Source organism: Zingiber officinale, chromosome 2B, assembly GCF_018446385.1.
Source record: "Zingiber officinale cultivar Zhangliang chromosome 2B, Zo_v1.1, whole genome shotgun sequence".
In the NCBI taxonomy this organism is placed as follows: Eukaryota; Viridiplantae; Streptophyta; class Magnoliopsida; order Zingiberales; family Zingiberaceae; genus Zingiber; species Zingiber officinale.
The window spans coordinates 10,651,446-10,722,169 of record NC_055989.1 but is presented as its reverse complement, the minus strand read 5'-3'; the positions used below and the strand labels follow the sequence as shown (position 1 = coordinate 10,722,169).

The 70,724-nt window shown below is 38.3% G+C and overlaps 6 protein-coding genes and 1 long non-coding RNA gene across 9 annotated transcripts; 5 read left to right on the top strand and 2 right to left on the bottom strand.

The window, feature by feature from the left end:
* Nucleotides 1-1,524: 1,524 nt before the first annotated feature.
* On the top strand, nt 1,525-2,531 carry LOC122048986 (myb-related protein 308-like). Its single transcript, XM_042610491.1, has 2 exons — nt 1,525-1,968; nt 2,043-2,531. Exons 1-2 carry the CDS (start codon nt 1,706-1,708, stop codon nt 2,446-2,448), a joined length of 669 nt encoding a protein of 222 aa, XP_042466425.1. The 5' UTR covers nt 1,525-1,705; the 3' UTR covers nt 2,449-2,531.
* A 17,931-nt stretch (nt 2,532-20,462) lies between these two features.
* Nucleotides 20,463-25,332, bottom strand: LOC122045276 (tobamovirus multiplication protein 3-like). Of its 2 annotated transcripts, none has more exons than XR_006129956.1 (11): nt 24,956-25,332; nt 24,684-24,774; nt 24,539-24,591; nt 24,361-24,453; nt 24,205-24,276; nt 22,435-22,507; nt 22,301-22,346; nt 21,183-21,246; nt 21,055-21,108; nt 20,893-20,977; nt 20,463-20,812 (listed from the first exon to the last, which is right to left on the bottom strand). XR_006129956.1 is itself a non-coding variant. In XM_042605419.1 (11 exons), the coding sequence occupies exons 1-11, from the start codon at nt 25,103-25,105 to the stop codon at nt 20,720-20,722; spliced, it is 867 nt and encodes a 288-aa protein (XP_042461353.1). In that variant the 5' UTR covers nt 25,106-25,332; the 3' UTR covers nt 20,463-20,719. The 2 variants fall into 2 exon arrangements, 1 of the variants encoding a protein (XP_042461353.1); XM_042605419.1 differs by having other exon boundaries at nt 20,893-20,970.
* Nucleotides 25,333-32,536: 7,204 nt separating this feature from the next.
* On the top strand, nt 32,537-36,698 carry LOC122045274 (inactive leucine-rich repeat receptor-like serine/threonine-protein kinase At1g60630). Its single transcript, XM_042605417.1, has 2 exons — nt 32,537-34,719; nt 35,847-36,698. The coding sequence occupies exons 1-2, from the start codon at nt 33,318-33,320 to the stop codon at nt 36,584-36,586; spliced, it is 2,142 nt and encodes a 713-aa protein (XP_042461351.1). The 5' UTR covers nt 32,537-33,317; the 3' UTR covers nt 36,587-36,698.
* On the bottom strand, nt 33,695-35,523 carry LOC122045275. The gene is made up of 2 exons (XR_006129955.1): nt 34,941-35,523; nt 33,695-34,814 (listed from the first exon to the last, which is right to left on the bottom strand). It is a non-coding gene; the product is annotated as an uncharacterized LOC122045275 (long non-coding RNA).
* Nucleotides 36,699-39,625: 2,927 nt separating the features above from the next.
* On the top strand, nt 39,626-42,447 carry LOC122045273. Its single transcript, XM_042605416.1, has 5 exons — nt 39,626-39,911; nt 40,008-40,114; nt 40,875-41,379; nt 41,939-42,054; nt 42,166-42,447. The coding sequence occupies exons 1-5, from the start codon at nt 39,684-39,686 to the stop codon at nt 42,368-42,370; spliced, it is 1,161 nt and encodes a 386-aa protein (XP_042461350.1). The 5' UTR covers nt 39,626-39,683; the 3' UTR covers nt 42,371-42,447.
* A 117-nt stretch (nt 42,448-42,564) lies between these two features.
* LOC122045272 (sialyltransferase-like protein 1) lies at nt 42,565-44,799 on the top strand. Of its 2 annotated transcripts, XM_042605414.1 has the most exons (2): nt 42,565-44,023; nt 44,589-44,799. In XM_042605414.1, the coding sequence occupies exons 1-2, from the start codon at nt 42,902-42,904 to the stop codon at nt 44,688-44,690; spliced, it is 1,224 nt and encodes a 407-aa protein (XP_042461348.1). In that variant the 5' UTR covers nt 42,565-42,901; the 3' UTR covers nt 44,691-44,799. The 2 variants fall into 2 exon arrangements, with proteins under 2 accessions (XP_042461348.1, XP_042461349.1); XM_042605415.1 differs by lacking the exon at nt 44,589-44,799 and having other exon boundaries at nt 42,567-44,332.
* A 2,455-nt stretch (nt 44,800-47,254) lies between these two features.
* On the top strand, nt 47,255-63,681 carry LOC122045271 (sterol 3-beta-glucosyltransferase UGT80B1-like). The gene is made up of 14 exons (XM_042605413.1): nt 47,255-47,631; nt 48,410-48,561; nt 48,895-49,137; nt 49,947-50,058; nt 51,565-51,735; nt 52,863-52,926; nt 53,558-53,615; nt 53,685-53,862; nt 54,696-54,826; nt 56,205-56,307; nt 59,889-59,965; nt 62,397-62,444; nt 62,999-63,148; nt 63,351-63,681. The coding sequence occupies exons 1-14, from the start codon at nt 47,394-47,396 to the stop codon at nt 63,537-63,539; spliced, it is 1,914 nt and encodes a 637-aa protein (XP_042461347.1). The 5' UTR covers nt 47,255-47,393; the 3' UTR covers nt 63,540-63,681.
* The last annotated feature ends 7,043 nt before the right edge of the window (nt 63,682-70,724 follow it).

Below are 70,724 nucleotides of genomic sequence, written 5' to 3'. Positions count from 1 at the left end.
TGATGATTGGGCGGACTATATGATGCAGACTAGGGGGACGGCCCGCCCAACACTGGCAGCCTCCGGCCGTCTAGCTTAACCTAAACTATAATCTAGATGGAAAGATGAACCCAAAGGAAATCACAATCAATTTTGGCCAAATTCTGATCGTGATCAAACATGCAAATTATGAAAGGGACTAGGAGGGAACCCAAGATTACCGACTAGAGGATTTGATTTCTCTAAGATGGGCTTTAAATAAAATTATTTTATCTTAAAATACAATCCGATTCACGATGTTCGCGTTAAAAATACAGTTCGATTCACGAAGTTCGCGTGATCATAAGAAAAAAAATAAAGCTTTTTATTGATAAAAGATTAGAATTTTAAATTTATGTAATTAACTTCTTCACACTAATCCAATAAAATGATCAATGACAAATTTAATTCAATTAACATAAGGTAGATTAAGATGGACTGTAAGTAAAAAAAAAAATCATTGTCCAGTCGTATAAGGTAGGAAACTCTCAAAGTTGGAAGGGAAGAAGTTACCTATTCTGAATTCTTATCAGGGACAACATATCATTTTACAAGATGATTTTGAAATTGCATAGGCTTGGTACGATCAATCTATTGATATAATGCTCTTGTTAGAAAGCTCTCGTCAGTGCAGAGTCTCGAAGAAAAGTCGGATCACAGGATCCCAAGAAAGGTCAAATCATTTTTGTTATCTCAATCCAGATAGTCAACTCTTTAAATCGGTCCGGTATTATAAAAATTTTTCATTGACCACTAAGATAAATTCAGAGATGCAAATAATTCCTCATCTAACAGCTAACGTCCTAGATTCTTCATCTCAACCGAGAAAAATCTTTACAATTTACTATAACTAGGAATCGAACAATATACTTGAGAACTGCTTAGGCGTCTCTGCCACTGCATCTTAGCCCGGGAGTGAAGGGTTAGATCACATTGGAAGCCGCTCGGTATGATTTACCTTCTTTCATCTCGCGTTCGGGGTGTCTTTTAACTGTATTTTACAAGAAACTATTTCCGCGACGCTAAGAACTAGCGCATGGCGTTGATTGAAGGACGACAGATGGGAGTCTCCATCAGCACTAGCTCGAGGCCGAAAAGCAAAAAATGCAGTCGGTACTGCTACTGGGTTCGGCGACCAAACTGTAGTAATGAGAGCCATATGCTTCACATGAAAAAAAAAAAAAAAAAAATCGGGTAAGGATGGCCCTCTCACCCTCTTCCCGGCCAACTCCCCCCGTTTATGGTAACTTGTTCTTGTCACACATCCACCACAATTCGTCTCCTTCTGAATATGCATAAAACTCAGGATGGATCAATTAGTAAGATATAGCAAGGTAATTAATTAATTAACATTATTAGCTGCTTAGATTTTGCTGTTATTGCTGTTCCTCCCCTTAATTCGATTTACAGTTTACACCTACCTACCCACCTCGTTGGCCGGTCATGGCGACCAATCATGAGGTTCATCCCGAGCCTCATAGTTGTAGGGTACGCCTACCTTCCTTTCGACCTCCTCCTACCTTTTCCTCACCAACTCGATCGATGGATCCTTCTCTTCTCTAGGACACGCAGTACCAGTTCTGATCGCTCCGGCTCATCTTTAATTCTTTGGCTGTATATAAGTAGTAGATGGATTGAGAGAGATAGCGGCGAGGTAGGCCACAGTAGTTCATAGATATAGAAGCTGATGGGCAGGTCGCCGTGCTGCGAGAAAGCGCACACGAATAAGGGAGCGTGGACTAAGGAGGAGGACGACCGGCTGGTGGCCTACATCCGCGCCCACGGCGAGGGGTGCTGGCGGTCGCTGCCTAAGGCCGCCGGCCTCCTCCGATGCGGGAAGAGCTGCCGTCTCCGTTGGATCAACTACCTCCGCCCCGACCTCAAGCGCGGCAACTTCACCGACGAGGAGGACGAGCTCATCATCAAGCTCCACGGCCTCCTCGGCAACAAGTACTCAGTCGTTTGTTTGTTTTTTTTTTTTTTTTTTGCAGAATTTAAAGTGATTTATGCATTTATGATCGCAGGTGGTCTCTGATAGCTGCGCGATTGCCCGGGAGAACCGACAACGAGATCAAGAACTACTGGAACACTCACATCAGAAGGAAGCTCGTGAGCAGGGGAATCGATCCGGTGACGCACCGGCCCATCGCCGGCGCTGATCATGCTTCTTCCGAGGCGGCGCCGACGCCGACTTCAGTCCCAAAGAGAACAACAACTCCTTTCGCGATTGGATTTGTGGACATTGAAGACAAGAGCAGCAGTACCGGCGGCTGCGAAGTGGAGCCATCGCCGTCGGCGTGGCAGCTGTCGGAGTTCCCAGACCTCAATCTCGAGCTCAGCATTGGCCCTCCCTCTCAAGCTCCGGAGCAGCAAAAGAGCTCGAGACGGCAGGATTCCTCGTCCTCAACGCTTAGAATTCAACTACTGTAGCTTCTCAGCGGCTAAATTAGCAGCTTAATTAAGCCATGTAACATCAGTGAATATTTAAAATATATATATATCGGCAATTGACGAAGGGCTTATTTAAAATTATGAAATTCTTAACTTTTTGGATTTTTTAAAGGGCGCAATAATTCTCATTTTGAAAAAAAATTTAGTAATTTTGAGTGCGCTTTTTTATCAATAGAGCTCTAATTGTGGGGAATGGAACATTTCTACTTAATTAATTTTGGAATCTAGTTGGTGTGGTGGTGCCCGTGAGATTAAACAATTGATTACATACTAAGTGGATGACAGGGACGGTATCTGAATTTCTGTTGGGTGTGCCTTTCTGTCACCCGCTCTACTCTTCTTCTGTTCAGCCTTTTAAATGCATGTAGGTAGGTGATCAGGGGAAGAAGAAGAGGGGGATGCACAGGTCGATGGTAATTAAATCAGGGAAATGTGACAAGGCTGATTCAATTGAAAATCACTTGCTGTTAGCATGGTAGTTAGACTTTTATCTTGACATAATGAATTCCATTTGATCAGTTGTGAATCGTGATCTTGGTGATTATTCTCCAAGGTCATAACACTTGAATGATCTTTTAGTGATGATCCACTCTTCTTATTCACAAGTAAAATCCATGAGATCACGACGACAACTAGGAGATCTTTAACATCCCTCATTTTCACTTATCCTTTGGATCAATTGACCATCTTAACTCTTAGATGTGTTAACTTGGTTCAATAAATTTTGAAATTGGCTAGTTCATCATCAACCGCGGGCAAAGAGGATTGATGATCCAAACTAAATTAAACATTCCGGCATGGTAATGACTCCATCCATCCACTGATCACTACTCATTGAAAGAAGCAAAAATTCTCTAATATCAATCATAAGTTTGCAATAAAGGACATTATATCTCATACGCATAAGGTTTGAAAAAAATATTAAAATTTTAATAAATCATACATATCATATTAAAATATATAAAATCATACCAAGCATGTTAAAATTTTTGATATAATATAATGCCATACTAAAATTTTTTAGTATCGCTATCGATATAAAATTTATATTAAAATTTTTAATATACTGTACCTATATTGAAATTTATAAATTTTTATTATACTAAAATTTTTAATTAAATTTTGATATATCTTATTCGAACCACCACGTGCAATCCCATTAAATCAGAATGTCCCCACGATGACTTATATAAAATATATTGCTAGTGTAAAATGACCAAGAATCTTTGAAGCTCATTAAATAAATAGTACAAATTGGAAGACACCAACCTAAAGAATATAGTTGGCAAATTTAAATGGAAGCATAATTAGAGGATGTTGGGCGTCTGAGTTGGTCGTGACATGCGATTCCTAATTTATTTTGATGGCCAATGAAAAATTTTCGTCGGGCTACACTGATCACAATTAATGAGGTTAACTGAGATTATTATTTTTTTATATAATTGACAAATTTCTATATCTTAAAATGGTTGATATTAACTTTATAATTAGAGTCAATAATCATTCTCCTTCCTTTTCTTAACCCCATGAGTTATCCGAGATGATAATTAATGATATGTTTACACATGATATTGCAGGATCAAACTGCATAACTATTGAAGTGTAAATCTGCATAACTATTGAGGTGTAGTTCAGATTCTGTCTTTATTTTTCTCTGTCCTACGTCTCATCGTCGATCGGACGGATTTCTGAACTGATTGAGGTGTAAATCTCCAACCTCAACTCACCCACTCCCTCGCCGGGTTGGATTTCGCCTTTTTGCCACATTCTCCTCCCTTCCCTTCTCCAGAATTGCTGATTCCGCGACTCCGCTGACACTCTCTTTCTGCCTCTGTCGTCGCTCGTCCGACGCCTCCGTAACATGTCAGGGGAGGAGGAAGAGAACGCAGCTGCTTGCTTAAATATCGGGATGGTGAGTGCCCCTCTTTCATCCATAATTTCTTTTGAATGCCCTTGTTACGACCTCGTTGGGGATTCCGCTTCAGTTCGGAGGGGGAACTGTTGGAGTGTATACTGAAAGCCTAAACTTTGTAAACATTCATTATAAATAAAGAATCACATTTGGTCAAATTTTCTACATTTGTTTGTAGTTGTTCATATAATTTATATTGTAGATAACATAGTATGTGGTGTCACATGCAGAAGATGATGTTATCAGTACCTTATAAATTATAAACAGTAGCTCACGACTAAAATGGAAAAGAACAAACCATTAGAAGGTCGTAGTGTAATTAGGTATTAGTTTATCTTGACTATATAATTACACTAGTACACTCAGAGTGTATTGAGTAGGACCATTAGAGGTCGTTTCTTTTATACTGACTTTGTAAAGGAACAAAGACCTCAGTTATTATGGAAGTGTGTGCTCTTAATCCTAATATAATAACAAGCACATATGTTTGATATTTATTTCTTTAATTTATCAATGGGTGAGATTTAGTTCGATGAATCAATAAACCCGATAAGTTGGGAAATGGTATCACTTATAGTGTGTGTTGTTGATTATAGAAGGAAACTGTGTCCTAGAGATACTAGGTTGATAATGTCCTCAAGAGGAGCTCATAAAGATTGTCATGTTAAACCCTGCAGGTGGACTTAGTCCAACATGATAATAAGGTTGAGTGGTACTACTCTTGGACTTAAATATTAATTAAATGAGTTGTCAGTAACTCACTTAATTAGTGGACATTCGATATCTTAAACACATGGAGACTAACACACTCATAATAAGAAGGAGCCCAAAAATGTAATTTGGGATTGGTGCGGTTTCAATGATAGTTCTCTAGTGAAATTAATTATCATTGATAAAATTAAGTTGTGTGTTCGGGGAGAACACGGGATGCTTAATTTTATCGGGAGACCAAAACCAATTCCTCCTCTCGGTCCCTATCGTAGCCTCTTATTTATAGAGTTCTATACCCACCTATACCCACCTTCTATACCCACCCAATAGGGGCCGGCCAAGCTAGCTTGGGAACAAGCTAGGGCCGGCCTAGGTATAATATTGGGTGGACGGCCCTAGCTTGAACCCAAGCTAGTGGGGCCGGCCAAATTAAATTAAAAAGGGATTTTAATTTTAATTTTTATTATTATGTGAAAGAAATAATTTATTAAAGAGAATTAAAATTAAAATATCTCTCTTGTAAAAGATCTACAAAAGATTAAAGAAAGAGATTAGATCTCTTTCCTTATTTGTAGATTGGTGAGTTATTTTATTTTCTCTTTAAAAATTATCCACATGTTGATAAAATTAAAATTATAGAAATTTCCTTTTATCAACCATGAAGAGATTTTTAAAGAGAAATTTTATTTTTAAAATTTCCGGAAACAAATTAGGAAGTTTTAATTGTTGATTAAAACTTGTCTAATTTTTTCCTTCATTGATGTGGCCGGCCATTAAAGTTTATTTGGGAAATTTTATTTTATTTTTCTCAAATAAATCATGTTAAGGAAATTAAGGAAATTTTATTGTAATTAAATTTCCTAATTTGCCTAGGCCAAGGAATATAAAAGAATGGGTAGGGGTGCCTTCATGAGACACAACATCTATTATTTCTCTCCCTCTTTTGTTCCTTGGTGTGGCCGGCCATCCTCTCCCTCTCTTCCTCTTGTGGTGGCCGAACCCTTCTCTTCCATTGGAGCTCTTGTGGTGGCCGGATACTACTCGGAGAAGAAGAAGAAGAATGAGAGAAAGCTAGCATCTCTTGAAGCTTGGTTAGTGTTTTGATTTTCTTCCTTGGTGAAGCTTCCTCTTTGTTGGCCGAACCTAGCTAGGAGGAGAAGAAGGTGATTGGTGGTTTCTCGTCTCGGAAGATCGTTGCCCACACAACGTCCGAGGTTAAAAGAGGAATACGGTAGAAGATCAAGAGGTTTTTCTACAAGGTATAACTAGTAATTTTTCTTTCCGCATCATGCTAATTATTTATGGAAATAATACCAAATACAAGAGGCTTACGTTCTAGAATTTCGAATATATTTTTCGATGTTGTGTTCTTTTATTTTTTCTTTTCCTTGTGATTTGATTGTTCTCTTTGGTTAACCTAAAGTTATTTTAGGAAATTAAATATTATCTTTCTATAAAAGGTTTTGTCTAGTCGGTGGTGGTTGCTCCCATATCCAAGAAGGTCATGTGCCTCGCCACGTCAGTACTAGGAACCAATTATGGAAATTAATATTTAATGGAATTAATAACTTAAGGAGACTTGGGTCGAACGTGTTAAGTTCCGCAGGAGATCCAAGTCAAAACCTAAAAGAACAAATAGATTAAGTTTTGGATCAAACGTGTTAAGTTCCGCAGGCGATCCAAAATTTAATTTAAAAGAACACATGGTAGCTAGGAAAAGGTTCAGACCTTTGTACAAAATTTTTGTACAGTGGAACCTATAGGTTTTCCGAGTAGCAACCAACAATTGGTATCAGAGCTAGGGTTTTGCCTCTGTGTATTTGGTATTTAGTTTAATTATGCACATGCCATACATAATTTAGGCAGGTTAATAGTAGGATGTGCTAACTTTGTGGATGCAGGATCCAACTATTATGGCTTTTAGTTATTATGTGTGTGATTGGACCCTTGGACATGTCAAGGGCATTTATATGTGTGTGCATGATTGTATTAAAATACAGCAGGAGCTGTATTTAGTTTTATTAGGATTTTATTTTTGATCTAGATACATGTACATTCCTTTTAAGGAATTTAGGATCAAAAATGTAAAATTCTATTTATGTCGCGGATCGAATCTTGCAAAGCGTGGAACCTTCTAAGGACCAGAGGCGCAGCGGAACTAGGAGCAAGATGGACGCGACAGCTAGACCCGGTGGCGGTGGCCAAATATGGCAGCAGCTTGGGATGACAACACACGGAGAACAACTAGAGATAAAAACCATAATAGTTGAAAATTAAATTTTCTATTTATTGCTTTTATATTGTGCTGTGTGTGCATGTTAGTTTACAAGTTTAGTAGGATAGCATAGTTAAAATTCCTCATTTATAAATAACTAAGTGGGAGAGAGATTTTAAATAAATCCCATGGTCTCCATTACTGGTTTGTAAGTGATACAAATAAGCTTGCGCGTTGGCTCTGAGTGCCTTCCTCCATAACGGATGAGCTTGTTTGTGGATCACTAGAACAGACTTCCATTTTTGGATGACTATAGGAAATTAATTAAGAACGTGTGATCTTCCCCAACGGAAGGGGCATAATCTTATTAATGGACTTAGTGTCAAGTAATGGTATACACTTAGACACATCTAATAGTATCCTCCCCAACGGAGTTACTACTATTATTTGTGTGACCAAATAATACCAACTATTAATTTTATTTGTCAAAAAGTTAGGTTGACAAGATAATAAAATTAATGGGTTAAAACCCTCCTTTTACAAATGTTGAATTTGTATACGTCCACACTAACGTGGCATACAAAATTCACGGTGTTATGAGGTGTTGGTTAATTTAAAATAGTATTGTTTGAGGAATCAATATTATTCTAAATTTAGAGTTCTGACCAAAAGTTATTTGTGATTCTTAGGATGACTTTCAACCCACTGTCCATCATACTTCAACAAAATAGACTTACTGGACCTAATTACATAGATTGGAAAAGGAACCTGGACATTGTTCTGACTACTGAAAGCTATAAATTTGTACTGACTGAACCTTGTCCTGATGCACCCACTGGTGAATCTACCCAAGAGGAGATTGAATATCATAAGAGATGGGTAAAGGCAGATGAGATGGCGCGGTGTTACATTTTGGCTTCAATGTCAAATGTATTGCAACATCAGCATCAAGATTTACCAACAGCTTATGATATTATGAACAATCTCAAGGAACTCTTTGGTCATCAGGATAGGGCTTCTAGACAAGAAGCTATGAGAAAGATAATGACAGCCACCATGCAAGAGGGTACTCCTGTAAGGGATCATATCCTAAAAATGATGGCTTATCTGAACGAGATACAGATCCTTGGAGGAGAAATTGATGGGGAAACCCAGATCGATATGATCCTCCAAACGCTACCTAGAAGTTTTGAGCAGTTCCGCCTGAACTATAATATGAATAAAAGGATTTATTCATTAGGGGAACTACTGACAGAACTTCAAGCAGCAGAAGGATTATTCGTCACAATTCTCAAATTCACTTTGCTGAAAATGGTTCTACTTCTAAACCGAAAGGAAAGAAGAAGAAGAAACAAGCTGGCTCAGCAAAGAAAGTGAATAAATCTCAGAGTACAGGATTTAAAGCTGGAGTGAAGAAGCCGAAGGGCAAGTGCTTCATCTGCAAGCAGGCAGGACATTGGAAGGCGGACTGTCCTCGTAGGAACCAAAACAAAGGTATATCTCATGCTCTAGTTGTTGAAACATGTTTAGCGGTGTTATCTACCAGCACCTGGTGTGTAGATACGGGAGCCACTGATCTTCTTTGCAGGGGTTCCAGGAAACCCGACGACTATCTGAAGGGGAGATTACCGTCTACATGGGCAATGCTACTAAGGTGGCAGCTGTTGCAGTGGGAGACGTCTACTTATCTTTTAGTAGAAATAAAAATTTGGTTTTAAGAAATTGTCTTTATGTACCCAGTTTTAGAAAGAATTTAATTTCAGTTTCTAAACTGTTTTTAGATGGATATTCAGTTTCTTTCAGTAACGATGTAGTTATTAAAAGAAATAAAGTGATTATCTGTTCTGGTGGATTAGTTGGCAATTTGTATACTTTAAATCCAATTTCTTCCACAAAGCAAAACATGGAAATTTATAACTCATCTTCTAATTCTAATAAGAGAAAAGAACCTTCGGAAATGAACCAAGCATATCTTTGGCATCTAAGGCTTGGTCATATTAACTTAAGTAGGATTCAGAGGCTTATAGCCAATGGACTTTTGAGTTCATTAGAGTTGGAAAATTTTTCAACTTGTGAATCCTGCTTAGAAGGTAAAATGACCAAAAGGCCGTTCAAGGCCAAGGGGTATAGAGCCAAAGAAATGTTAGAATTGGTTCACTCTGATTTGTGTGGTCCTATGTCTGTCCAGGCAAGAGGAGGTTTTGAATATTTTTTCTCTTTCATAGACGATTATTCAAGATACGGATACATTTACCTAATGCGCCGCAAGTCCGAGTGCTTTGATAAGTTCAAAGAATACAAGGCTGATGTGGAGAAACGATTAGGTAAAAGTATCAAGACACTACGATCTGATCGTGGTGGCGAATACCTCTTAGGAGAGTTTAGGAATTACTTATCAGAGGCTGGGATTCAATCCTGGAACACCCCAACAGAATGGTGTAGCAGAACGAAGGAATAGGACTCTTATGGAGATGGTTAGATCGATGATGAGTTATTCAGAATTACCAAATTCATTTTGGGGATATGCTCTGGAAACAGCAGTATACGTTCTGAACTTAGTACCTTCTAAATCAGTTTCTTCTACTCCCATAGAATTGTGGAATGGGCGAAAACCCAGTCTAAGACATATTCGGATTTGGGGTAGTCCAGCACATGTGCTGAAACCAGATGCTGATAAGTTAGAATCTCGTACAGAAGTTCGCGTGTTTGTAGGGTATCCCAAAGGAACAAAAGGTGGTTTATTTTATAGTCCTAAAGATCAGAAGGTCATTGTTAGCACCAATGCCCAGTTTTTAGAAGAAGACTATATAATGGATCACAAGCCCAGTAGCAAAGTTGTTTTAGAAGAACTTAGAGAGGACACGTCTACTTTAGTACCAACAGTACAAGATGAAGTACCACAAGAGACTGCAACACGTGTCACACATGATACACAACCACAGACAATGCCTCGTCGTAGTGGGAGGGTTGTAAGGCAGCCTGAAAGATTCATGTTTTTGGGAGAGTCTTCGGACTTGATCCCGGGTAAACATGAACCTGATCCACGAACATATGACGAAGCACTCCAAGATATAGATGCAGCATCTTGGCAAAAGGCAATGAATTCTGAAATAGAGTCTATGTACTCTAATAAGGTCTGGGAGCTTGTAGAACCACCTGATGGTGTAAAAGCCGTTGGATGCAAGTGGATCTACAAAAGGAAAAGAGGGACAGACGGGAAGGTAGAAACCTTCAAAGCTAGGCTTGTTGCGAAAGGGTATACTTAGAAAGAGGGAATCGATTATGAGGAAACCTTTTCACCGGTAGCCATGCTTAAGTCTATCCGGATACTCTTATCCATTGCTGCTCATATGGATTATGAGATTTGGCAAATGGATGTCAAGACAGCTTTCCTTAATGGAAGTCTTGAAGAAAACATCCATATGAAACAACGGAAGGTTTATTGAAAAGGTAAAGAGCATCTAGTGTGCAAGCTCAATCGGTCCATTTATGGACTAAAGCAAGCTTCAAGATCTTGGAACATCCGGTTTAATGAAGTAATCCAGTCATATAGATTTATTCAAAGTCCGGATGAGTCTTGTGTATATAATAAGTGTAACGGAAACGTGGTGGTATTTCTTGTACTATACGTAGATGATATTTTGTTAATTGGCAACAATGTCAAGGTATTATCAGACGTAAGGGTATGGTTGTCCAAACAATTTGATATGAAGGACTTAGGAGATTGTGCACACATTCTTGGGATCAAAGTTATAAGGGATCGTAAGAAAAGAATGTTGTGTCTATCCCAAGCTTCATATATAGATACAATCCTTGCTCGTTTTAGCATGCAGGATTCCAAGAAAGGTTTCTTACCTTTTAGACATGGAGTAGCTCTATCTAAAGAGATGTCTCCAAAGACATCGAAAGAGATAGAGGACATGAAAGCAGTTCCTTATGCTTGGTTGTAGGAAGCCTAATGTATGCAATCTTATGTACGAGACACGATATCTGTTTTGGCGTGGGCATGGTCGTAGATATCAGGACAAGGACATTGGACTGCGGTAAAGCATATATTAAAGTACACGAGAAGAACTAGAGATTATATGCTAGTTTACCAAGCGGACGATCGCTCCACATGGGTTATACTGGATTGATTTTCAATCGAGATAGGGATAATGAAGTCTACATCGGCTATGTGTTTACTTTAGGAGGTGGAGCCATTTCATGGAGGAGTGTTAAGCGAAAATGCGTTTGGACTCAACCATGGAAGCGAGTATGTAGCACCTCTGAGGCTAAAGAAGCAGTATGGCTCGGGAACTTTCTAATGGACTTAGATGTGATTCCTGGTTTGCCCAAAATCATCACAATTTATTGTGATAATAGCGGTGTCGTTGCAAACTCTAAGGAACCACGAGCTCATAAGGCAAGTAAACATATAGAGCGTAAGTACCACCTGATACGAGATATTGTGAAGCGAGGAGAAGTTGTCATCGCCAAGATTGCATCAGCGGATAACCTTTCACTAAGGCCCTTCCGGCGAAAGCTTTCGATCGGCATGTGGAGGGAATGGGAATCAGATGTATGGTAGAAGATATGGCAGCTTAGACATTAGTATAAGTGGGAGATTGTTGGAGTGTATACTGAAAGCCTAAGCTTTGTAAACATTCATTATGAATAAAGAATCACATTTGGTCAAATTGTCTACATTTGTTTGTAGTTGTTCATATAATTTATATTGTAGATAACATAGTATGTGGTGTCACATGCAGAAGATGATGTTATCAGTACCTTATAAATTATAAACAGTAGCTCACGACTAAAATGGAAAAGAACAAACCATTAGAAGGTCGTAGTGTAATTAGGTATTAGTTTATCTTGACTATATAATTACACTAGTACACTCAGAGTGTATTGAGTAGGACCATTAGAGGTCGTTTCTTTTATACTGACTTTGTAAAGGAACAAAGACCTCAGTTATTATGGAAGTGTGTGCTCTTAATCCTAATATAATAACAAGCACATATGTTTGATATTTATTTCTTTAATTTATCAATGGGTGAGATTTAGTTCGATGAATCAATAAACCCGATAAGTTGGGAAATGGTATCACTTATAGTGTGTGTTGTTGATTATAGAAGGAAACTGTGTCCTAGAGATACTAGGTTGATAATGTCCTCAAGAGGAGCTCATAAAGATTATCATGTTAAACCCTGCAGGTGGACTTAGTCCAACATGATAATAAGGTTGAGTGGTACTACTCTTGGACTTAAATATTAATTAAATGAGTTGTCAGTAACTCACTTAATTAGTGGACATTCGATATCTTAAACACAGGGAGACTAACACACTCATAATAAGAAGGAGCCCAAAAATGTAATTTGGGATTGGTGCGGTAGTTCAATGATAGTTCTCTAGTGGAATTAATTATCATTGATAAAAATTAAGTTGTGTGTTCGGGGCGAACACGGGATGCTTAATTTTATCGGGAGACCAAAACCAATTCCTCCTCTCGGTCCCTATCGTAGCCTCTTATTTATAGAGTTCTATACCCACCTATACCCACCTTCTATACCCACCCAATAGGGGCCGGCCAAGCTAGCTTGGGAACAAGCTAGGGCCGGCCTAGGTATAATATTGGGGTGGCTGAACCCAAGCTAGTGGGGCCGGCCAAATTAAATTAAAAAGGGATTTTAATTTTAATTTTTATTATTATGTGAAAGAAATAATTTATTAAAGAGAATTAAAATTAAAATATCTCTCTTGTAAAAGATCTACAAAAGATTAAAGAAAGAGATTAGATCTCTTTCCTTATTTGTAGATTGGTGAGTTATTTTATTTTCTCTTTAAAAATTATCCACATGTTGATAAAATTAAAATTATAGAAATTTCCTTTTATCAACCATGAAGAGATTTTTAAAGAGAAATTTTATTTTTAAAATTTCCGGAAACAAATTAGGAAGTTTTAATTGTTGATTAAAACTTGTCTAATTTTTTCCTTCATTGATGTAGCCGGCCATTAGAGTTTATTTGGGAAATTTTATTTTATTTTTCTCAAATAAATCATGTTAAGGAAATTAAGGAAATTTTATTGTAATTAAATTTCCTAATTTGCCTAGGCCAAGGAATATAAAAGAATGGGTAGGGGTGCCTTCATGAGACACAACATCTATTATTTCTCTCCCTCTTTTGTTCCTTGGTGTGGCCGGCCATCCTCTCCCTCTCTTCCTCTTGTGGTGGCCGAACCCTTCTCTTCCATTGGAGCTCTTGTGGTGGTCGGATACTACTCGGAGAAGAAGAAGAAGAAGGAGAGAAAGCTAGCATCTCTTGGAGCTTGGTTAGTGTTTTGATTTTCTTCCTTGGTGAAGCTTCCTCTTTGTTGGCCGAACCTAGCTAGGAGGAGAAGAAGGTGATTGGTGGTTTCTCGTCTCGGAAGATCGTTGCCCACACAACGTCCGAGGTTAGAAGGGGAATACGGTAGAAGATCAAGAGGTTTTTCTACAAGGTATAACTAGTAATTTTTCTTTCCGCATCATGCTAGTTATTTATGGAAATAATACCAAATACAAGAGGCTTACGTTCTAGAATTTCGAATATGTTTTTCGATGTTGTGTTCTTTTGTTTTTTCTTTTCCTTGTGATTTGATTGTTCTCTTTGGTTAACCTAAAGTTATTTTAGGAAATTAAATATTATCTTTCTATAAAAGGTTTTGTCTAGTCGGTGGTGGTTGCTCCCATATCCAAGAAGGTCATGTGCCTCGCCACGTCAGTACTGGGAACCAATTATGGAAATTAATATTTAATGGAATTAATAACTTAAGGAGACTTGGGTCGAACGTGTTAAGTTCCGCAGGAGATCCAAGTCAAAACCTAAAAGAACAAATAGATTAAGTTTTGGATCAAACGTATTAAATTCCGCAGGCGATCCAAAATTTAATTTAAAAGAACACATGGTAGCTAGGAAAAGGTTCAGACCTTTGTACAAAATTTTTGTACAATGGAACCTATAGGTTTTCCGAGTAGCAACCAACAGGAACAGCGGCTTATCGGTCGGAGAGACGCAGTGATTTCGACGCACAGGCCGGATCGACGGTGTATAATTGGAAGCCACGATCTGCAAGAAGATGCGCTGCTGGGAAACGAGCCACCATAAGAGGGAGGGAGAGAAAATACAGAGTAGAGAATTTGCTGTTACTGCATGATTCCCAATATTAGGTTTTCTGTTATTAATAACCCGGAAGGAAATTTGCTGTCTTTGACATGAGCATATCCTTCTACAGTTTGATTAGGTCAGAATTGTTGAAGGGAATTTTAAATTATTGATGTGGTGATCTCTGTTCCCATTGCATATCTCAATCTGATGGGAAGGTCTAATTCCTAGTCTGAGGGTCAGAATTGTTCCTAGAGATCTTACTTAGAATATGACTATTATATTACAGTTGAGTATGCAGTTTGGAAAGAACATTTTCATGTGTCTTCTTTCTTATTTCATCTCGCGGGTTTACGTTAAACACTATGTTTTTTTCCACTGCTTTATAGCATGGTCACATAGCTCATTGAACTTTGAATATGGCATGCACAAGAAACTACCGAACCCTTCTTGTTTAATGGTTCCAATGCTAAGCAGATCTTGTTTGTTTGTTGTTCAAATCCAGTATCAATGTGACTATTAATAATGCTAAACTCTCCATAATCAAATATTACGGTAAGATTTTGTCTAATTTGTGTTAGTGTGTGGTTAAAAGTATAGTTTTTTATTTGAGGCATGTGCTGCCTTCTCTTTCTCTTGTTTCTGTGGGTTAGCATAGGTTTAAAAGTTCTCTTTCAGGTGTAATAATGTGGAACTTATTTTGGATGACGCCAGTCTGGTCGAAAATTCAGAAAGATTGAAATGGAATATATGCGTGTTAACATGTTCAATAAGGTCTGATATTTTCGGTTAAGTGATTCAATGATTTGACAATGAATTTTCTTTTCTTTCAATCTGTGATTATACCTATGTTCTTCAACTTTCTTATGTCAGTGTTTGTTTTCATTCTTTTAGTTCATTATTTAGATTCTTTACTCGATTTAAACATTAACGATATTATTGTTACTTAAATCAGATTCAATTTTCTGTCATTATTAATTCATGTTAACATCCTAGAATTTTTGAAGGCTGAGTGTATGATGAATTGTGAAGTTGCACGAATTCGTGACCATAAGTATGATCAGCTTTAGTAGATGTCAGATGATCCTTCTATCCATTGTTTCCCAGTCAGTGGTTCTTCATTCAGACTTTTTGTCTTGTTTCCCTTGCCGTGTTTTATACTTGCATTTTTTACTTATCTATGTTTCACTAGTATTTCTGTGATTTAGGGTATTTGAGAAGTCAATGCAATATGTGAAACGCTTTAGTCGCTACAAGAACCCAGATGCAGTGAGACAAGTACGAGAGTATCCTTAAACCCATTGTTATTCGATTTGCTAAAAGGAAAACAATTCTAGTTATTTTTCTAGCTACAATTGGTGATCTGTTGTGAGTTAGTTCATTGGGCTTCTTTGAACTTGTCCGAAATTTCATTATGTTTTTTCCTTAATTAAGTTCTTGGAGTTCTGAGCAGATACAAATTGGCTGAATTTGAGGTATGGCCCTACTAATTTTTTACTTTGTTTTTTGACAAATTGGCTGCAGTCTTGGTGATAGCTCTGTGTACTTGGAAAGCTATGTCCTGAAACAGTTGAAGAAGCTATTGCGATTGTCCCATCTATCAAGGTAAAGATTGGATTACTTTAGGACGAGCTGTTTTCTTAGCACTAGTGTCTTTGTCTCGTGGATTAGTCCCAAGTCTTAACTCATCAAAGGAGCCTGTCTGATATTTATTTTGGATTGTTCTTATCCAAATTTGTAGTTTGTTGTTGTGTCCTGATATGAACTTTACCATTTTTAGTTGGTAGAAAAATTTCAGTAAGATCCTCTAGTCCATAAATTACGGATTAAAAGATGGTCCATTGATGTGGACCCTTGATTTAGATAGACCCCACCTATTTAAAGATGGGGTCCATCTAAATCAAGGGTTCTCGTGTAATGGACCATCCCCTGGTCCGCAATTTGCGGACCAGAGGATCTGCTCTCAAAAAATTCACCCTATAGTAAGGGGTAGACTCGACCCCGGGCCGGGTTTGGCCCGGACCCGGCCCAAGCCCGCCGGGCCGGTTCCGGTTCATTGGCTGTAAAACCGGCGAATCGCCGGTTAATCGGCGGGTTGAACCGGCGGTTCAGCCGCAATTTTTTTTTTTAAACGGCTTGAACCGCCGGTTAACGTTGGGAGAGTTTTTTGGGTATTTTTTTTCAACGGTTAGGATCATTTGACCTTTTTTTGATCAATGGCTATGATTTAGTGTCTGCTACTATCAAAACTCTATAAATAGAGAGCTCATTTCATCATTTTTCACACACATCTTCTCTACTCTTAATCTCATTTTCGTATTCTCTAATCTCTACACGCTTTCGTTTCCAATTTTCAATTACAATGGAAGGAGGCCGCGGAGGTGCATCATCTCGAGCTCGGAAGGGAAAGCAAATAATGAATCCGCGGGAGGAGGACCCCAACATTCAATCCACCGATGATGAGATCGAGCATCTTCCGAATCCGACACCCGAAACACAAGGAAGTACCGATGTAATTACTTTTAAAATTTGAGAACTTCCTCCTCTAAAGTCTTCTATTTTCACTAAACATTTTGAGAAGGTCACTCTTCCGTCGGGAGAAATGCATGCAAAATGTAAGCACTGCAATGCTTCCTACAAATTCCAAGTCGGCGGCTATGGGTCGTTGAAACTAGGGGTGTTCATTATTCGGGTCAATTCATTAACCCGCCCGATCCAAATAACATTTGGGTTATTTGGTTCGGTTAAATGCAATTCGGGTCGGTTGAATGAACGGATCCAAAATGTTAATTGGGTTAATGGTTTGGTTTTGGATTTAGCTCCCCATCCGAATAACCCGCCCGAAATCCGAATAAGGAATTAATATAAATAGTTTTTTAATTTTTTTAGTATAATCTTTGGAATATTTGGAATGTGTAAGTTTTTTTCTTATATTGAATGAAATTATTTTATGAAATTTGGAGCTTATTTATTTATAAATGTAAATTATTAAGAGTTTATTTATTTGAAGAAGATTGAAAATTTGAAATGAAAAAAAAATTGGGTTAATTGGTACCCGAACCGAATAACCCGAATTAGTTTCGGGTAATTCGGTTTGGTTTATAGTTAATTCGGTTTGGTTCTTGGTTGGATTTAGAAAATTATAAAATCCGAATAACCCGAACCGAATAACCCAAATAACCCGAACCGAACCAAATGAACACCCCTAGTTGAAACGACATGTAGAAACGAAGCACCCGACGGAATATGGACTCGACCGTTCTCAAACACAATTATCAAGATTTTCTTCAACTAGCGGTAGTACCGATTCCGGTTTATTTTTATATTCGGATAATAAATTAAGAGAATCATTAGCTAAATTTGTTTCCATAGAACATCTTTCTTTTAGTTTTGGATCTAAATGCACATTTGAAGATTTTTGTAAAGAATCTCTTAATCCATATGCTAAACGTGTTCCTATGACTACACTTACTCATACAATTAAAAAATTAGTAAACACAAGGAAAAAAGAATTTAATTGATAAATTTAGTAAATTAGATAATAAAGTTTCTTTATATTCCGATATTTGGAGTGATCATTGGCAAACACATTCGTACATGGGTGTGCCTTGCCATTGGATCGATAACTCTTGAAACCTCCAAAAAAGATTATTAGTTTATAGAATTTTTGATGAATCACATAATGCTCATAATATCGTACAATTATTATGTTTAATTTTAGAAGAATATGGTTTAACTCATAAAATATTTTCAATATCATTAGATAATGCTAGTTCCAATACCGCTTGTATAGATGATCTAAAATTTGTTTGTCAACCTATTATTGGAGGTTTATTTTTTCATATTCGTTGTGTATGTCATGTTTTAAATTTATGTGTTCAAGATGGTTTAAAAATTTTAGAAAGTTATATTAAACCAATTAGAATTGCAATTTCTTATTTATGGTCTCATCCATCTATAATGAAACAATGGGATAGGTTTTGTAAAATTAATGGAATGAGACCTAAAAAATTTCCACGTGATGTATCAATAGTTGAAATTCAACATACCAATTATTACAAGATTCATTTCAGTATAAAGAATTATTATGTTCATTTTTTGCACAAAACACTAATACTAATATATATTTATTTTCACAACAATGAAATATTTGTAGTAGTATTTATAAAATTTTAAAAGTATTTAATGATGCAACCGAACAACTTTCCGGTGTTTATTATCCCACTGCTCAATTAGTTTTAGAAAAATTTTCTAATATAGTATTAGTTTTAAATGAACATATTAATAATGAATCTTTATCTCCTTACATCTTAGTTATGAAAACTAAATGGGAAAAATATTTTTATTTAATTCCTGAAATTTATTTAATTGCATTTGCTTTAGATCCTAGATTTAAATTAGAAGTTTTACAAGAAATGTTAACTTTATATTATGACGCTTTAATTCCAATTAAAGATCCTTCTTCCCCTGATCCAGTTAATATTATATATAATGTTAGAATTTATTTATATGATATTTATAATCAATATTATACAAAATATGGAATATAAATTAATATTTCTGAAATACAATAAACTACTAGTAGTAATTTAAAACTTACAAAAGTACAACTCTTATTAAAAGAACGGACAAAACGTCCACGAAGATCCTCGAGTTCCACACAAGAACTTGAGAATTATTTTACGACTTCTTTTGATTTTAATGAAGCAGATAGCGAAAACTTTGATATCTTAAAGTGGTGGTCACAGAAGGCTCAAAGCTTTCCCGTTCTCTCCGTGATCGCAAAAGAAATTTTAGTTTGTCCAATGTCAACTGTTGATGTGGAGTAGACGTTCAGTGCCGGCGGCAACATATTAGATGAACGACGATCAACTTTGTCTCCCGACTCATTGGAAGCACAAGCATTACTGGACGATTGGACCAGAGCGGAGAAAAGAATCCAAGGAATACAACTTTCAAATGACGAAGTTGAAGATTTTGATACTGAAGGAACAAATACGACAGGAGCAGGAAATGGAAGTGAATGAAAATGTAAAAGAATAAAAATGTAAAAGAACTACGTGAGTTTAGATTTCCCTAAAAGGATACGTAGGCAACTTAAATAAGTGCAAACATTTTTTTTCAATAAATTTTAATTTTTAATTTTTAATTTTTAACGTTTAATGTTTAATTTTTAATTTTTATTTTTTTTTAACATATTAATCTTGAACCGTGGCGAACCGTGAACCGGCGGTTCTGAACCGTGAACTGTAACCGTCTTGGACGGTTAAGGTTAAGGGTCGATCTGTCTGAAACCGTCAAACTGACGGTTCCGAACCGTCGGTTCCGAACCGTGGTCAGGTCTAGTAAAGGGATATGCTTGTCATGGTCCATTCGTGCTTCATGCCTCCAAGCATGGGGCTGCGTCAGGCATGGCGCAGGATTGGTTTTGGGTTTGTGTGGAAGCCATGCGCATTCCATTCTTGCTAAACTGAATCTTATATGTGGCTGCCTAGTAAATTCCATGCATTTGTTTCTAATGTTGCATTTCAAGGTTGATCATAGTTTGTGACTAATGGATCGGCTCCGTGTAACTGGTTTTGGGGGGCAGAGCAAAGGGTGAATGCTTGAAGACGACGCAATTGAGAAAATGCTGCATGATCTCTCACAGATCAAGAAATTCGAGTAGTGAATTCATCAAATTGCTGCTGCTGGAGGCTTGAGCTACAACTGCGTAGTAGAGTTTGGAAAGCAAATCATCTGTGTGTATTCACAGTTGATAATCCAACAAATTGTCGAAAATCTTAGCTTAGCTTAGCTTAGCTTAGCTTAGATCAAAAGCTAAGCTAAGCTTTTCAAGAAGTGCAAAAGAAGTCACTACATAACTACAAAGCTTAGCTTAGATCATCAAAACAAACATTAGAGACGAACAATCTCCACCTTCGGCAGCGAAGGAGGTCACATCAAAAGATGAATCCAATCTACAAACAAATTAATAATATGATTGAAAGAATGCTTACGTGATCCAGACAACTTCTTCGCTCGATCTGCATCGGTATTAATGGATTTGGAATAAATAATGGAGGAAACAAGAAACAGAGTATATTGGATTAACCTACATGGTAATTGTTTAGTTTAAATTGCTACAAGGACTTGAAAAGACCACCCGCCTGAAGCCTCATAGAAACAAACTTAACTCTTTGAAAATTTGCACAACTTGAGGGTGCCAGTTCTGTTTAACTCCTCTCTGGGATCTTCAGCATGAAACAATTAGTTATCAGCCGCAGAAGTATCATCTTCTAGTCTTAGTGGATCGGGTGGTATTGATTTAGCCCGCGTTTAGGAGGTAACTTCCTTAAGATAAAAAGTACCAAGGAAGATGGCAGGACTTCAACAAGCTGTAGGAGACAAAAAGAAACGGTGAGAATCATGCAAACATCAAGCTGTGCAGACCAGTAAGAAAGAATATCGATCATACCATGTAGTAGATAAAGTTCAGAATTGGGTGGTTTAGAACATCAAGGTTTGCAGCTCTATCAAAAGCATTGATGCACATCTGCAAACTCAATAATTAGAATTGATAAATCTGATATCTTAGCAAACAGATTATGAAGCGAAACTACCTTACCAAAACACTTACCATAATGCATCTTAATAAGAAACAGAGGAAACATATAGTTGTAACATAGCCGACCTATACAAGGAAAACAAGGTAATCAGTATCTATACCAATGCTCTGAGAAGTGAACATTAGTAGCTAATAAATACCTCCTGCAACTTCTTTTGACGCCCTTTTGACTCCACAGGGAAGCGTTTCAACATTAAGAAAAGCCTATCCGTAACATAATATCAGTTCACAAAGTAAATGCAAAAAGGAGTGCATGCAGCAAGGAGTTCCCATGATAAGGACATCAGCTATGAAGATATCTTGAAGCATTGAACTATTTCTAAGCTAAAGAAATGTATTAGCTTTCTTGAATGTCCTTAATCTTATTTATACACATGGAACAATAAAATTACTATAACAGCATGTGCCTTTTGTTCATATAATAATAAACAGATCGATGAGAACATCACGTTTAAGTTTATTTGTCTCAGAAGTTTGTCGTCTGTTTCTAGATATTATGCATGACAAAGACACCAAAACAAGAATTATGCTGATAAAGACACCAAAACAAGAATCAGCAAAATGAGTAGAGCCTTTGCATAACTTTTAGCTGCAGATGCATTGTAACTAGCAGGACTAAACATGGATTATCCTTTTGATATTAAAACCAACCCCTCTACAATTCCCTACCAAGTTTGTGAAGCACTTGTAAGTCATAACAATCAGAAAAGGCACTCTTATACCTCATATCACCATGAATTTTACCAAATCCAAAAGGAACTATAATAATGAAGCATTGTGTATTCATATAGCAGAAAATGGTTTAGTAACAGAGAAGACATTTTTCCCCTCTATCCGGGAGGAAGCCTTTCGGCATTTTGCATGTTTGTTTACTAATTTTAGGTTTCTCAGAAACTAGGAATTGCATGTGGGCCAAAACCAATAAGCTTTCAAATATGTAAACACATAATACTGAAAAAGCAAAGGCCCAAACCTTCCCTCGGCTAAACTGGATACGGTGGAAACATATGCAAACTAAATAAATCATACTAGAGACCAGCAAACAAACGGTGCATTCATGAGATTTAAATCCCCAAAACATGTTACCGAAAAAAGAATGATAAAAAAAAAATGAAATATCTATCGTATAAAGCTGCTCAAACAGTGCATCAATGAGGCATAAATCTCCTAACATGTTACAGAAAAAAGAATGATGAAAACAAAAAATTGAAGATCTCTAGTATGTATCTGTTCACAAGGCAGATAAGAATGAACATACCTCCCTCCGTATAGAAGAAAGGCAAGAGCAGCAAGCAATGAGACAACTGACAAAGAAGATGATGTTTCCATAATACCTTGCAGTTTACATTGATTAAAATGGGCCATAGAAAAATACAGTAATAAGAAGCAAACCTGCCAAGAATATCTTGGAGACAATGACCATGGCACCAATTGGCTTCCACCACATGACAAACCATAGAGAGATCTGCATACAATTGAAAGAAAAAGCTGTCACCACAAAAGGCTGAGGTTTTACCCACACCAAATTTTACAGTTATCTAGTATTTTAGTTACAAAGTTGTTGATAATAATTATATGAAAAATTGTCACAAAGTTGTGACTATCTTGTATCAGTTAATGATGATACCATAATAATTGTCAATTAGTAACTTAAAAAAGTTGCCCCTAACGTTAAATTTATTGATGGATCAATTGATGCCATCAATAATATACTTTTAACCACAGAATCTACGAAATATATGGACAAAATATTTAATGAAAAATTACTAAGTTTCAGTGACAATTTTTTTTTGGTCACTAAAACACACTTTTGTAGCAGAATGAACAAACACCAATCTTGTAGAGACCTAAACATTGTGTGGAATAATAGGATAATCATAGAAATCATCCCAACTAGACCTGATCCTCAAGTCTAATTTCAAACTACCCAAGGTTAACAATATGATTCCATGGCCAATAAAACTACCATAGGACAAGCCATATGAATAGTTTGAGTATTGACAGAGATGTGCGCCATATGCTGTGGAACAATAAAAAAAAGGTATAGAAAAGATACACTAACAAAGAAAATTTTATGTAAGCAAAAGACCCAAAATATATATATGATATGATCCAAATTTTTATACTCTTGACATAAAATTTTATGTAAGCAAAAGACCCAGATTTATATTGAGACTCACAAATAAAGTTTACTGAAATTTAAGAATTTTTTTGATTAGTGAACATAACAAATAAATAAGAATACGAGACCATAACAATTATCACACTAATATATCTCTATATACATATTATAAATACCTTAAACTTTACGGTTTAGTTAGATTTTAATTTTACCTACTTTGTAAACCAAAATCAAAATGATATACCATCGAACCAAATTTTCTGATATGAATTGGTTTGTTGGTTTCAGGTTGTAGATTCCTAGTTGTCAATGTTGTGTGCAGATCTTGCACGGAGGGGATATTAGAATCCAGGAATCAAGAGGATTTTTTCCTCAAGAAATGGCATTTGCTGAGAAGGTCATTGTGGAAGGAGGTGGCTTTGAGGATGAGACCTAGATGTGAGGGGAGGAACGCTCAACTATAGATTCATTCAAATCTACTTCTGCCTAGAAATGATATGTGAGAGGGAAAGTTGTTGGCATTTCTTGATAATGACGAGGTTAGAATACTGCTTTGTTAAGGAACTACATGGAAGATGTTGTGATGTCATGACATAACTCCTCTATCGAGTGAATGCCACATAGTGGACAAGGGAGAGAAATAGGGTTTACACCAAGACAATTTAAGAGGTGGAGAGGCAACCGTGTGAGGTGCAAAGGAGGCTTGTTGTCACATTCAAGTTGTGGAGTTCCTCTTAGGAGGGAAAAAACTATGAGAGCTTGAGAAGACATGATAATAAACCAGGTTGAGAGAAAAAAAATATTGTATTATTTATAAAAGAAAACTATCACTTATGGACAAAAGCTTGATATAAGACCCAAAGACTAGACCGCAACCTCTAAAATATTAAATCTAATAACTCTAACACCTAGAAAAGCTTACATATAGTGAATGAGAGTAGACTATTAATCTGCAACCTATATATAAAGACTATAAGAAATCCTTTCCCAACATAGAAGGGATCACTATATGCATTGTAGAAAATACCCTGTGAAATTACCTGTATAACATAGATAACTGCATTAATTGCATAGAAGGTTGGCTTAAGCCCATCAGTAGATACTGAACGTGCCTGAAGGTAGCATCAAACAAGAAATAAACACTACTCAGTCAACTTTCTGTCAAAGAATTACTAGCTAAAATTGTGAATACCAACCTGATAATAGATTTCTGCCCAAAATAACACCAGCAAAGCATAGGTTGTAAAAAATGCAAGACCAGGAAAATCAAGAATAATATGCTGAATTATCTGAAGCACCAACATGTATATTTAGATAACATGGAGAACCATCAAAGACACATTAGAAAAAAGCCAAATGAGACCCCAAGCGCACCTCTGGCTGTATTTCATCGATTCTCCAACGAAAAACAAAAATCAGTGACCTAACTGCAATGCAGGAGTTACAAAGCAGCAGCAGGAAATGAGTGTATCATGGCTACAAGTAACGATTATGGAAGCTAGAAAAACAAAATAATTACCCCCATTCACAAGGAAGTTCAATAAGTGGAAGACCTTCTGCGTCGTCCAACCAAACTCTGATGCTCGACATTCAATTCTAACCAATTGAATCTGCAAATTAAGAAACATGAACATTGACCACAACATGATACACGCGCCGGGATATTGCCCATACCCTATCAATTAGTCAAATTGGCCGTTCGAATAAATATTAGCAGCTAAATCAAGACGAGACAAGAACAGAAACCCTCGATCCAGAAATACAATCGAAAATAAGGGAAGAGGAAATTACGAGGGCGACAGCGGACACGAGGCCGTAGAGGACGGCAAGGGTGTGGAAGATCCGATCCTGCCACGAGACGGAGTTGTTCACCTCGTCCCACCAATCGTCGCCGCTCCGAAGCAAGAGAAAGACCGATGGCGAGGCCATCAGGTGGCGCATCCGCCAGGGCTAAAACTTTCCGGCGAGGAGAGGTTACTCTGCGGAATCTGGGAGAGAGAGAGAGGAAGAGGACGAGCCAGAAACAAAAATGGAAAAGGAAAAAAAACAGAAGAAAAAAAGAGGGAAAATGGAGGAGAAAGGGAAGGACGGAGAAAGGTTCTCGCAGGCGTCGCCGAAACCGCGGGGCAGCGAGACGAAGCAGAAGTCGACACGTTTCTGGCTGTGGGAAAACGACGACGCTAGAATGTTTCCAAAATAGGATCAGTCAAAAAAATAATATCAGGAATATTTTGTAAAAAGAAATTTATATACATATAATCACGTTAGCAATACGTGACGTTAGCCTCTTAATGAATATATTAACAAACTTTAAATAAATATATTCATGAGTTTACTAATCAAATATTATTGAACTCGAGCTTGATTTCATAATATTTTTGATCTTGAAATCAGGCTCGACTAGCTCATTAACTTAATCGAATGAATTCAAATGATTTTTTTTCGAATCGAGACCCGAATAATTCGTGAGCATCTTGACTCGTTTACACCCCTATCCATGATATATTTATCCTTCTCCCCCTAATTAACTGTTCCATTTGAGTTTAGGTAGTTTGCATACTGGTTCAAGACGGGCCGAGGCATATAGGAGGGAAAAAATTCAATACAATTCGAACCCAACTCCTTTGAAATACCTCGTTCGCCCTTCACTATCTTCATTGATCAACTCCACTGCACTGCCTCGCCTACCTGCCTCCTAAGCTTCCTCTCCTCTCTAAACCTGTCTAAAGCTATCAGACATATAAGAAAAAAAAATCTATCAATCTTCTATTATTTATCTTTTAACTACCCACTGCTAGAAAAAAATAAAACAATTTGAACTCTCCTCCTTCGAAATCCTCGTTCATATGCAATGTGTTCCCCTATATATATGATAATCATCTATTATTTATCTTTTAACTACCTGCTGTTGTCTCGTGTTACTATTTAGGGTTTTCATAGCTACTATAATGTGCTTAGACCAGAATATTGTAGCTGTTATAAAGTTGTAGCTGCTACAATATTTCGGTCTAATCATGTTGTGGCATTTAACTAATCATAACTACTATAACATTTTGGTCTAATCATGTTGTAGCAGCTATGATTGTAGCTAGTAGTGTAAATTATTTGTTGTTCATAAATAATTTTTATATTATTTCATTCTCATAACTCACTTTATTTGTTTTTAGGGATTCATCAATTTCTACTAATTTACTATCTTATATTGATAATCTTGAGCAACAATGGATGTCTTTCTCATCCACTAGGTAATCCATCAACTAAGGACATCCTTATAAGTAAAAAAAAAAATGTACATGAGGAGGTGGCACTGTATTCCAATACCCAACAAGTTGACATTATACTACAACAGAGGAGGAAGATAGATCATCATATGAGCTAATGAGGACCCATATAATTTGAAGGGGATACAAATTATTTTAACTTTGTATCCTTAGATGTTGAAAACCATTTTATATTTGAGCACTAAAAACAATGATTACACAAACACTAATAATTTATATATACATGACATTGAGAATGAAAACTTTAGTGTGAATGAGTCAAACCAAATTGAGATGATGATCCAACCTAATGTAGTCAATGACGCTATCACAATTGATTTAGCTAACGTAATGTAGTCAATGATCCTCTAGGAAAGGGAGATGATGAAGGAAATCTTCATTCATGCCTTGTCATGAAGAGCTTAAGGCTATGGGATTTAGCCTTGGTATAAAGAAGATGTTAAGGCTATGGGATTTAGCCTTGTGATAAAGAAGAGATTAATACTATGAGATTTAGCTTTGTGATAAAGAAGAGGTTAAGACTATGAGATTTAGCCTTGGTATAAAGAAGAGGTTAAGGCTATGAGATTTAGCCTTGTGATAAAGAAGAGGTTAATGTTATGAGATTTAACCTTAGTATAAGAAGAGGTTAAGACTATAGGATTTAGCCTAACTTAGAGGTATTGTCAAACATAAAAAATCGGGAGATTGTTGGGGCAATTCCCCTAGGTCATGTTTGACCAGTTTGACTAAGCTTGAGTTGAGTCAAGTTTGAGTTGAGATTTGAGTTTTGATGTTTGACAATATAAGGAAATTACCGGAGCAATCATCCGGTTGTGGAGATGGTCAAAGGATTGACCAGGCTGATGAGAATACAAGTCAAGTAGGTCAAGGTTGACAGGAGACTTGACTAGGAAAGTCCTAACTGGATGTTAGGCATTTGGAAAGTCCTAGTGAGGAGCCAGGCAACGGGAAAGTCCTAGTGTGGAGCTAGGCAGGAGAAAATTCAAGTGTGATCTTGGCAAAGGAAAAGTCCTGGTGAGGAGCCAGGCAATTGGAAAGTCCAAGTGTGATCTTGGCAAAGGAGAAAGTCCTGATGAGGAACCAGGCAATTGGAAAGTCCAAGTGTGATCTTGGCAAAGGGTGTAAGTCCAAGCATGTGGTCTTGGCAAGGTAAGTCCTAGTATGACTTGGCAAGGAAGACCCGACAACTAGGATGAGGTCGAAAGAAACTCCTGAAGACAAGGCGTGAAGGATGGGGAGATATTCGAGGGGCGCAAGGCTGATGGAGGAGACTAGAATGCTAGTTCGAGGTTGGTCGGGTGTGGCCAAATGCTAGGCATGGAGACCCAACAGGTCACGGTTGACCGGGAGTGGGTTGGAGACTTTGGACTTGAGATTGAGTTAAGTTTAGGATGGTCAATCGATTGGAAAATCGATTGAACTAGGGTCCAATCGATCAGCTGATCGATTGGAGTGTGCTGCGAAGGAAGAAATGACCCAATCGATTGGTCGATCGATTGGGAGCATGAGTCGCGAGCACAGAGATCTTCCCAATTGATCGGGCAATCAATTGGGAATCTCCAATCGATCGGTCGATCGATTGGAGCTGGGAGTTCTCGCGCGATCGCGAGAACACAGAAAGCATCTGAATCGATCGGTGGATCGATTCAGAATGTCCCAATCGATTGGCCAATCGATTGAGATTCGACCGTTGCGCAGGATGCAGGTGAGGGACGGCTGGGATTGTGCGGAGCTGACGTGGCGATCGATTGGGGTTGATTTCAATCGATTGGGAGCACAAGATATAGCTGTTGTGGAGCGTTTTTCTCCGCAGATCTTTGCGATCTTCTCCTGTGGGCTTACAACGATCTTCACAACGATTTCTATAGCACTCACGCCAGTTCTTGAAGGCACTTGAGGAGTATCTTCAAGGTTCAAGAGACAACAATAAGTAGCAAGAAGAAAGGTGTATTCACTTGTATTCTTAGAGTTTCTTCTTGTATTTGTGTTTGTGTTGTGTGTGAGTTTGTACGAGGCTTCTCCGCCTCCGGCTGCGACTGAGAAGGAGGTTTTCATTAGTGAAGATAGCGTGTCGTGTGTTGATCCTTAGATTAATCACCTCTTCTTGAGGTGGATACCAAGTAAATCCTAGGTGTTAGTATTTTGAGTGTTTGTCTTCGAGTATTCCGCTGCACAACAACAAGACGAAGCAAACCGACGCAAGCGTGACGAAATGCTATTCACCCCCCCTAGTGGGCACATCGGTCCCAACAATATACAGCCGTCAAAGTGCCTCTATCTTAGTGGCAAGCATGGAGACACCTATTGTCTGAGGTGCCAGGTTCGAGCCCTCTTAGCAACATATTAATGTTGCATGCGGTGCCATGTCCGAGCCCTCTTAGCAACAGTGTGGTATTGTGCCTCTCCAAAAAATCTCTTCGGGGATTTCTAGAGTATGGGGCAGCTCTGCGGTGGGGCCAGTCACATTAAAAAGTTTACCCAACACAATTTGTGTCCCCTCAGGATGGTCTAATGATTAGCATATGAGGTGCTGCCACCATTAGCGGGGGCACTAGGGGCAAGCGTAGTCGCCTTTTGCCACCATATAGTCATATACAACCTTACACTGATTAAATCTATCAAAATTTTTAATGTCATATGCATAATCAAGTAGTGATTGTATTGGTAGTCTAAATATACTGCTAATAGTAGTAAATAGCATGCCAATAAACAAATACAAAATAACAAGTTGATAAAATAAAAGATCAAATTCAGGAGATGATTGTTTATTGATATTGATTAGCTTGTTCTCTAGTTCATTCTTTGAACAATCTTGATCCATAAAATGTTGAAGGTAGAGGTGGACGATATCCAAATATAAAGGAACTGCATCACTATGGTTTAAAAGTCCTGGAATCAAAGCAACATCTTTTCTTGTGAATTTAATCATCTGATTTTGAAATATGAAATACTTAGCATGATGGTCCCAATTGCCAAACATATTTTATACAAAATATTTGCATTATGTGGTATGCCTAGGGCCCAAGCAAATGAGCTTATACTTATTAACTTCATCCATCAGTCATTTAATTGTAGTGATGATATGAAGGACTTAAACTGGTGGACACTACTTTTCCATTGTATTTTCTTACGATATGCACAAGAAGTAGAGTTTAGGTAGGAGGTTGAAGCACTAAACGTCATTTAATTTTATAAAATAAATGCTTTATATCTTAGTAATACATTACAATGTTAGTTTTGAATAATAAAATGATATTTCAACTAATTTTGCCCAAAACATTATAGCAGCTAAAAAATGTTTTGGTCTAACCATATTGTAGCAACTACGAAATTATAGTTGATGCAATGTTCTTGTTGAAGAATGTAGCAGCATCTATGATTCGTAGCTTTAACAACATACTTAGACTACAATCTAGAAGGTTATAGCAGCTACGAACTCGTAGTTGCTACAACATGGTTTAGATCGGAACATTGTAGCAGCTACGATAAATCGTAGCTGCTACAGTGTGATTAGACTAAAATGTTATTGCAGCTAAGAAATCATGGTTGCTACTACGTTTTTAGACTAGAACGTTGTAGCAGTAGGAAATTGTAGTTGCTATAACATAGTAAGACCATAGATAAAAACATTATAGCAATTACAATTGGGTATCTACTACAATAATATATTTACTACAACAATGACAATTGGATGGAGGAGGAAGATGTTCGGAAACTCGAATGGTAATTCAACTGACATTAAAATTTAAATCCTAAATAATAAGATGAGACAATAGTAGACAGTTAAAAGATAGATAATAGGACATGGACACGTAGTTAAAAGATAGATAATAGAACATGGACACGTAGATTGGAGAACACATTACAAATGAACGATGATAGACAAAAGAGGAGGTGCAGTGGTGTTGATTGGCGAATGATACGGATATGGCTTAATGGCAGGAAAGGAATTATGAGGGGGAGGAGGGGCAATTTTGTCATTGCACTATTTAGGGCTTTATTAGGTGGAAGAGAGCACTGTTGCAAGGGGGGTCTTCTTCGTGGATTTGCACCGCCGCCACTAGAGGAACTTCCTCCCTATCACAATCCTCGCCGACGACGATGTCGGTCGTCGGATGCTCCTCTCCTTTTCTGCCTCTGGTCGTCCCTTCTCCTCACCCACACGAGCCGCTCTCAAATGCCTCCGCCGCTTCTTCCTGCGATGCCCAGCCACCTCTTCCCCTCCTCTGATGTTGCTGCCGGCGACACTAGTAGCCGGCGCCTCCTTCTCCCCATCGCAACGCCGCCACCAAGGAGGAAAAAGGAAACGACCTTCTTCTCTCTCTCTCGCCACCACCCTCTAGCAACGGTCGCGCGGGCAGACCACTGCCCCTTCCCTCCTCGCAACGCCGCAATCCTTCTCCTCTTCGCAACGCATCCACTAGACCAACATCGCTCCCACTTTCTTCCTTGTCGCAGCGACCAACCGTCACCACTGCGATCATTGCCCCGCCCCCCCCCCCCCTCTCCAGCGTTAAGGGCTTAACTCTTTGCCGGCCAGCCCCTTATCGCCATCATCGACTATCGTTCACAGGCGCCTCTAGTGTCGCATACGGCTCCCAAGCCGTGGCCGAGTCCCATCATTGTAGACGGCTTCCGATCGGCGTTTGTAATATATTTCCAAAGCCGATCCGGTAGCCGACCCATGTTGACGAGCGTCTTCGGCACTATTCCAGCCATCGAGCCCTTGTTGTGTTTCGGCCTACGAGCCGCGGTTATGTTTCAGACTATATGCGTTGTGCCTAGCTTTGGGGTTGCTTTATTTCCCGACCTGCGTGTCGGTGTCTTATCCCGGTCTGCGTGCCGGTATCTTATCCCATCCTGCGTGTCAGTGTCTTATCCCGGTCTGCGTGTCGGTGTCTTATCCCGACCTACGTGTCGGTGTCTTATCCCGGTCTGCGTGCTAAGATTTTATCCCGACCTACAACTCGTCTTCCGGTTCCATGCCGTGTGCGGCTTCACGTCGGCAGATCCAGCTCTCCAGTTTGATCGGAGTCATCTACTCTTCTAGGTCACAACAACTCGAGCCGCGTCCTATCCGAGGGCGCCCCCCTGGGCCAGGGTATGTTCTCGTAATCACTTTCCTTTCATTTTATTATTCTAGTATTAATTTGTTACTCATATATTCGTTGGATCCGCCTCGAGCCTCGAGGTACCAGAGACTAGGGTGATCCAGTCGCTAACTGCAGGTAGCGTTGAGCAGAGGACTTTTGACGACTTGGTCAGCACAGAAGTCATCTCAACAATACCTCCCTCCGGGACGTCGTGACTCGGTCAATATTCCATCCACCTTATCCGGTGATCCGTCTGACTCAGATTTCGGACAGGATCAACGAAGATAGAGAATTGTGAATGACGAACGAGGGATTTTGAAGGAGGAGGATTCGAAATATTTGGAATTTTTTTCGAGAAGCAGCTTTGCAAACTACCCAAACTCGGACGAACCAGTACATTGGGGAGAGAAGGATACATGTACCAGGGATGGAGCGCCCTTTAATATTAAAGCAAAGAAGGGCCCTGTTTGACGATTCATTAAAAAAATGAACCACCATTTTGATTTTTGATCATAAATAGATGAACAATTTATGATTTTCAAAACAAGTATATAATCAAAACATGTGTAATTATAAATCAGATTCGACTAAACTGATATGAACGCTTAAGGAAGGCTAAATTGAAAGCTTTACAATTTTCATTCCAACACCGAAGGTTAAACCTTGTTTGATCGATAGCGAGGCCAAAAGACGCATTTAAAATTATGAAAATTTTAAAAAATGTATCTAAGTTTTTGATTTTTTAAAGGGTCACTTATTTTCTATTTTCCCCTTCCACCAAATATTATGATACTATCAAAAAGCAATATCATTATAGTGTTGATTTTAACAAAATTAATACTATAATAATACTGTATTTTAAAAATCAATACAATTTTACTAGGTTGTTCTTTACAAAATAACATCATAGTGCGATGACGAAAATGATAAAATAAATAATACATGCGTCTTTAAAAAAAATTGAAAGTTAAATATATCTTCGATAATTTTAAAGTGCGCCTTTCAATCATGGCCGTTTATCAAATATAAAGGTGCATTCCCCGTTGCTGATCATTAAAATTTGGGCACCTGTCCGTATCAATAATCATTACGAGTTTATTGCTTGGCTTGTCATGAGACTCTACTCCGCCCTCACGCCAGCTAGACGAGCTGCATCGATTCAGAAACATTTATTATTTACCTTCTCTCTCTCTCTCGCTGTTTTTTCCCTTGGAAGAACTTTAAATCGGTCCACTCCTTCCTTCCCCCAGATTTGAAAGAGATGCCACTGTGCGTCTGCGGCTGACTGTGAGCTCCTCAGTTACCTTTCAGTTCTCCACGTTTCGACCTTCTCCTCGCTCTTCTCCATACATTTCCAGCTTCAGCGGCGGAAGGTCCATCGGATCCCATGCCATTGAAGAGGAGCGAGGAAGGTGGAGGAGGTGAGGGGAGACAGAGGAATTAAATGAGCTTTTAAGAAGCCGAGGTGTGAGCGTACTGGGGAATGGGGATGGTAATTAATATCGGGGAGTGGCAGTGGTAAAACGAGGGATGATGAGCGACCACAGCCATTGCTCTGTTTTTCCCTTTCGCTGCTACTGAGTGAGTGAGTCACGTGAAGGCAGACCCGTGCTTTGAGGACGACGGGCTCGCTCACTTCCGAGTTCCGCCTCCCGCCGACAGCGCAGCCTCTCGATCTCGCGCGTCAATGTCCAAAGATCTCAGCTTTCTGTTTCTGGCGGGTGCAATGTGATTCAGAAAGCCACTCCTGCTCGGCCTTCCTGCGGCGGCCTTCTGATGAAGGCTACCCCGTTTGCAACTCCAATGTGCAGTTTTTACCTGTGTTTCTTCTTCTTCTTTTTCTTCCTCTGCTTCTCGACCTCGTTTGCCGCCAATGTGCCGAACGGCGGCGACGTTGCCGCGCTCTTGACCTTGAAGAACTCTATAGATCCTCAGGGCTCCCTGCCGTGGCGGCGGGAGACCGCATCGGGGCTCTGCGGCGGGTGGAATGGAGTGAAGCAGTGCAACCCTGGCGGTAGAGTGACAAAGCTCGTGCTCGAGTTCCTCAACCTCACCGGGACCATGAGCCGGGACCTCCTTGCTCCTCTCGACCAGCTTCGCGTTCTCAGTTTCAAGTCCAACTCGCTCTCCGGCGCCATTCCCGACCTTTCCCACCTCGTCAACCTCAAATCTCTCTACCTCAGCGAAAACCAGTTCTCCGGCCAGATTCCAGCCAATCTCGACTTGCTACACCGTCTGAAGGTGATTGCCCTCTCTGGAAATCTCCTTTCCGGCCCAATCCCGGTGTCTCTCGTCAGCCTCCCGCGGTTGTATGAGCTCATGCTCGAGGATAATCGCCTCACGGGGCAAATCCCAGCATTCAACCAACCCAGTCTTCGATACCTCAACGTCTCTGGGAACGACCTCTCCGGCGAGATCCCCGCCACCAGAGCCCTTTCACAGTTCAATGCTTCCTCTTTCCACGACAATGCAAACCTCTGCGGGGCTCAAATTGGGGTTCCCTGCACTCAAAAATTGATTTTTCCGCCGTCTTCTATCAGCCCGGGATCGTCTTTGGATCATGTAAATGCCTTCCCACCTTTCCTGCCTCCCACCGGCAGCAACCACAGCAGGAGGCGGGCCATTGCCATCGTCGCCGGGTCTGTCGCGGGGGCTCTCTTCTTGTCAATTTGCTTGGCCCTCGCGTTGCTTTGGTTCTGCAATAGGAACCGGAGGCGGCCGGTGGTTGAGACCCGATCAGTCGGTTACGAATCAGGTGCTGGCCGCAACAAGCCAGATGAAGAAGGCGGGGCAGCCGTCGGCGGCAGTGGAGGAGGAAGAGGAGACAAAGGCGGTTTCTCGTGGGAAGCGGAGGGGCTCGGAAAGCTCGTATTCTGCGGCGCTGTCGGTGAGATGTACAGTCTGGAGGAGCTATTGCGGGCTTCGGCGGAGACGCTGGGGCGGGGGACGGTCGGAAGCACCTACAAGGCGGTGATGGAGTCCGGATTCATCGTGACGGTGAAGCGTCTCAAGGATGCCTCCCGCCCGCCCCCAGAGGAGTTCGGGCGGCGCATGGAGGAGCTCGGCCGTCTGCGCCACCCCAACCTCGTCCCCCTTCGCGCTTACTTCCAGGCCAAAGAGGAGCGTCTCCTCGTCTACGACTACTTCCCCAACGGCAGTCTCTTCTCCCTCATTCATGGTTTGTCACCCCTCAATCCTTCTCTAATTTGCTCATTACTCCCATGTTAATTTAACTAATTCTCCGTTAAGCTCCTCCATTTAAACTGGCAAATCCTGGCAAAATGCAGTTTAAAACAATATACTCAACACGATATCTCATGCAATTAACAATCTAACCATTGCAACAATCTTGAAAATCAAAATTATGAAACAGTAGCATGCCATGCATAAAAAACTAACCAGCCTATTTAGATGTGGGTAGAAATAGGAGAGTAGATTGATATGGTTAGATTTGCAATTCTTAAACCAAAAGCTCCCGTACAATATTTGGCATTCAATGCCATCAACAGCTCAAGTGATAGGGTTGGTATGAGGCCTGTTGATACAAACAAGAAATTTAAGAGCTACCTCACTCTGTAACAGTGACCATTAAATGACCATCATTTGGTGGGCATAAACTCGGAAAACAGAAACTTAATATTAATATCAGTAGTTGTTTGAATTTGATTCTGAGAATTTTTTGGTAAAAGTAGATAGAGAGAGAGTTTTAAGCTCACAGAATTGCAGTATGGAAAAGTAACTGCAGGGTTGCCGCTGCTCAGCCCTGTAGATAGATTCTTTATCTCGGGCTTGACTGTGACTACCTGATTCAATTTAAAGTTTATCCCATCCTAGTCTGACCTCTTTGTCCTATTATTATTACATGGAAAGAAGAAGCTTTCCATTCAAACTTGAGATCCACCAAATCTTGAAACCTCACTAATTCATTCCCGGATCCACCATGCCTCTGCCTCCATTAAAGCAGAGCTGGCATTGTTTTTGTCTGGAGCCATCGAAGTAAGCGACAAGGATGTGCGCAGGCGAGCCATGAATTGAGCATGGCCCCCCGTTTGCGCTCTTCGCCATTTTAACAAACACCTTGTCGGCTTTCCTCGCTACTGCAGTTGCTTAAGAATTCAGAGCCCCCTCGTTGTACTTACCCTTGTGCACTCACGTGGAGATGCTGCTTCTGCTTCGGGGAGTTAAACAAGAATCTTTCACCGACTTTCACAGGCGTGGTTGATCGAGATGGTCAAAGCTACCAGTTTGTGAAGAACATTGAATTTATTTATTGATTCTAATGGATGGCTTGCTTACTTGTGGCAGGGTCGCGGCCATCGGGGAGCGGGAAGCCGCTTCATTGGACGTCGTGTTTGAAGATTGCGGAGGACGTGGCAAGTGGGCTGGCCTTCTTGCACCAGACTAGCCCAGTAACGGTCCATGCGAACCTGAAGCCCGCTAACGTGCTCCTCGGCCCAGATTTCGAGTCTTGCCTTGCGGACTACGCCCTGATCCCGACCCTGCTCCTCCACGACGACGCCTTCCCTTCGTCGTCCTCCGCCGCAGCCGCCTCCTCCTCCTCCCTCTTCTACCGCGCCCCCGAGGCCCGAAGCTCACAGTCCTTCACCCCGCTCTCCGACGTCTACAGCTTCGGCGTTCTCCTCCTCGAGCTCCTCACCGGGAAGGCGCCCTTCCAGGACCTCCTCGAGGAGCCCGGCGGCGACGTCACTCGCTGGGTCCGATCCGTGCGCGCCGAGGAGCGGAATGACTCCGGGGAGGAGGCCGGCGGGGGATCCTCGTCCGGGAACGAGGCGGCGACGGCGGCGGCCGCCGCGACGGCGGAGGAGAAGCTGACCGCGCTGCTGAACATCGCGGCGGCGTGCGTGGCGGTGGAGGCGGAGAGGAGGCCGGCGATGCGGGAGGTGCTGCGGATGATACGGGAGGCGAGGGCGGAGGCGATGGTCGCGTCGTCCAACAGCAGCGACCACTCGCCGGGCCGGTGGTCGGGCACGGTGCAGAGCCTGCCGAGGGAGTACGGATCGGAGGGGTTCACGGAGAGGGATTAGATCCGAATAATCAGCTTCTCGCCGGCGATCGATCGGCGGGCTGAGTGGCGTGTGAATTGAATTTGTTGAGATTTAGTCGTGGTCATAAAAGGAGAATTAATTTGTTTTCTCAGAGTGATCGAACGACTTCTGCCATGTTTTTAAGTTTTTCTGTTTCATTTCCTGAATGGCTCGATCTGTACGAAGACAAATCTCTCCGAAGATAACAAATAAAATATAACAAATAAAAAACCTCGTGAATTTATAGTGAAGTTTTGATATAATAATAAAATTATTATCAGTTTGAGTTGTGGAAATAATTTTTTATAAAAATATAAAGCAAGGCTGTGGTCTAAAGGAAGGAGTTCAAGTTGGATAGTGTTTTAATTGAATCGAGTCTAAGTTGAGTTCTCTCAAACTAGATTTAATTTGATCATGACAGATTGGGCAAAGTGATTTTAGCCAAAGTTGGTTTGTTAGATAATGGTCAATTGCATGCTTTGATAGAATTAGAGGATATAGTAGCCTTAGAATTTCGGCCTTAACAATTTATGGATCAATCAAACCCACAGGATATCACAATCCATTCGATTTTAGCCCTAAAAGAGGAAGGTAATTCATCCCTTGATCTTCCTATAAACCTTTTATGGAGATTGATGCGGCGACAAAGGGAGATCCACTTGATACGGGATCAACTGTCAAAGTGGAAATCAAAGTTAAGGAGGTAAACGTCCAGGTGTCAAATGATCGGACGAAAGATAATTGTAACGCCCGGTTGGGATGGTCAGAGCCCGTCTGATGAGAGGCATGTCCTATCCGACCACCTGTCTAGCTCGGGATAATACGTAAGACAGCCGATACTCAGTACGGAGCAGCAGGACGCCAAAAGAGACCGGATAGCTTGTCCGAACGGAGGAGAGCATGTTACTTCACAGTCACTGCACAAGAGCAATTGAAGTCGACAGAGTGGTCTCGGCCGAGCGACTACCTTGCTCGACTAAGCAACGGAACCTGGTCAAAGACGGAGCAAAATCCCGGTCGCTATCCCGCTCAGCTAACACAACGAGATCACTATAATATTTCTTGACATCCTTTTGGGAAATAGTGTCGCTGACACAAGACATGGTCGACAGACAGATTGTACGGAGGAAGCTTCTACTGTCTTGTCAGGGATATACATGCTCTGTTAAGGTATGGTGTTAAAGGTACTTTCTTGGCAGGTCCTTTCATGGGATGTATTGGAGAACACAATCACGGCTCGAGGAGTGTGCATATCGCTCACCAAGGCTCTATATAAAGAGGGTTCATCACTGGCAGAGGTGTGTGTTATTACTGTCTGGTGCTAGTTTTACTGTTGCTCTACTTTGTCTACAATTCCGATGATTGACTTGAGCGTCGGAGGGCTAATGCCGGGAACCCTTCCATGGCTCGACACTAACGTTACTTGTTTTACAGAACGGAGCAAGATCTATAGCCGATTAGCGAATCTGTCACATCCTCAACTTTTCACCTTCTTTCTTTCAGACAGGATCAGAGATCATTCTAATTTTTTTCATATAAATTTTTTGATTTTTTTATATAAAAAACATGTTAAATAGTTCTAAATAATATTAGAGAAGAATCTCCAAATATCTAATCTTCTTTCACTTAGTTGAGAGTAATAATTAGAGTTTAGTTCGTGAGTAATTTGGTCAAAATCTCAATGGAGAACCTGCAACATAACTAAGGCTGTAAATGGGTTAAGTCCAAATTTTATATGGATCTGAATGGATTAAGTCCAGTCAAATTTTATATCTGTCAAGTTTCTTTGATAAAATAATTGGTTAAACCTAAAACAAATCAAGTTGTCGAAAATGTTATCAAACTTTTAATTTTTAATTTTTTATATTTTATAAATTATTTAGTTGATGAGTAAATTTAATGTTAAAATTTATTTATTTATTTATTTTATATTTATTTTTAAATTAGAGCTAGGTATAACCCAATCACAATTATTTTTAGTCAAAACTGCATCGCCCATGATATTGCTAAGAGACCTGCTTTTCCCCCCCTCCCCTGACACCCTCACCTCCCGGCCCCACTCATTTTTTTACCTTTATACCCCTTATTTTGTGTCATGTTTTTTTTTACAAATTTTTATTTCTTTTTAATCATTTTTTTTATCAATTTTTTTTTAACGGTTTTATTTTTTGAATCAATTTTTTGAATCATTTTTTTATCAATTTTATTTTTTTAAATAATTTTTTATTATATATTTACCATGGTAAATAATATTTATTTAATATTAAAAAATAGTATTATTTTTTAATAGTATATTTTCACATTCCACACTCTCTCTTCCCGCTCCATTATATTATTTACCTTTATACTATTTTTTTTATTCCATTTTTTTTATTAAGTATTTTCTCTGCAAGAATATTATATTTGTAATCTGAGATTGAATTCTATGTCCCTAATTTTCTCTGTCCTCGTGTTCCACTCGTCGCGTCCAGCCCACTATTAGCGACCTTTGGCCGTCGTCCCGATCAGAACTATATCCTAGGGGGAAGATGAACTCAAGGGATCGCCATCAACACGATTGACATCGGTATTCGACCGAATCTGAGCAGGGACTCAGATCGACGGTGAAGGAAAGTCTGCTCAGATCCGGCCAAATTTTGGCGCTGATCGCGCCGATGCGACCTCACTACGTTCACATTCTCCCTAGAATATAATTTTAATCGAGGCGGCAACCGAGAGCCTCCGACGGTGCCATCGACGGTGGGATGAGGCGACGAGTGGGAACAAGAGCAGGTGATATTGGAATAGAGGATTCGATTTCTTGTAATCTTTTATTTTTTTAATAGTATATTTTAGAGGTTATTATTTATAAAAAATTTAAAAGTAAAATATGGATAAAAAATATAAAAAAAATTGATGAAAAAATAATAAACAAAATTTATTAAAAAAATAAAACTAAACAAGTAAATAAAATTGAAAAAAAATTTAAAGAAGTAAATACAATTAGAAAAAAAAACCTGTGATTTAAAGAAGGAGGGGGCGAAAAGGTCTTTTAACATAGGAGAGAGAGGGGGGTGGGAAAAGCAATTTACTATTGCTAAACCTAGAGTGACGGCTGATGGGGAAGCGCGGGAAGAAGCACCGCGAATCACCAAGGCACCGAAGCGGCGGCGGCGGAGATGATAACGACGACTCCTTACCCTCCGCCGCTTACGACCTTCCGTTGCCAACCGATCAGCAAGAGCTAAGCGATCCGGAAGAAAAAGAAGACAATGATGACGGAGAGGGAGCCGATTGGAGTTCGACTGCTCTCTCCAAATTCCATCTCTATCAGCTCTCTGTTCAGGTGACATCATAATCTCCTTGTGCTGAAATGGGGCTTTCTCTAGGTTATTGAGATTTATATATATATATATTCCCATTTCATGGCGGGTCGTTACAGTCGCCAAAGGGGGACATCAGCTACATGCAAAAATTCTTTCTGATGTATGTCGGCGGACGGTTTCCCTTACATTTGCAGGAAGATTTCTGTGGAACCGCACTTTTGAGGTATATATGCAAACATTTTGTGCGCACAATTTCTTTCCTTTCATGTAGTTCTGTAGCTCCTTCCCAGACAATATGTGAAGCTCAAATGACTAGGGTTCGTGGGACTAAGATACTAATAGTTGTTACTAATTGTAAGGATTTTGCTCTTAATTGCCCTCATATGGATCTGCAGTTCAACTCTTGATAAAGTATAATGTGATTAGCATATAGGATCTTAAGTCCTGGAATTTTTATTTTTAAGATCACATTGGCCTTCTCTAAATTTGTCATATCGAAGCGCTTCAATCATAAAGATCTATGTAATAAAATACTAGCAACATAATAAAAAGATGGAAGAACAAATTTCCTCTGTATTAAAACCAATTAATCCTTCTAACAGGAATATCCATTGTGATACTCTCATCCAATTTGCTAAGGAAGCTCCATCTAGATTTTTCTTCAAAATCTCTACGGATAAGTCCCTCAAATATCTCCATGTAGATCCTCTCCCAAATCTCCATGGACAGAAAACTGTTCAATATCTATTTGGTGAATAATCTACTTATAGATGAATTCTATGCAAGTGGAATCAGTATGGTGATAATTGTTCTAATGTTTTTTTGTTAAAGATCCACTTGCACCCAATAGGTTTACTCTAGATGGGAGGTCAATTCAAATAGAAGTTTGTTGTTATTAGGGATTTACTTAAATTCACTAAATGTAATTGGAAGGTTTATTGAAGATCTTTTGATTGGAAAAATTGCTTCTCCAAATTATGCAGTTGTGAGTGGCTACGTAGTGACCCTAGACGAACAGCTGTTGGTGTTGATTTGGACCTTGAATCACTTAATTGGTGCTTTGATAATAACTTAGGTAAGCTTGGGGCTGATGGATATTCCAGGATCTCCCTTTTCCATGGTAATGTCTTGCATCCCCAGCAATCTTGCCTTGTGACACGCCAAGAACAAGATCTCATCAAAGATCCATTTTTAAGTGCACAAATTGGTTCGTCAGCAAGAGTGAATGCAACTGAGGGTAATGGCTCTGTTAACCAAGTAACCTCCATGACTTCATTGATGGAAAAATATGCACTGCCCAATAGAGACATTGTCTGTGCATTCAATTACAGCTGTTGCTGCCTCCACAAGCGTAAAGATTTGATTTTGTACTTCAAACACTCTCTGAATGTTCTGTCAAAAAAGGGTGGCATTTTTGTTATGGATTTGTATGGTGGTGTTTCGTCAGAGTGCAAGTTGCGGCTTCAAAGAAGGATTTCTAACTTTACAGTAAGTTGTGTTACTGATCTCTCAGTTACTGAAAATATTGGTTATCCATATTGAAATGACATGACCTTATTAAGGTTTGTCGTACAATAAATCTAGGTACCCTTCACCTAGTAATGTAATGTGAGGTATTGATCTAAATACTCTAAAGCCATAGTTCTAAATGCTGAATCCAACTGCAACATATTTGATCTATCTGATGCAAGTTTCTGTGTGTGTACTTCTGCCATACCGTTAAATTGTTCATTATCAAATTATGCTGTTTGAGTAGTTTGTAGATATATGATTCAACTCTTTGGCTGCTTAATTACCAAGGCTTGGTTCATGGAGCAGAATTTAGTATTTCTAGAAATGATTCAGAGACTGTGGTCGCAGAGATTTCATTGGTAGGAAGGGTCCATTTAATAATGTCTAGATTGTTGATTTATTTACTGAATCAAAGGTGATAAATTCTGGACTGCTATTATACAATGCCTATTGCAATTATCTAATAATGTTCAACATGCATCGCAAGCATCCTTTTCTTTTTTTTAGCTGATTTCTCTGTTTTGCCTGATTGCAGTATGTTTGGGAGCAAGAAGAATTTGACATACTAAACCGAAAGACAAGAATTAGCCTCCATTTCCATCTCGGAAAGCAGCATAGTATTCGACATGCATTTTCCTACGATTGGCGCTTGTAAGATTCTCGCCTTTCCTACCATCGGCACGTCTTTTCTGGGTTCCCACTTGAGTTTTGTAGATAAAAACTGATGATAAAGCAAATGCTTAAGAATTCTTCCTTCCGCAGGTGGTCGATACCAGAAATCAAGGATTGCTTGGAGGAGGCTGGATTCCGTTCCATACATGTTTGGATTCGCAAAATGCCGGATACATTGGACGATCACAATAGGCAGGAGTTTAACGCAGATAGAGATGTCAAGTATGAAGAACTGTCATCGTTCCCGCAACAAGATGCATGGAATGCTTACATTGTTGGTGTAGCAAACGCTTAGTTAACGTTCAGTATCCTTCAATTTTCTTTACAAATTTGGAGACTGAGAAATTGCCAATTACTTGGAAGATTTACATATGGAGTTGTATTACCTCTTTTTTTTTTTTTTTTTCCTTTTTGATAAAATGAATGTTTACTGTCGCATCAACATCAACGTTATCGTTGAACAATCGAAACAAATGGAAGCGCACAACCCAGGGAAGGACAGCGAAGACTGACCTATACTAAAATATATGCGTACTTACCCATGGAGCAACGGAATTTCCAAGGGATATCTCCGATGCGTTGATCTCGATTGCGGGTGCGAAACGAGTAAACACGAAAACGACAATCCCGATCTCCCTTTCTCTTCTTCGAGCTGTGAGCTGCTGAGATCCCCGTCCATGGCGGCCAAGAACCCCTCTTTGTAGCTGCCTCCCGGCTGGAATTTCTCCCGCTATTTTATTGATGTGCCTCCGCTCCTAAAGATGCGATCTTGCTGGAGAAAGGAGCGCTCTTCCTCTTCCTCGGTTCCGTACGTTTAGCGGCGAGGATGAAGCGGTCTCTGCGCTTGCCCCTTATCTTTCTGATCGTCTTCGCCGTGCTCTCCGTTTTCAGCTTCCGGGCGGCGGTCCAGGACGGGTTACGCCGCGAGCGGTCGGCCGAGGCCCCGCCGGCGGCCAACGCTTCTATTGTCAGGCTGGCGGCGGCGGAGTCTGGGGATGGGGAGCTGCGCAAGGATGTGGACGATCTTCTTGACGGGTCCTTTATCTCCTCGGCTCGCCGCCGCGGCACCGAGGCACGGCTTGTGAGCCACTCGGACTGGCGGCGCGAGGGCCACATCGATGTGCTGCGGCGTCAGGCGATGCGGTTCCCGCAACGGCTTCGCGCACCTAAAGACTACATGGCGCTGCCCGACTTCCGCCGCGCCCTCCGCGACTGGTTCCGACGCCGCCGGTTCGATCCGGGGGTTATGCACGACCTCGTCGATCTTGTCAAGCGCCCCATCGACCGTCACCGCGGCCTCTCGGACACAGGCGGAATTGAGAATCGGCGGTACGGCTCCTGCGCCGTGGTCGGCAACAGCGGAATTCTTCTCAAGAACAGCCATGGCGGGTTAATCGACAGCCACGACCTCGTGATCCGCCTCAACAACGCCCGCGTCAACGGGTACGGCCCACACGTCGGCACAAAGACCGACCTTTCCTTCGTCAACAGCAACATCCTCCACCTCTGCGCTCGGAGGCAGGGCTGCTTCTGTCACCCTTACGGCGAGACCGTCCCTATCGTGATGTACATCTGCCAAGCCGTCCATTTCCTCGACTACGCCGTCTGCAACTCGTCCCACAAGGCGCCGCTCCTCGTCACGGACCTTCGATTCGACATGCTCTGTTCCCGTATCGTCAAGTACTACTCTTTGAAGAGGTTCGTGGAGACGACAGGGACGCCGGCGGAGGGGTGGGCGAAGGCCCACAACGAAAAGATGTTCCATTACTCATCGGGAATGCAGGGGGTGATGCTTGCATTGGGGATCTGCGATCGGGTCAGCGTTTTCGGGTTCGGGAAGTCGCCGGAGGCAAAGCACCACTACCACACCAACCAGAAGGCAGAGTTAGACTTGCATGATTACGCGGCCGAGTATGCCCTGTATCGCGACCTGGTTGAGCAGCCGCAGGTAATTCCATTCCTCACAGACTCAGGATTTAAGCTTCCTCCCGTGGTATTCTACCAATGAACTCAAATTGATACTTGTGAAAGAGCATGAAGAAGGTAGTTTTAGCATCCTTATTTGTTTGCAAGGTAATTGAATGAAGAAGGTAGTTTTATTCATCCCACGCTCTGATAAATACTTGCGAAAGAGCATGAAGAAGGTAGTTTTAGCATCCTTATTTGTTTGCAAGGTAATTGAAAAGTATTGTTTGGTTCCCTGATTCAAAGTTGTGGTTATTTGAATGAAAATTTTGGAATTTGCTTGTTCATTTCAGTAGAAAGTATTAAGTATGCAGAATCACACAAATTCTCTTACACTGTCCATCCCATTCTAGACTTGAGGATTTTAGCCTCTTTATTTGTCTGCAAGGTAATTGAAAAGTATTGTTTGGAAGATTGTTCGCGGATTCAAAGTTGTGGTTACTTGAATGAAAATTTTGGAATTTGCTTGTTCATTTCAGTTCAAAGTATTTCACTGTTCATCCCATTCTGGACTTGCTGATTTTAGCATATCTTTATTTGTCTGCCAGGTAATTGAAAAGTTTTCTTTGGAAGATTGTTCCTTGATTCAAAGTTGTGGTTATTTGAATGAAAATTTGGAATTTGCTTGTTCATTTCAGCTGAAAGTATAATTAAGCAGAATCACACAAATACTCTTCACTGTTCATCCCATTCCAGACTTGCTGATTTTGCTAAGTCAAACAAACAAGTTACTTAAATTATTCAGCTCTTATGTGTAAACTCTTGTTATACTGGTTAATTGCTAATGCTTAGTACAATGACATTATGGTTACTGCATCACCCAAGTGTTCAGTATGTTTAATTAGTTCAGCATGTGTTGAAGATCTGCTAAACATTTTCAGAGGGATTTTGATGGTTATCACCATTCAAATAACTTAACTTGTGCTTCGACTTGGTATTGCCTTAAGAGCTAAAATCATTTGCATCTCTATTTATATAATCTGAATATTCATTCTGCTGCCATGGCATTAACCTCAGGTTGAATAGATTTCTAGAGATCAACAATCTATCTCCCTTCAAAGCTTCTCTAACAACCATCCATGTCTGCATAAGAGAATCTTCAGATTTTTAGTTCATTATTTCACTGCACCATTCGTGTTACTCGGTTGAGGTTGAAACATGAGTCAGTTATTTGCTAAGACCAAGCAGTTTTCATGCTCAATAGATACCCTCTGCCAAAATATATATTGCTAGAATCATAAAATATGTATGTTTGCATTCCTTGTCACTCTGGTGTGCATCCCTCAAGGAGTGCTCTTTCTTGGTTCAACGAATCGATTCTTTTCTTGCTCTGCCTGGAATATGAGATTTTGAGAAGCTTCCTCAATTACAATTGTAATGCTTTTTAGTCGAGTTTTAAGTTACTTTTGATAATACTGTGGAAATTGTCTCCATTTTTGATGTCTTTTGTTTTGTTCAAAGGTTCTTTCATGTACTTTTGAATGATTAGGCAGGAGATAATACTATTGCTCAAAAACCACTTGATTGATCTCCTTAATTTATATTAATTTGAGCAATGCACTTTGGGATTCATCATGGTTTGATATTCCTATTGTCACTCTGGAGTAATGGAATATATTTTCTTTCTTTATTTTGCTTGGCCTGCCACAAAGTGGTGGTGAGGAGCTATCTATCTATGTACAAAGAAATTCTCCACTACGAAAATAACTTTAGATCTAAAGTGAAAGGAGAAGAGAAAAAGGACATTTCATTCAAGTAAACCAACCTTTAGCTTTCACTTTCAAAGTTAAATTACTCTTCAATTACAAATTGTGTTTTTAGTTATAATTCATGCACAGATGTGAAAGTTCTAAAGATATTAATCTTTAAGACAATACATTAGTGAGAAAACTAGAAGCTATGAAGCCTCAGAGGCAAAACAAGCATACATGTACATAACCCATTTCATGCTAAGGAGAAGGACCAAGGAGGAAGTAGGAGGAGCTAACAAAGATTTGTATGGTTGAAGGGGCTTTTAAGAGGGTTGAAAAATGTTGATATAAATGAGTTTTCACATCATAGAAGTTTGGGCAAAAATCAGGTTCGTCCTATATTTTTTGGAATCTTTTTTATTATTATTATTTATTTATTTATTTTTAATAAAAAGACACCTCCATCCACTAATAACTCATGTAATGTAATCAATTGTCTTTCATTATATATTTTTATTATTATCTCTTGCTATATGCATTAAATTCTGAACTAGTGAGGCGTGTTATAACAATTATAATTTTATACTTGCTATAATATATATTTAATTTGTTAAAAATATTTTTACTGTAGTAGTGATTTTATGTTACAATACGGAGTTAATTCTTTCCATCTATTATTCATGTTGTAATAATTATAAATTTTAATATTTATTTATAGTAATTATAAAATTGTAGTTGCTACAATTATGAAGGGTAGTGGTAAAAAATTTAATACATGTGATAAGAATTTGAACATAGCTGTGACATTTAATACATGAATAGTATGAGGTTCTTTTTGATAAAAATTAAAAAGGGATACTTTGCGATGATTTCAAAAATTAAGGGCAATCTTTTAACTTTTGATTTTTGTCCTGGAAGTTTTCACTTTGTTCTTATTTTGCAACACTAATGAGGGATAGCTTAGATCATATTTAAACATACACCTCAGTCATCCCCATAATGTCTTATTTTTCAAATGTATTGAATGATTATCCCATTTAAAAACTCAAAAAAAAAGCCTGTGCCTCTCGTTCCACCGCATCCTCCTTGCTAAGTGCCTTTTGAATCAAGATAACAAAACCGCATCATTTTGGCATTTTAAAAATAAGAGGGTTGACTCTGAAATGCACATCCAAAAATTTATCATACATTTTTTTTTTTTGGGGGTTGTTGTTTATTTAGGTTTTCAACTTATTGAGTTACTTAATTTTAAATATAATTGATCTGGTAAAATTTTTAATAAATTTAAGAAACGCAAATAAATTATGACGGACGGTTCAATATCAAGAATAGTTTGAATACCACAAATATATGATATATTTTAAGAGAAATTTGAACCATCATTATAAACTAGTATCTATTTTTTAATGGAAATATTATTATTTTTCTTAATTAAAAAAAAATTATTCACAATCTGCTGCCACGCAAACTGCCAGTCAAACCGCAGATCAGCGTGTTTTATATACCTGATCCCAACCCAGTGGTCTTTCGCTTGACCTCTATTGTATTTTGGAGATCCTCTTCCAGGCTTCGTGAAGCCTCGGCGGTCAGATCTGCCGGGGTTCGCTGTGAATCCGGTGCGTTTCGGAAGTCTGAATCTTCTGGCTTTATCGCGGTCAAGAAATGGGGAATGGGGCAGTGGCTTTGGGGTTGGAAGATAGAGAAGTGATTGATAGTGAGCATCCGGCGACGCTTGCTTCGCCAATTGCTGGCGGCGAAGTTTGCGGCGAGGGGGGCTGCGGGGAAGGGCCCGGTACTTCTTCCGATGTAGACGATGGAGCTAGCGATTCTTCAGGCAAATCTTTGGACCTTTATGCCTCCGACTTATGGGTCACTCGCTCTTGGACATCGTCTCAGCTAGGTTAGTTTTCTGTCTGGTATTTTTCGGATTGCCTTTCCCATCCTTGTTCGTGATACTGTGTGTGGATTGTGGAAGTAGCTACTTGAAGTCTGCAAACGTTGTGCGTGAACCAAATTTGGGAACCTTTTCCCTCCTCTTGGGCGAAACAAAAGTAGGACTTGAACAGTACTCCATTTTTTTTTCTTCTATCTTTATGTTTGTAAAGAAAACCTTCATCCACCAGTTTCGATCCGTTCCTTACGCTCCTCTCTATTTTATGCCCGAGTAAACAGGCCCTACGTAGTGTCAACATGCCCCTTGCATAATCGTCTGTGTAAGTACATAAATTCACAAAAATATCTTCAAGCTTTAAAAGGTATTTACATTTTTCTTGTTGGTGTCATAGAGGCCATCTTGAACAACAAGGTCGTCAGGATTGATAACCTACCTAGGAATGGAGGTTCATAGATTCAGATCATATGATTTAAACATAAAATCTGAATGATAATGCAATAGTTGAAAAGATTCTTCTACTTAGGAGTAAAAGGAATCTTATACAATTGTAAACTTTCCCAAATAATATGACACAACAGAAAATTATTTATTATGGTACATGTCAATCAGTAAAATGTGCAATTGAGATCCTATGTGGGAATGATAAACATATATAGAATTGGATCGGATCTTAAGATCCTATCCCAATCCAGATCCTACTTTAAATGTTGATACCTATTCATGTGCTTTTCTTACATTTAGAACGTTGTTGGAAGCTTATCTTTTGTAATTGTTGAATTTTCAGGGTTGGAGTATTGTGGTGCTGAACAATTGAGGTCTAATAGCTGCAGTTTGTTGTTTAAAGGGCCCGAGCTTACTTTGCCTAGGTCAAAACTACAAAGAAAAGAGATTCCGAAGTATGACTTGAAATTGGACAGGCTGTCAGAGAGAGAAAAGGTAGATATCTACCAAATGATGTATCTATTCATTTCAATAATAATTGTTTGATCATTTTTTACATCTACCAAAATGCTCACATGCTTTTGTTGGAGTGCTTGGCGTGCTTATGTTTATTGACTAGTTGCACAGGGACAGTATTAGAGTTAATTGTTGTTTTAAATCATACTCCATTATCAGTACCTCTGTCCATCTTCTGATTGGTTCTGGTTTCTTATTCTTTCAAATGCCTTGGGTTTAACAACCTGCAAAAATTCTATGTTCTACACTTTTGTTTTGATGCCTTTATTTCTGTTTGGTTTCCTATCTAATTCTTTGTTCCACTCTTTTCAGCAAAAGATAATTGAAGATCTAATAAGGATCCAGAATGATGGTACAGTGGAGGTAGATGTTACCCGAACTGCTCCTGTAGCATCAGAACTTCTGGAGTTTGATGGTTTTGATTCTGCACCAGAAGATGTCGAAGGGAATGCTTCTCAGATCAGAAAATCAATTCCGAGACTAATGATAGCAATGCTTGTAGTTGGAACAAGAGGAGATGTGCAACCTTTTATAGCTTTTGCAAAGAAGCTTCAGGCAAGTAAACACAAAAGGAACCTTTTGAAGGTTAATGTTGCCAATTTATAGTATACTTTTCTTGAATATAGATGTGGTTTTAGAACATTCAGAAACAACCTCTTGCAAAGCAGGTAAGGTTGTGTATGATAGACTCTTCCCGGGACTCCGCATTGGCGGGAGCTTCGTGCATCGAGCTGTCCTTTAGATGTAGTTTTAGAACATTCCTTTGTGAAAGTATATGTTTGTTATGAAATATCATGAGAAAGCTAGAAAATTCAAATGTATCTATTGCTTTTTTTAGGAGCTTCATGTTCATATATATCATTTTCTGCAAACTCTGTATGGTTCTCTGACAAAATTTAGGATTCCTTATCTATCTCAATCGTTTATAAGATTGACTCTGGCATTCCCATTCTAACAAATCAGTGTGTATAAACTTTCTTTTAGTGGAGAAGTTGTGTTCCAGAGTAGAATAAACAAACCAAAAAATATGGGTTGCTGCAGTTTTCAGCAAGTGGTTGTTAATAATTTATGATTTCCAACTATCTTCAGTGTTCAGAGTATTTCAATTTGATATTTACCAATTTAATTCAAAGAACAAAAAAACAATAGTTAGAATATTAAGTACAAAAACAAAAAGAGATTTAGATTTTAGATATCTTTTAAAATAAAGGACATTGCTACCTTCTGAAAATAACCTCTTGCAAAGGAACTTTTATTCCTGTCTTTTATTTGGAGAGAAGTTATGTAGTTACATTTCTTTATGTTGATTATTTTGTGCCTTTCTATTTCGTAGTCCCTTGACAAAAACCTGACTGTTTCTCCAGGAGTTTGGTCATCATGTTAGATTGGCAACTCATGTGAACTTCTGTAGTTTTGTAAGATCATTTGGTCTGGAATTTTATCCTTTGGGTGGCAATCCACGAGTAATGGCTGGATGTAAGTATCAAAGATTTAGTTAATCAGAATATACATATTTTGGCTTGTGTTCACCTTAAGAGTCATCATTTTTCACACTTGGATTTTCTTTTGTTAAATTCTAATTTCCATGCTTTGGTGACTACAGTTTAATATAAGCACATCTTCTTATAATAATAAGTCTTAATAGCAATGGACTCAAATATCATTATGTACGTGCTATTTATCTTCAATGGTTGGCAGGATACACAATTGATCAAGTTTTCTGAAATTTGCAAGGAAAGCCACATGCAATCAGACTGGTTAAGTAGTTCTAAGAGGACATAAGAATACAGTGGGCATTTATTGGCTAATCACACTACAATGAAGATTAAAATGTAGGCATTTTCTATGCAAATAAATTTTATATATTACAAATATTGCTTGCAAACTAATGAAATCTGTATTTGAATAAAAAAATATAATCAGTTATCGTCATGATTATTGAATTCTAATATTCATCATAGCTTCAAGTGATTGTACCCATTCTGATCACTGATGGATACCCATACTGATTATGAGCCTCTATCTGTTGATATTTGAACAGGTATCACTCTTTGGAATTGGGTGCATATACTCTCCCCTACACAGTAGTGGGCTTCACAAATTGGGGATGTGGTTGATGCGTAGAAAATCAGTCTTCTATATGACATAGCTCACATAATTATGTGGTTTGTTAGGAGAGACTCTGGGATATAAATGACACTCAAATTAAGCAAGACAAACTTCGCAAGTTAGAACTATTATCCAATAAAAAAACTTGTTAGGTTCTCAAAGGAAATAGTACAGGCAATAGGGATAGGCTCAATAAGAAACTAAAAAATGCATCAAATCCCTTGCATATACTTTGTATATGATATTAAGTTGTTCTTTAGAGTGATATCTATAGCGAATGCAGACATACATAGATATTTGATGACTGTTATAACAAAAAGAAATTAAAAACAGTGAAGCAGAAATTGAGTAATGAGTGTTTACTGTTTGACAGACAAGTGAACCAGCAAGCTTATGTTCCAGTCTTAGTCTAGTTTCTTACTATACATTACCTATTACAATTACTATAATTCTAAAATACATCTAACATGTTTTCTACAGGTTGTATGCTTTATCTTGTATAGGCTTATAGATTCTTTCCATCTGGCCTAATTTATTTCAACATTAAGGGCTCAATTACTTGAAAGGAAGATATAAAGGAAAAAAGGGAAAGCATCACAAAATATCATGGGGAACTCTATCATTTGTCGACTTTTTTTTATTACTTGTCCTCATCTCCCTTGTATCTTCCATCTAAGTATCCAGACCCTAAATATCAAGTATTTAACATAAGTTTAAACATTGGACACAACTTGATACTTTAGCCACACACGATTTGCATTACTGAGCATTTCAATCTGTACAGGACTTGGTTTAATATTCCATTGCCTACTTGCAAAGGATAATAAGTTACAGATCTGTCAAATTGATATTTCAGAATGTTTACAAATACAGATATGGCACGAAACAAGGGTTTTATATTATCAGGACCTGGAGAAATTAATGTTCAAAGGAAACAACTGAAGGAGATAATTGATTCTCTACTCCCAGCATGCACAGAACCTGATTTGGTTACTGGGATGCCTTTTAGAGCACAAGCAATTATTGCAAATCCTCCTGCTTATGGTAAGATATGTACATTGATTATTAGTCTACATGCTGAGCTTGAACTTTGATTAATAATTTAGTAACACTAGAAAGTGGGTTATCTTAGATGGTTAGCATCCAGATGACCCAGTAAAAGCATTACAGAACTCTGTCATGTTTGAAGGCAGTCTTCTATGTTACTCATAATGAATCATAAATCATAATTTGTTTTGGTTAGGAACAAGTATGTCTCTTCTATTTCCTTTCTTCTCTTATGATTTCTCTTATCCTCTTCTCTTTGTTTTCCTCCCCCTCTTGTTCAGAGCTACTCACACCATCCTGTACTAACACCCTATCTCTTTCTGTCCAACCCAATCCTGGTGCCAAAATGAGATTGTAGACCTTGCGGCATGCATGCAGAAGTCTATCGCATTTTTTAGAATGGCCAAGTATGAAATAGTTAATTGACTTAGTTAGGAGACAAGGGATGAGCCATTTGAATTTATCATATAATCTTAATTGTTCTGACATTATTTATCTACTATATATTGGATGTGTTGAATTAGTTAAGAGTGGGGAGATAACACAAAAGCTATATGTATGGATGTGTGTATTTGTATGCTCTCACGCTGGGTTGTAAAATACGAATAAAATAAGCAATTTTAAACACGGAAGAAATCTGTCTCCTCTTCATTGAAGATCATCAATATTCTCATCTTCTGTAGGATTCAAACCTTAGATCTTGCATTCTTAGCCTCAAGCAAAGCTAGTTATTCAATTATTCGAAACTTTCTATAAATGGATATAAATTGATTTTGAAGATCTATTTTCTGAATTTTATGCACTTACTCTAACTGACATCAAACATGTATGAGAAAACTCCCTCTGTTTTCTGCCTTAAGTTTCTTTTGACATGCTTGTTTGTGACACTTGAATAAGAGAGTTCTCTTGGTTGATTCTAAACTTATGCTTTATACAGTTGCACTGCCCTTGAACGTAGACAACGGTAGTGTTATAGTTTCTATCATACATTATGGTTAAAGTGAGGTTATACGTTTTTAACTCTATGGTGCATAATATTAGAATTTGTTGATTTATATAGATCTCAATAGAAAAAAACTGCACAATTTTTTTTTTGTCTCTTTTGATAAAATTCATTCCTACAGGACATTTGCATGTTGCTGAAGCCCTTGGTGTACCTCTCCACATCTTCTTCACAATGCCATGGACGTAAGCTTCCTGCAAAGTTGTTTCCAACTTATTGCTGTTTTCACATGTAGTGCTGTATGCTTCCATAAGCTTTGATTGATTTTCCCATGCTGTTTTAAAATGTTCTTTATGAGGCATCATATTTATATCTAGTGACTGATGCAGTACATGTATTCCTTCCCGTGGCAATTTGCTAGAACTTGTATATAGTAAATGCATGGTGTAATTAGACCACTTGACTACTAGGTAGTTTGCTATCAAAAGATACCAACTAAGATAGAAGATTCTCTATCATGACTGAATTTGTTCTTTGATTCCAAACATTCTATTTATTGTTAAGTTATATGGAGGAAGCAAAATATATAGTAATTTTTGTTGTGCAGTTTCATGAAATATGATGCACTATTGACGGGGGATTTCCATAATTTTCATGTGCAAGTGAAGTTATTGGAGAAGTGCAGTGCTAAAAACACACATCAGGACACCTTCCTGAAAGTTAAACTTTACAGCCCTAGCAGTACAAATAGGAGGCATTGTGTTTGTCTAGGTTCCTAGGTTGCATCCTTCAATAGTTCATGCTTCTGTCTGATAGAGCATAATTTTGTGACTTGATTTTGGAAAGGGATGCACTTACCTTTCTATTTTTAGGCAGGCCAACTAATGAATTCCCACATCCATTTGCTCGTGTGCCTCAGAGTGCAGCATACAGAGTAAGTTTTTTTTGTTACTGTCCAATTTGTGTTGTGGCTTTGTTAATAAATTGTATCTTGTTTATTCAGCTATCTTATCATATTCTGGACTTAATAGTCTGGTGGGGTATAAGGGGATTTATTAATGACTTCAGAAAAAGGAAGTTGAAGTTGCCTCCGATTGCTTACTTCAGTACATATCATGGCTCTATATCACATTTGCCAACAGGATACATGTGGAGTCCCCACCTTGTACCTAAGCCAAGTGGTAAGTTGGTGTTGTCTGGTAATTTGAGTATTTACTCAAATTTTAATTACTTATTCTATTTCAGGGTTTATGCTATAGTGACTAGAACTATCTTGACATCATTACCATCTGCATGAATATCTATGTACTACTGAAATTAAAAGTATGCATCCTAAGTGCAACTACTAATGTTCTGTCAGGATCTATGATCTTAATTCTTTTGGAACAAGAATTTATCTTCAATATCTCCTATCGTTTAGCTAAATTGTTGGGTTTACTGATGTAGATAGGCTACTCTCATTTATGATCCATGTTCCTTGCAGTGACCATAAAAGTATGCTCTCAGCTATCAACAAATTATTGTTATGTACATCTCGACAAAAGACGTTTATTAGTTCAGTGAAAAATTGTCTCTTGTTTAAGGATGTACAAATTGATTTGTTTCATTGTTTAGTTGAGGTCTACTTTGTAGGCAATCATAAGATAACTCTCTTCTCTTGTCTCTAATGTATAGGATTCAGAGCTTCTTAGTCAGAAATGACTTTAACTAACTTAGTTTTTGGATTTTTGATTGTTTCTACCCATTGCTAATGTTAGATTAATTTATCTCAGAATCAAATTGGCCAACTTTGATAATAAGGGCAATGCTATTCTTCCACTTGATTGCTAATGGCTGATTGTGACAAATTGGATCTTATCCTTGTGATTGAATCTATGAAGCTATTCTTCCTTTTTTGTTTTAGTTATCTCCTGCTAAAATTTCCATTCTTATGAATTGTTTAAAGGTGAATTGTCTCTGTATATTTGCTAATAGAACATGAACCAAATACATAACCATTTTCCACCTTTGTCAGATTGGGGTGCATTAGTTGATGTTGTTGGTTTCTGTTTCTTGAACAATGGAATTAAGTATCAACCAAAAAAGGACTTTCAACAATGGCTTCAACAGGGTCCAAAGCCCATATACATTGGTTTTGGCAGTGTGGTAGTCCTCTTTATCTCATGTAGTATGTCTGTTGGACTATTTCACTTGTTTCTTTTCTATTCTTTTTTTTATCTGTGTACACTAGGGCTTTCTTATTACAACATTTATGACATGGGTAATCACTTTAGTTAGGATTATACAGTTCGAGTAACATGGAGTTTAAAGGCCTAAGCATATATTGTTTTTATGATACTATTACACGATGGGAAATCGTAAGAAAACAAGCATATTACTTCGTAGACATTTTCCCATTCCTGTGATCTGAAATTTAGCACGGTGGTTATAACAGTAAAAGTGTGATGGACAATTGAAACTAACCGTGCTTGCAATTGCTTGTGATCCAGAATTTGTTACACTGTAAGTATGAGCCTGACATGTTCCTCACTTAGCAATTAAATTTCTGAAAAATATAATACTGTGTAAACATGGGCCTGTGTTAAGTAATTATTTTATTAATTTTCTTCATTTCTGTTGATGCTAAGTTAATACCAAGGTTTTAAAAAGTATATACAAATGTTATTGCAAAGTGCGTGTGTGGTATTAACAATGCATAAAAGGCTTACAATAAGTATATTGATTGATATACCCAATTCATGCTTCCACATAGAAAAAGATATATGGCAATCATACAAAAAAATACATAAAATGTAACAATCAATACTGTTTAACAATGTAAAAGTAGATATGTATATGTAAGTAGCACGCATATCATCACTATCTAGAGCAATGCTACTCGGGTTCAAATACTTGTATTCAACATGAATGCAAATCTAAGTCTCAACTCTTTCAAAGAATTTTACACGTGATCAACAGAATGTTTTTTACTCGGAGTGTCGGGTTTATCTATCATGGGTAAAGAGTGGTTCATGAAGAGTCCAAGTAATAGAGATCAAAACTGAATCTCTTGTAAAACAAGTGTTCAACAAAATAGGGTAACCATTTTTTCCCCTTTTTTTGTTTTGAAAACATTATGCGGCCTCTTTCAAATCTACCTAGGTGCTGCTTTTTAACGTCAACATAGAAGTGCTAAAAATCAAATTACATCTTCAGCTTAGGGCTATAACAAAACTCACTTATTTACATGTTCTTTCATATTTTTCATACTAATGACTCGTCTACGTTAAAATGAAACTCAAGCATATATCTAGGAAGGCTCATTCTTGGTTTCGCTCATTCTTGGTTTCTGACGGTGAATAAATTTAATTCCCATTTCAAAATATTTTTCTTGTTCTCTGGTATCTAGTTATCATACTGCAACATCATGAAATCTTCATATTTATTTTCTGCAAGGATGATATATCTTATTCATCATTCTAGTTTGATGTCTTGATTTAAGTTGTATTCGATGAAATATTTATGCTTTTTATTTTTCTGCTAGCCTCTTGAAGATGCAAGGAAGACAACGACTATCATTTTAGAAGCACTAAAATATGCGGGACAAAGGGGGATCATTAGCCGTGGATGGGGAGACCTTGGATGCTGTATGTACTTTATATTATAGTTTACTACAGACATTGAAATTTGCTGGAATTTATGAATAAGTTAAATGATCATATCATGCAGTTTCCTTGATATTTTGTTCCTCTTTTTTCCAATATTCAGATAATAGTCAAACTCAATTAAGTTACATAAAATTCATTATTTCAAATATTATTGAAATACTTATTTACTTCTTTTGGTGAAAGAAACTATGAATATAATTAGTGTATATGCACTACAAGTAGGATTAGATTAAACTACCAAATTAAGGTTTTGGGACGACTTAAATGAAATAATACAAAACATTCTACCAAATAAAATGTTTTTAATAGGAGGTGATTTAAATGAACATGTCGGAGTAAAAAATGAGGAATATGAGAGGGTACATGGGGGTTATAGGTTTGGAACGAGAAATGAGGAAGGGAAAACTATACTAGATTTTGCGATAGGATATGACCTTATATTAGCTAATACACTTTTTAAGAAAAGAGAAGAACACTTAGTCACGTTGAAAAGTGGGAATAATAAATCGCAAATTGACTTATGGTTAGGAAGAATGATAGAAATATTTGTAAAGATTGCGAGGTTATTCCTAGAGAAAGCTCAACTACCCAACCTAGGTTAGTAGTGTTAGATATACGCTTCAAACATAGTATCAATAGAAAGAAAATATATACGACTCTTAGAATTAAGTGGTGGAATTTAAAAGATGGGAAGCAAAATATATTTAAGGAGAAGGTAGAAGTACAAGCATTAGGTGAAATATACGATGATTCTAATACGACATGGGATAAAATGATATCAAAGTTGAAAATAATAGCTAAGAGTGTACTCGGTGAGTCAAAGGGACATGCACCATTAAGTACAAGAGAAAGTGAAGGAAAAATGAATAACTTATAAGGAATTATATATTTATAAGAATGAGAAAAACTTAAATATACAATAGCCAAAAAAAGAAACTAAGAGAGTAGTGAATGAAACAAAAAAAAATGAAATTTTTGAACGATTATATCAAAAGTTGGATACAAAAGGAGAAATATACATTTATAGAATAGCTAAAGTGAGAGAAAGGAAGACAAGAGATTTTATCCATATAAAATGTATTAAAGATGAATGTAAAAGGGTAGTAGTAAACGATGGAGAAATAAAAGAGCGGTGGAAGATGTATTTTCATCAACTTTTTAATGAAGGTTTAGGTGACCAACTTAACTTAAGTAATTTAATTAGGTCAAATGAGTATAGAAATTTAAATTTTTATCGTAGAGTTCAAACTTCAGAAGTAGAACAACCTTTAAATTGGATGAATAATGAAAAAGTCATTGAACCAGATGATATTTCGATAGAGGTATGAAAGTGCTTAGGGAAATAGGGTATTGAATAGCTTATAAAATTATTTAACATGATATTGAAAATAAAAAAAAGGTTTAATCAATGTAGGATAAACACTCTAGTTCCCTTATATAAGAATAAGGGAGACGTACAAAATTGTGCAGACTATAGGAGTATTAAACTAATGAGTCATACCATGAAACTTTAGGAAAAAGTAATAGAAAAAAGATTAAGGAAAGAGACCATGGTGATCGAAAATCAATTTGGGTTCATACCTGGAAGGTCGACAATAGAAGCTATACATCTTATTAGACAATTAATTAAAAAATATCGGGATCAAAAATAAGATCTACACATGGTATTCACTTAGAAAAAACTTATGATAGAGTCCCAAGAGAAATTATATGGAGAATTATAGAAAAGAGAGGTGTTAGCGTAACATATATTAAACTAATTAAAGATATGTACGAGAATGTAACAACTAGAGTAAAGACTTCAGATGAAGTAACTGAAGCATTTCCAATAAAGATAGGATTACATCAAGGTTTAGCTCTAAGTCCCTATATTTTTACACTAATTATGGACGAACTCACTGGACACAGTACCGTGGTGCATGTTATTTGAAGATGATATTGTTTTGATAGATGTAACACGTGAAGGAGTAAATGTTAAATTGGAATCTTGAAGGGAAACACTAGAAGGGAAAGGTTTTAGGCTTAGTAGAATAAAGACAAAATATATAGAATTTAAGTTTAGCAATATTAGACATAATGAGACAATTGTTAAAATAGAAGATGACGAGTTGTCCGGAATCGAGAGCTTTAGATATTTAGGATCATTTTTGCAAAATGATAGAGGGATTGACAGAGATGTCTTACATAGAATACAAGCAGGATGGTTGAAATGGAGGAGAGTGTCGGGTGTTTTATGTGACCGTAAAGTACCTCTAAAACTTAAAAGAAAATTCTACAAAATTGTAGTTAGACCTACTATGTTATATGAAGCTGAATGTTGGGTTATGACTCGAGCACATGAGCAGAAGATGAGAGTTGCATAGACGAGGATGTTAAGGTGGATGTGTGGATATACGAGAATGAACAGAATAAGAAATGAGAGCATTAGAGAGAAAGTCAGAGTTGCATCTATTGAGGAAAAAATTTCAAGAGACACGTTTAAGATGATACGGGCATGTACTTAGACGACCAATAAATGCTCCAATTAGGCGATGTGAAACTATGACAAACACGCATATCAAACGAGGAAGAGTTAGACCAAAAAAGACTTAGTTAGCAACAATAAAACAAAATAAAATTTATTTAAGTATAGATGATGATATAGTAGGAGATAGAGTTTAATGGCGTAAAAGGATCCATATAGCTAACCCCACCTAGTTGGATAAGGCTTGGTTTTTATTGTTGTTGTTGTTGTATTTACTTTTTTTGGGTTTGTGTCACAGGTGCCTGGTATTGGCACTGGTCAGTTGCTTCTGAGTAGTTGAATATTGTGCTCTAAATATCTGATTTCTTGCATGGTTTAAAATTTTGTTGCGCTGCAGTATAGGTGACACGATTCTCTGTAGACCAAAATCATTAAATGGCCATTCTAAGGCAGCATTGATACAACGGCAATCTCAGTTAGCTGTGCATAAATGAGGTTGGGAATATTCAGGAGTTAGAAGAAGCTATCATCGCTTCTTCCTCTTCTTTTCCTCCTTTTCTTATTGATGAATCAGAACAACTATAAGAGATGCCATCATAATCAGTCCACTCTTTGCAGTCAGAAGATGTGATTGCCCTGCACTGCCACTTGCTTTATTGTCTCCCTTGCAGAGATCATGGTCCACAGCGAAGTAATGAAGTAATCAAAAGTAAAAAATAGTTGACCTATATAAGCCCATCGAAGCCTGAGTTATCGTTCTCAATCAACACTTACTCTAGTCCCAAATCATTCTTTGTAATCAATAGAGCTTCCTCCTCTCCATCATTGCACCCCAAGCACGTAGCAAAACTAGTTTCAAAATTGGTTCTAGAACATTGATTTTATGTATCGTTCACTGTGATTTTTTACTTTGCAGGAACTTTTCTTGTTAGTGCATATCAATTACTACTAAATAATTCATTTGTCATTTAAATATGTAATTTTAATTTGTATCATGTTAATGCTGCATCTGAAGAATAAGTGTTTTGGCTTTCTTTTTCAAGTCATGTTATTAAATTCATTCCTGCAGTCGAATGATTTCGTCTTACTAATGCAGTCGATGAAGTCCCCACTGATGTCTATCTTCTTGGAGATTGCCCTCATGATTGGCTATTTCCTTATTGTGCTGCAGTGGTGAGGTTTCTAACTTTATATCTGTTTTATTTTGAATGATTTATGAAATCGTATACAGGTTAATTATTAATGTATACACTTTGATGTAGGGATCTGTATTCTGCAGATGTATTAAGTTGACTTGAACACTTGTTAACTTATGGTGCCATTAATCAAGGGTTATCTTTCTTTAGAATCTTAAAAGACAATCTTGTCACTGTTTTATAATTCTTAGAAAACTATGACATTTGGGGATGTAGAATCATGTTCATAGCGTTTAGACAAATGTTAAGGCCCGATCTTTCAAGGATGAAAAAGGTAGGGATGGAAAAAAAATGGATTTGGAAAATGGGGGGAAATTAGTCAATTTCTCTTGTTTCTTTGAGAAGGAAAAATATGTAGTTAATATTTTCACAAAGGAAAATAATTAACCCTTTTATGCTAAAGACCAATCTAGGCCCAACGGATAGGAAAATGGCTTGTGAGCTTCATGCTCCCAACTCAATTGCCTTCCTCTTCTGTACGCATTCTCAACCCTAAGACAACCATTTGCTACGAGAACATATTCTTCTTTGACAAGGGAAATGGCGATAAGGAAAGGCTTTGTAACAAACAACAAAGGGGAGGGGAGCGATGACGACAAGGAAAAGGTTGATGCGCCAAGAAAAATCATACTTGTGCATGTACGAGCAACCACTACCAACAATGTGGGTTACACGCAGACAAACAATGGAGGGGAAATGAGCGGCAATGACATAACGAGTTATGGTGCCCAATGAAATTGTAACTATGCATGCATGAGTGGATGACTATGACGACGTGGGCTATGCTAATGAATGGTGAAGGGGTTGCAAGCGGCAACAAGGGTCCCTCGTACAATCACGAGATTGAGAGAGAGAAATGAGGGAGAAGGATATGGATAAATGAGGAAATTTGATTATTTTCTAAGAAGTTCATCTACGTAATTATCCATAAAGGGGATAAACTTTTCTGCCCTTTTCCCTTCCTTCCCATGAAACACAACCTAAATGTCTATACCTAACCACTCAACGTTTTTCACTTAGGCTTGGCTTGGCATTATTAGTAGGGTTACAAATGAACTAACTAATCATATTCAAGATAAACATTCTTAACATTAGTACCAGATGAACTTATCAATCACATAAGTGTATGTTAGTTGCAAACAATAATGTTAGTTGATCAGAGTGTAATTAGATTAAATTTGAAGCTTGAATTGCAAAGAAAAAGTTTAGGAACTAAAGGTTTTCAAATAATATATCTAAAATTGAATATATGAAATGTGATTTTGTAATAAGAAAAAAATAATGGAAAATCTATTTAACTAAAAATCCTGTAAGATTTTTAGGAATCTTGGATCCAGTATTCAACAAGGAGAGGTATCGATGAAAATATAAATAATAGGATTAAGAAATGGGTGGTCGAAGTGAAGATAAGCTTTTGTGATCATTGTATCCCATTAGGATTATAGGAAAATTTTGTAAAGCACTGGTATGACCTACCATACCTATGGATTTAGAGGTTCATGTTATTAGGCAGCAACATGGATAAAAAGTTTCGTTAGTGTTGATGAAAAATACTGAGATAGATGTATGGTAGAAAGGCTAAAATATATTTTTGTGAAATACAATGTGGTTCCCATGAATAAAATGAAAGAAAATAAGTTGAAATGTTAGAAATATGTCCAAAGACAACAAATAAAGGATATAGTTTGAAGAGTTGAATTTATGAAAGGTGTAATACTAAGATGGATGAATGAAATTACTAGAAGGGCCAAGATATATTTATGAGAAGCTAAATGTAGTTCCCACAAATAAAATGAGAGAAAAAAAGATGGTAGAAATATGTTCAAAGGCAACCAATAGAGATTATAGTTTGAAGAGTTGAATTTATGAAAGGTGTAAGGAGTAGTCAGAGAGCAAAGAAAACATTAATTAATGTAATAAGAAATAATTTGATTATTCTAAGTAATATTGCCTCACTTATAGCTCAATGAAGCATAAGACTTTGCCTGAGCTTAGACAAACATGGCTTGATAATGTGCACATGTGACATGATGCATGTTATGCAACAAGCTGTTTATATTATAATGTGAATAATTTGCAGTGAACTTTGTACTTGGACATGATTGTTAGGTTAGTGTGTTTGAGACAATGGCCTAAATCCTGCTCCTAATAGCTGTCTTGGGTAATCATTTTCTAGTTTATGAATTGACCAGTGGCAAGATTTATATGGTTGGCCTTGAATAGTGAGATTTATAGTTGGCTGTTGTAAGTGAATCATATTCTTTCAATGTTAACTATCAGAATTTCCACTTTTTTTTCAAAAAAAAAAATTATTGGATGAGACCACTTTTAAGTTGCAGTAGTACGTCAAATGAACATTAAACTTTCTCACTTAGTAACAGCTACTCATTCTGGAATATATGCTCCAGGTTCACCATGGTGGTGCTGGTACTACTGCTTCTGGACTAAGAGCTGGGGTAATTATTTTCTATGAACTTGTGCTAATCTATGCAAGCATTTACGCAAACATATGCATGATCATTAAATCATAAAATCACTATGTTCTTTCCTTCAAGGTTCTCACTTTTTTTTCTTTCAATTTCATTTGCACGTGCTTAAAATTTTAAGTTCTTGATGGATTTTATTCAATATCTATTCGTTTCCCCCTAGGCATGAGAAAAATAACTGATTAAAGGAGGTTAAGACTTTATGGTTTTAATAAAGTGAATACAAATGCAAGGAAGAGGACATAAAGGGATGCGAAGTCTAATTGCTTATCTAGTTTAATATCCATGAATTCTTACTTCTTTAGCAGCAATTCGAGATTATATAATTTATTGCAGATAAATGTGGGCAATAGTGTAGTGCACGCATATCATGCCTCTTGGTATTGCATGAATGATCAGCAGTATAGTTTTGGTTTTGATGTTGCTATGCGGTGAAGAATTTCTAACGTTTTTAGTTTATTGTTGGTGCCTGAGTTGATAATTGACCTGCTGTTTTTAGCTTATGAACAATACCTTTCTGGCAGTGCCCAACCGCAATTATTCCTTTCTTTGGTGATCAATTTTTCTGGGGTGAGAGGATTCATGCAATAGGGGTTGGACCTGCACCGATTCCAATATCCGAGCTCACTGTTGAACGCCTTGCAAATGCAATAAAATTTATGCTTAAACCAGAGGTAAGTAATCTACAATGCCTGAGTTTTTTCATTCTTAATTTTCTATTGCACAAAAGGTGTTACATTTCCAGTCTGTAGAGCCCATCTTATCCAACGTTTGGAACAGTATGGATAATTGCTTCTTGCCATTAAATTGGTATTTTCATCATCGTATTTTCTCCTATTGCCTCCAACAATTTCCTTTTTCGTTTTGTTTATGAAGGTCAAATTGCGTGCTATGGAGTTGGCAAAGCAGATACAGAATGAAGATGGTGTAACTGCTGCAGTAAATGCATTCCACAAAAATTTGCCTCCTGAAATACCAATAACCAATAGCACAGATGAAGAACCTAGAAATCCCATTCAATGGCTGGTTCAGTTCTTGGAGAAATACTTCTGTCTTCCACAATAATTATAGTCATTCCTGAACTTCATCTGTACATATCAGTTCATCTATTTCTTGGTTCTTTGCTAGAATTTGGTTATTTAGTCATCATTTATTTCCTTGTGAATATGGAGGTGAGGGTGATAAAGAAGTTCCTAGTTTTCATTAAGCTTCATAGTGCTTGAGTGATTTGTGCGGTCTGGCTGCTTGTTCAATTTTCGTGTGCATTGATGTGAGAACTGTTACTAATGACTTGAAACAATTCCATTGCTTGATGAGGCTTAGCTGGGTTCATGCGGTGTTATGATTGTTGATGTATAATTCTCTGTATACAGCCTTGGTATGTGATTGTCGAAAATTATTCTTTTGTATTGTTATTATTATTGTTGAAGTAAAAGGGGAAGCCTTCACCCTAGCAACCTTCCAGGGGTATGATTATTGTTACAACTGCTGGGGGATAGGTCAATGTTTAACTTGGTTCAGGCTGCTGCGAATGTTCTTTGCCGTTCATCTTTTTTGTCTTTTAAACATATTCCTGAAGAAAATAACCTTCCATGTTATAGACTAATTTGAGATGTTGGAAGGATCTAGTATGACTAGAAAAATGACGACCAAAAGGAATAAGGTAATTTGATAGGGTAGTCTAGGTGGGCCGCTCAGTCTAAGTCGTTTGGGTGGGTTCATCCATCTGGGTGGCTTGATTAGGATTGTTTGAGATTATTGAGTCCGGTGTTTGTAAGATTATGATCTTGAATCCAATCAATTCTGAATCACTTGGGTCATTTTTTGCAATGAAATTAGCATAAGATTGGTGGGATCGGAGTAGGATCATAGTATGATCGGTAGAAGACTTAAGAGATCATAATTTTTTATTCAGATTGAATTAACTTAGAATATATCAAATCGAAGTATTTTTCAAGTTTCAGATTATAAAAAAGCATTTAAATTTTTTTTATTAGATGTCCAAAAGATTTTTAGTTTTTTTATTATCTTTTGTTTATTTCATAATTTAGGTTATTTCCATTTTTTACAAAGTTAGGATTAGAATTTTCAGATTATTTAAACATCAAGGGTGGATGAATAAATCATTGGTGAATCAATTCTGTTGTCAATTTAATAGTCATTCGCTGAACAATAATGAGGATGATGGCATGATGGAGAGCTTGAACAAAGACAAGCAATGAGAGTAGGATTAGAATGATAGTCAGAGAGTTTCTTGACGAAACTACTTTGACACTAAGTTAGAGATGGAAGAAGATGAATATTAGAGTTTTAATATATATAGTAATGTGTATGGGTATGTATACCTTAGATATTGAAAATGACTATCTTTTATAAAGAGAAAGCAAACATTTTTTATCAGTTATGATCTTCATGCGATCATTATTTAATTCCTTAAATAATGTGAAATTTATTCTACTATCTTTTTTCTAAAATAATCGAGATTGACAGACTTTTCTTTCTATTCTAATTCTCACGTTAGTATTATTTAGTTCCTTAAATAATATGAGATTTATTGATATTATTGTCTTTTTTCTAAAATAATTGAGATTGATAAACTTTTTTTTCTACTCTAATCTTCTTGCTAGTGCCGGGAGACCTGAGAGGATATGGAACCAGAAGGTCTGAGTAACCATGAAGTCGGAAGGCTCGAATAAATATATAGTTGGGAGATCCGAATAGCTATGTAACCGAGAGACCAGAATAGCTATGGAGTCGGGAGGCTTGAGTAGTCATGTAGCCGAGAGATCCGAGTAGACATGTAGCCGAGAGATCCGAGTAGCCATGTACCCTGGAGACTCGAGTACCCAGACACCTATCTGATCTTAAAACTATCTCAATAGATTTACTAGCCTCTTATCCACGTGGTGTTCTACTGATCATTCCCCGAATCACAAGTCTTTTCTTCAAGTCTAGTCGAAAGAGGCGAAAGTCTGACTGACTAGATAATTATGTAATCAGGATGATTCCTATTAACTTTTTTCCTTAAGCCGCGTGGCAGATCCATTACATATTTTCAAAGAGATTATGCATTAAATGTTGGCATACCTAGGTCATCATGTTCTTAAATGCAGCCATTCATTTTGAGCATGTCGCTTGCATCATCTATCCCGATTCTTGAGCCCAGAATGCACCAATAAGCCTTCAAGGTTACATCATATTAATGTGATAAGACTGATGGCAGAGAAGACTGTGTGTCTTTTTAATAGCTAATGATCACCCTTGAGTTTTTCTCCTCACTTACTAAAAAAAAATGTGGAACCGCCACATCAGCAACCCCCTAGAGCCGGTCTCACGGATATGGAGGGAGGTAAATGCAGGTACACAGCTAAAAGCGCATGGTCGGGGCGCTAACCCCAGACAATGACACCCTGAAGATCAAACCCTGGACCTCTTGACCACGAAATCATGTGCCTCCAACTGTGCTATGCCCTGGGGACAAAGTGAAGGTCCCCACTTACTAGATCCTATGGTGGAAGGTCCATCTCGCCTTTTGACAACATAGATCCAATGCTCCCTCTTGAATGAATCAAGCTATATTTGGTCGGATAAGGATGTTTATATATATATTAGTTGATTCTCTCACTGTTGCTTCTTCCTCATCTACAAGTTTTCTTCTTCATCTAGTAAATGATTTCAGTCTGTTTTTACGATCCTTCTTCTCTGTTCCGTTAGTAATGTCTTCTATGACTAGCAAATCTTCTTTTGTTCCTTGGTATAGATCTACTACCCTGAATTTTGCCGATGCCTCCTTAGATCGACTGAGGATGACTTATGAAATCCCAGCCAATCATCTATTAAGGCTTTCAAATGGCAATGATTGACTTGATCACCCTCCTCTAGGCTTTATAACCTTCTTTCGAATACATGTGCTGAGTGGTCATCCTTTTCCCATCCATATCTTCTTCGTTGAAGTGTCATGATACTTTCGTATCCCTTTATCACAGCTTGACCCGAATTCCTTCTGCATTCTAACAGGGGTTGTGATTCTTTTTTGATTGTATCACATTCCAATTTCTCCTGGCTTCTTTCATTTTTTTTATTTTATCCCAAGAAAATGAAAGATGGAGTTTTCTTCTTTTGCTCTCGTTCTGGTGTTAGTCTGATTAAAGAGATTCCTTCGTCTCATAAAGGATGGAAACCTCATTTTTTTTTATATTAAACCTCCAGGTTCTATTTCCTGGCTTACTCGTTGGCAATGAGAATTGTCATTGTCTCTTACTCCGAAAGATTATCATCTAGAGCAAGGCTACTATAGTGTATCTCAAAAGCAGTTTGGTTAGCAATTCAACAACAACATTTTACTTGAGGAAGGGCTCCTTTACATGTTTGGTCTTAGCTCTCGATCGACTCCTCTCATTGCTTCATTTGGTAAGAATCTTTGTCTTCACAAGTTTTGATGTCTAACAGAAAATATGTTACATTTTGCAATTGACACCATGCATGATGAGGTCTCTCTTAACAAGGTGATGAAACTTGCGACCGCAGAGTTGGAAGCGCGCTGCATGGAAATTGTAGACCTCACAGATGAAACTCCCGAGGAGGGAGCATCACCCGCGCTAATGGAGGGGACTTCTCAACCAACGACAAGGGCCCCGAGTACAATTACGGAGACAGGACCTCCTGCTAGTCTACTCAATGCTCCCGTACCGACTTCATCCACGGAGTCGAAAGTTCCTCTCCAAATCTCAAGGAAGAGGCGCTGCTCGTCTGGTCCCTTAACTGAACAAGCAGGCCCTTCCTCCCTTATACAAATTCTTGTCGAATCATCAACATACACAGGATTCAGAGGTCGCCCAACCTCCACTGCCCTTCCTTTGGTACACCTCTCCTCCACCCCTAGAATTCCAATTTCTCACCCTCTCGTTGAAGTAAGAACTCCCTACATGGGAGTTGACTCTTCTCATACTCCCGAGAATTTACCAGATGAAGTCATTCCTTTGTTGGAGCCCACCCATGACCAGGCTCAAGCCGAGCACCAAATAGACCTTTCTATCTATGGTCCAGCAGCCCTTGGTTGGAGGGAAGGGAAAGCAGCGGCCGAAAATATGCCCATCTGAGACATAGTAGAAGAACTTCTGCGAAATGGGGCCACACACATGTCTCAGTTGATGTTTTTTGGCTGGCAATATCCCAAGATCTGACAGGGTCATTAGGATTTAAAGGCCCACATAGATGAACTAGAGGCCCGACTGGTCACAGCTCCCTCCCTAGAAGTTTTGGTCATAGCCCAACAAGAAATAATTGTTGCACAATCAAAGATTGATCACCTCAAGCAATTGCAAATTGATCCTTCTTTTGATCAGGCGACAATTTCTCGACTATGAAAGGGGACAGCTGAGGCAACAATTAAATGAATTAGTCTGGCACATTCCATGAGTCAACTATAAGTGGAGTTCGATACCCTGACCATCATCGCAACTGACAATCAAGAGAAATTAGAAGCAGCTGTAGCCAGGGAGGAGACCACTCGAGCTGATTTGGAGGCCAACCAATAGGAGTTGGGGAATCTAAAGGTGGAGTTGGGGGTCACCCAGAGGGAGGTTGATGTAGGATCGGTATGGTCGAGAGAGGGGGGGGGGGTGAATCTCAACTTGTCACTTTCTTTTTGATTTCGCCCGTTCTTTCTATCAAAGTCGTTAGTAGCAGCGGATTATAAAAAAAAGTATGGAAAAAATAATACTCGCGGGATTTACTTGGTTCCCAACCCCCCAGGGTCAGTACGTCCAAGGCCTACACACTCAAGTGTGAGTCCACTAGTGGTATTCTTTTCGAAAACTTTTCGAAAGTAGAGAAATCCGTCTTACAGTTTATCAAATACAAGCATAAAAGAATGAAAGTAAATACATCTTGTAATAAAAGAAATACAAACAAAAACTTTGCTGAGCTGATTCAGAAGTCCTGAGTGTAGCACACCCTTCCTAGAGCTTCCCCGGTAGCAAAGCTTCGTGTTGTAGCCTTCCTTTTGAGCACACGAAATATGAGTAGTAGCAGAAGTGATGTCTTGAACGTAGAGTCTTCATCTCCTTTTATAGAGTTTGATCAAATCCTTATTTGGATTAACTCTTATCTAGATGAAGTTATATCTAGATGAAGCATATCTGGATAAAGCAATATATGGATCAAGTCTTATCTCTATTCAAATCATCTGGCTTATCCTTATCCTCATCTAAATCATAAAGATTAACCAGATCTTTTACTACATCATCTTCCATATTAAAATTTCACAACTCGATAATTTTGGACCAAGCCCAGTCGGTCTATCCAATCGCTGGTTATGTCTATTGAACTGGTTTGAGTCTGGTTCAACCCAAGTCAAGTCCGGTTCATCCATTTATGTTTGTCTTCTCTCTGTTTTGCTTCCAGCTCCAGATTCCTGTAAAACAATCATACAAACATAAACAGACAACCTAGCCTATATCTGTAAGTCTACCTGACCCAATAGGTTTACATTTTGCTTGGAGTTCCCTCCTCCAAGTCTACCACCTAAGGGTTAATCCCTTAAGATCAAGTCACACTCCTGTAAATCTACCCGACCTACTAGTCTTCATGCTTGGACAATATCCAAGACTTTACCATTACCTAGGGCTACCTCCCCCTAAGATTTCCACTGCTTAGCTTCATTCACTAGAACTTCCACCACCTAAGGTTACCTCCCCCTAGGATTTTCATCACCTCGCTTCACTCACTATGACCAAACTTCACTAACTAGGACTTCCACCACTTAAGGTTACCTCCCCTTAGGATTTTCACCACCTAACTTTACTCACTAGGACTTCCACCACCTATGGTTACCTTCCCCTAGGATTTTCACCACCTACCTTCACTCACTAGGGCATAGCTTCACTTACTAGGACTTCCACCACCTAAGGTTACCTCCCCCTAGGATTTTCACCACCTAACTTCACTCACTAGGACTTCCACCACCTAAGGTTACATTGTAACGCCCCGCCCCTTCTTGCTCAAGCTGACGGGGGTTACTTATCTTTTACTTCTTATCTTATCTTACTTACTTGCTTGTTAATAATCTTTTCTACTTAAAACAGCGGAAGTCTTGTTTATAGTATATATTTTTTTTTCTTTAAAACTTTTCTTTTTTACTTTTCAAATCGTCATCACTAACTACCTATCATATAAAGTCACATAGCATGCTTATCATGAATTTAAGTCATAATACTAGTAAGCATGATGAAATGTCATGGAGTCATGGAATAACGACATAAGCATAATTCTTATTAAATAAAAGCAAGTCTTTCACTTTTAGCTGAGCCACTACTACACACGTCCTTCTTGCTCCTCCTGCTGCTCCCTTAGTACATCCACTCCTTGCCTTTATCTGTGGTACAAGGAAAGTAAGCTATGAGCACACAAGCCTCAGTAAGATCCTTCCTACTCACAAAAATCGTAAAGCATAGCATATTCATAATGCATAAAGCATAAAGACAACTCATCATATCGTAACATAATCGTAAGGTATCATGACATATCATAAAGTTCATCCTAGCATAACATAATCATGAGTATCATGGCATATCATAACATAATCATAAAGTGCATCCTAGCATAACATGACATAATCATAAGTATCATGCGAGATGACTTTCAAAAACATGTATCATGAAAAATATATGCAACATGTCTTTTGAAAACTTATTACATACATACTTAAACATAATCTCAACATGATTAGGGCCCCGGCTTGTACCACATACATAAATGCGCGCGTCCTATATAGGTCCAAGGTAGCAAGTCTTAAACCCTACAAGGCATACATACTAGGCTCGTTTCTTAGTCCATCAACCTAGGGGCACTTAGGAGCCCATCCCTAATGAGGTCCGTTTCTTAGTCCATCGACCCCGGGGCGCTTATGGAGCCCACCCTTGGTACAAGCCATAAAAAGTAAAGTAGCATGTCATACATATCATAATTCTTATCATATCATGCATATTACATTTCCTTTCATATCATGAAGAGTGCTCTTAGTCCCAACTAATAGGGAAGCAACTCTTAGGCATAACATAAAGCATGCATAATTGGGCACACAACACATCATGAATTTGGGCACACAACACATCATGATCGCATGCATAATTGGGCACACAACACATCATGAATTTGGGCACACAACACATCATGATCGCATGCATAATTGGGCACACAACAAATCATGAAATTGGGCACATAGCACATCATAAACGCATGCATAATTGG

Bases quoted from the DNA above. Each gene is read 5' to 3' on its own strand.
- LOC122048986 (XM_042610491.1), top strand. From the start codon at position 1,706: ATGGGCAGGTCGCCGTGCTGCGAGAAAGCGCACACGAATAAGGGAGCG. The intron at 1,969-2,042 runs GTACTCAGTCGT...TTATGATCGCAG, and splicing joins CACGGCCTCCTCGGCAACAA to GTGGTCTCTGATAGCTGCGC.
- LOC122045276 (XM_042605419.1), bottom strand. From the start codon at position 25,105: ATGCGCCACCTGATGGCCTCGCCATCGGTCTTTCTCTTGCTTCGGAGC. The intron at 24,277-24,360 runs GTTGGTATTCAC...TGCTACCTTCAG, and splicing joins GGGCAGAAATCTATTATCAG to GCACGTTCAGTATCTACTGA. The intron at 21,109-21,182 runs GTATTTATTAGC...TTCCTTGTATAG, and splicing joins GTCAAAAGAAGTTGCAGGAG to GTCGGCTATGTTACAACTAT.
- LOC122045274 (XM_042605417.1), top strand. From the start codon at position 33,318: ATGAAGGCTACCCCGTTTGCAACTCCAATGTGCAGTTTTTACCTGTGT. The intron at 34,720-35,846 runs GTTTGTCACCCC...TACTTGTGGCAG, and splicing joins TCTCTTCTCCCTCATTCATG to GGTCGCGGCCATCGGGGAGC.
- LOC122045273 (XM_042605416.1), top strand. From the start codon at position 39,684: ATGGGGAAGCGCGGGAAGAAGCACCGCGAATCACCAAGGCACCGAAGC. The intron at 41,380-41,938 runs GTAAGTTGTGTT...GCCTGATTGCAG, and splicing joins GAAGGATTTCTAACTTTACA to TATGTTTGGGAGCAAGAAGA. The intron at 42,055-42,165 runs GTAAGATTCTCG...TTCCTTCCGCAG, and splicing joins TTTTCCTACGATTGGCGCTT to GTGGTCGATACCAGAAATCA.
- LOC122045272 (XM_042605414.1), top strand. From the start codon at position 42,902: ATGAAGCGGTCTCTGCGCTTGCCCCTTATCTTTCTGATCGTCTTCGCC. The intron at 44,024-44,588 runs GTAATTCCATTC...TTTGTCTGCCAG, and splicing joins ACCTGGTTGAGCAGCCGCAG to GTAATTGAAAAGTTTTCTTT.
- LOC122045271 (XM_042605413.1), top strand. From the start codon at position 47,394: ATGGGGAATGGGGCAGTGGCTTTGGGGTTGGAAGATAGAGAAGTGATT. The intron at 53,616-53,684 runs GTAAGTTTTTTT...TTGTTTATTCAG, and splicing joins CTCAGAGTGCAGCATACAGA to CTATCTTATCATATTCTGGA. The intron at 59,966-62,396 runs GTGAGGTTTCTA...TATATGCTCCAG, and splicing joins TTCCTTATTGTGCTGCAGTG to GTTCACCATGGTGGTGCTGG.